At 41.5% G+C, this 62500-nt stretch overlaps 2 long non-coding RNA genes across 2 annotated transcripts; both read left to right on the plus strand.

The window, feature by feature from the left end:
* The first annotated feature begins 21343 nt into the window (after positions 1 to 21343).
* On the plus strand, positions 21344 to 33965 carry LOC140704964 (uncharacterized). Its single transcript, XR_013541169.1, has 3 exons — positions 21344 to 21647; positions 32410 to 32630; positions 32788 to 33965. It is a non-coding gene; the product is annotated as an uncharacterized LOC140704964 (long non-coding RNA).
* A 162-nt stretch (positions 33966 to 34127) lies between these two features.
* On the plus strand, positions 34128 to 41217 carry LOC140704963 (uncharacterized). The gene is made up of 2 exons (XR_012084504.2): positions 34128 to 40682; positions 40878 to 41217. It is a non-coding gene; the product is annotated as an uncharacterized LOC140704963 (long non-coding RNA).
* The last annotated feature ends 21283 nt before the right edge of the window (positions 41218 to 62500 follow it).

Below are 62500 nucleotides of genomic sequence, written 5' to 3' on the forward strand. Positions count from 1 at the left end.
TGAAAGAGACAGAAGCATTTGAAAAGCATTCGTCCTTTGAAAAGTGGATATATCACAGGATGCTAAGGATTTTGTGGACTGAGAGAATATAAACAATGAAGAAGTACTAAAGTGAATGAAAAAAACATGAGACTTTGTAGAATATCTGAAGTACAGAGAGGAAGAATACTCGGTTACATAATTACAAGCAGAAAGTACATACAGTATTGCTGCCGGTGATCATTCACAGTGAAACCTTTGGGCAAGGAAGTGCAGAAGGGAGAAAATCCTTGACTGAAAATGCTTAGTGACCAGTCTGAATGCAATATAGCATTTTTAAAGAAATGTTGCATCCAGCGGCAGAACTGTGACGGCATCCTGCTTCAGACAGGAGAAAAACAAGAACAGTAAGACCGAAATATCATTCTGCTTAATTAATAGAATTTTACTGGAGGGACTTTATTTCAGCTGAGGACATCTTCCATCTGTAGCCCATTTTTATAGCTTCTTAGAGCTGCACAATGCCTTTTTTATTGGTGTCACATACAGCACTGATGGTACCTGTCTGTCATGGGTTTGGAGGGAAAGTTCCATCCTATGGGGGAGTGGAAGGCGGGACATCAGGGGGGAGGAGCTGTACTGTATATATATATATTTGGGGGAAGTCCATCGTAGGAGAGCTGACGTGGAGAAGTGGAGTTGGAGTCTGTGGGTCAGACTGGGTACAACTGTTCGTCAGATAGTACATACCTGATAGGTTCAGGTTTCTATCTAGGTAGCCAGAACGGATAAGTTCAGGGTCTGTGCGTTACCTTAAAGTGTTCCGTGGGAACCAATCTGTTGTATGTGTATGATTGGGACTATCCCAAGTTCCAGTATCCTATTTACCTGATCCTTTTATTTACCCTGTTTGTTTTTCAATAAACCTTGTTCTCTTGTTTATTAAAATCCATTCCTGGTCTGGGTGACTTGGTAGAGCGAATGGTTGGTGGCAGCATAACTACAGGGTGGGATACTCCAGTAGGTCTGGGGTTGCTACTGGAGGGACTTTATTTCAGCTGAGGACATCTTCCATCTGTAGCCCATTTTTATAGCTTCTTAGAGCTGCACAATGCCTTTTTTTTATTGGCAATAGTAGAAACCCTCTGGCAGGAAACACCCCATTTTTACCTTGCATTTTTAGAATAGTGATGATAAAATGAGTAGGCGGGGGAGAACTATCTCTCAAGGAAAGGCAGAACATAAATGTAACATGTAAGCATCCCATTCTCTGAGTACCATTTCAGTGTTATATTTACTAGAGGAACCACATTGCAATCTTTAACATGTTTGTCCCCATAATAAATTAATTGCTTTGATACGATGCAAGATTTATTTTAAGAATTGCAGTTTATTTTAAGAATTGCACAATAGTAATACATGGTCCGCATACTCAAACCTATGGTTTTTCCAGTAGCGATGTACGGAAGTGAGAGCTGGACCATAAAGAAAGCTGGCCACCAAAGAATTGATGCTTTTGAACTGTGATGCTGGAGGAGACTCTTGGAAGTCCCCTGGACTGCAAGGAGAACAAACCTATCCATTTTGAAGGAAATCAAGCCTGAGTGCTCACTGGACGGACAGATCCTGAAGCTGAGGCTCCGATACTCTGGCCATCTCATGAGAAGACTCCCTGGAAAAGACCCTGATGTTGGGAAAGTGTAAAGGCAAGAGGAGAAGGGGATAACAGAAGACAAGATGGTTGGACAGTGTCATCGAAGCTACCAACATGAATTTGACCAAAGTCTCGGAGGCAGTGGAAGACAGGAGGGCCTGGCATGCTCTGGACCATGGGGTGACGAAGAGTCGGACATGACTTAACGACTAAATAACAACAACAAATACATGTGAAGTGCAGAACCTGTAAACATGTCTGTGTTTGCTGAGTAATTCTGGAAATTGTAACCCCCAAAAGTAAATTTCCTAAGTTCTTGAAAAGTGCTTTGAAGAGACTAAAACTGCAATTTCAAAGACAGTATGGGATAAGTTGATTACAGTGGGTCTCATTTTTGAATAAATATAATTATTAAATTACACATTATGATTACAAAGCAGTACTGTATATAATCTCTAACTGGTTCAGGATAGCCTGCTAGTCTGTTACAGCTGCATTGGCTACTGTAGCTAAAACAAAGAGTCTTGTGGCAGTAATCTGTTTAATGGGCCACAAAGCTCTTCCTCATTTTTACATGCAATGAAAGCAGGACTAACAGTTACTCAGTAGCTCATTGAATTGGAGCATCATGGCTGTGGAGCCAGGGATCAAGAATTCAGTTCCCCACTGTGCTCCACTGTGTGGCCTTGGGCGTATTACATTTTTCCTGGAAAAAGAGACTGGTGAATCACGCAGAGGTATACTGTACTTTATATCTAGCAAACCCTGATAAACCAGAATTTATTTGATGGCAGACAATTATTATTGCTAATAGTAATATTATTGTGAGGATAGAGACCATGTTATCTTCCAGATGCTAGTGTTGGATATGTTGGTTGGGGGTGATGGGAGTTACAATCCAAAAATATCTAGAGGTCACATGATCCATATCACTTACATTACAGCCTCTATTTCAGTTATGAGGGGCAATAGCTCCTACTGGCCTCTCTATCTTAACATCTTTTACTAAGGTTAGTGTGACTGCAATTATGTTCTTCAGGGCGATAGGATCAATGCCCTCCATAATTCTTTCACAATCTTATAATAACTTGTGTCTGCTTCATAAATTATTTAAAAGTATGGAATGCTTAACAAATAATGCATTCCATTCTTGCAGAGGGACATCACAAATCTTCTCTGTTCTTCCAGTTTTAGTCAGAGAAGGGAAAAATATTTTCTATACAACCTCCAGATCATCCTAGCCCCCTGAAAATAAATCTTGTTTTAATATGAGTGCTACTGATGTAAGCTCCTCCTGCAATAATATTTTAACACAGATTATCTTAAATGCTTGAAGCTGTACACTTCACATTTCTGTATGTATTTATTTGACTTATATCCCACCTTTCTCCCAAAACTGAGACTCAAGGCAGCAAAAGATCCCAGTGCTTCTTGAAACAACCCTGGGTATGATGCATCAGTGTTATTCATATCAATATATTTGCAGAAGGAAGGATGAGGTAAACAATAATGCCTAAGGCAGACTGGCTTTAACTTGCAGTTCACCAAACCAAATACAGTACATTTCATTATTAGCTATTTAAACAACTTGCCAGCACTGCCTCACACTTTTCACTTACAAAGGCTTTCTTTTGTGTCACTCTTAAAACGTTGGATTTATAACTGCCCAACATTCCTTCTGTGTCTGGGGAAAGGACACATCTTTTTAACTTGGTTGTTCAAATTGATTTTAATAATTTAAGGCTTTTTTGATTTATTGAAATACTGCACAGTGCTTCAGTGGGCTTCAGAAAGGAGGTATCAAAATATGTTTAATTGTGTGAAGTGTATTAGTTAATTGATTTAAGTCTATGTTCATCTCTCTTTTTCTCTGCTAAACCAAACCTGTAGTAACATAATAGGAGTCAACTTTAATATACGTTTAAGATATATGCAGAGTCAGTATAGCATAGTAGTAGAAATGTTGAACTTTTTTTTTTTTTAGGCATCCTTCAGTCTCGAAAGACTATGGTGTCGTGCTCTGTATGGAGGACTTGGAACAGCGTCTAGTGTGGCTGAAGAGGCCAATTCGAGAGTGGCAATCTCTTCCACACTGAAGACAAATCCAATCTGTCCCCTGTCCAGCTCCCTGGTTTTGCTGCTTTTGTGACTTCCTCTTTGCCTTGGCCTGCTGGACAAGGGTCTCTTCAAATTGGGAGAGGCCGTGAAGCACTGCCTGCCTCCAGGCTGAACAGTCAGATGTCAGGGTTTCCCATCTGTTGAGGTCTATTCCTACTTCCCGTGTTGTTTCAACGCTGTACGCGAAGCTGGAGTGTCCTCTCCAGAGCACAAAGCCTGGGTAAGATAATATGGAGGATAGGCTGTTACCCAGGCAGCAAATCCCCCCTCTCCACATCGCTGAAATAGTCCATTGGAAAGGCAAGAGCCAATACAACTGGTTCCAACGATGTCGCAGGAGTTGGCAGAACAGCACGAATTACCTCTGGGACTCCAGCTCCGGATTTTTCCTCGAGGTTGACTCCTGAAGCCTTTTCCATCAGTGGATATAGCCACAAGGCAGTGGAGGTTTGAAATCAGAGTTTTCCTTCTCCTAGATGGGTTGCCTTCCAGGGCTGACGAGCCCCACCTGCCCGGCCTGATCTCTAATAGCACAGAAATTTTTAGAGAAATGTTGAACCATAACTTGAGAAATTTTGCTGAGCCATAAAACTTATGCACAGGACCATTGTGAAGATAAAGGAGGGAAATAGGAGAGCTATGCATACTGCCTTGAACTTCTCAGGTGACATACACATGTAATTACTAAATAAAACAGATGTGAAATTCTAGACCCCGTGAAGTAGATTAGAACTTACACATGACGTGAACCAGACCTATAGAGATAGACAGCTGCTAAGATCCTGTGGGCCATATCTTTCATGTACCTTGGCAAGCTGCACTTGTCTCTCTTTTTTCAAACCCAGAAGTGACCTGGAGATTTCTGATTGTCATTTCTAGAACAGAACTTTTTTTTTTTGCATTGGGCCACAAAGGGTGTCTTAGAAGGCCACGTGTGTCCCTGAGCCCCTGTAGTACCTGTATCTCTTACAAAGTTTTTCTTTCTAAAATGGGTGAAACAATTAAGAGAAAGTCTGGGGGATTGTCGGTGAATAGTAGAATTGGAGTAAAGAACACTCATAGATTAGTGGGACAGTAAATAAAATAAAGCTAGGTTGATCTGAAAAAAAAAATGTTGCTGGAAATGTGGATCCTGAGATGGGAAGAGCTTAAGAGACTGAACAAAGGTTCTCAAGAGAGGAACCTGGAAAAAAGTAAAGATTAACCAAAATGTAGTTCCTTACCACATTTTTATCCCACCTTTTTTTCTCAGAAGCTCAAGGAACTCTATATGGTCTCTCTCCACCACTACCATTTTTATTTTCATCATAATCCTGTGAAGTAAGATGAAGAAAATAGTGATTGAGAGATTTGAACCACACTCCCTCTGGTGCTGCTGCAGCATTCTAACTGCCAAGCTAAACAGGCAGTTTAGATGAGGATTTTAGTAGACAGAGAAAAAGACAGATAAAGGGACAGACATTGAAATAATACATGGGGCGGGGGGAGGTCATGGAACTAAACATGGTCTAGGCTGGTGTGTGCAGCAGCCCTGTAGTCTGCTGCCTTTTGAGCAGCACCACTTTTTGGCCACTATCTGCAAGGCCTCTATGCTTTTGCTGATATTACATATGAACCTAGAGGCAAAATCTGGAGCTGGAGTCCTGAAGGCAGTTCGTGTCGTTCTGCCAACTCCTGCGACGTTGCTGGAACCAGTTGTATTGGCTCTTGCCTTTCCATTGGACCATTTCAGCAACGTGGAGAGGGGGGATCTGCTGCTTGGGTAACAGCCTATCCTCCATATTACTTTACCCAGGCTTCATGCTCTGGAGAGGACACTCCTTGATTCAGAGCATGTTACCATAGTCTCTCGAGACTGAAGGATGCCTATGCTATGCTATATATGAAGCACTTTGTGCCAAATCAAGGTTTCCCCACATGTGGTGAAACCTCTGTACACACGTATCAGTTAACACAGATAGAATCCTATCACATTCCTATGTTGGCTGGAGATGTGGAAAGTGGAGGGGCATGGTTGCTGTGTCAGCCATGAGTGGGTGGAGTAAGCCCATGTGGTTCCATGTCCTATTGACAAGTTATTTCAATGTGAAGGATAATCCAAAAACTTGCCAAATCTTCTCTTCTCTTTACTAATTATAAAAGCACAATCTTGGGCAGGGTGCTTTCTTAAAACAATATGTACCACTTTAATGCCTTTACTGAAGTATCACTTTTTGGAAGTATGCTTTGCAATTTTTTGAAACTTACAAGATTTTGTTGCTGTTGAAACCATCATAACAACCTTGTGGTATTTTGTTATTTTTTCCCATTTTACAGGGAGTTCAGTTCACTCCAGCAATAAGCACACATTCACAAGTAACTATTACTGACTCTTGTAGGATAAACCTTTAAGTATGGATCAAGATTAGGGTACCAGAATGGCATCTGCAGGCCATCCAGCAAATTCTTTTTTGAGCTCTGATCCGAAAGATAAAACTAAACACTGATGAGGAGACTGGACCAAACAGACAATAAATTAGCTTAATCTTAGCTGTCTGTTCTCTAGAAATCAAGTTATATCAGCTACCCATGTACAGTAACAGGTGAACTATTGGTGTCTCTAGTGAATTAATATTCCCAAATGAGCACATGGTGGTATATATCGCTTTCCCCTACTTTATTCTCACAACTGTCCAATGAGGGTAGGTCAGGCCAAGCAAGAGAGTAACTGTTCCAAGATCATCACCTGAGTGCAATGGCTAACTGAGGACTTCCACCTGGATGTCTTATGTTCCCAGACCAACACTACACTGCTCAATAAGGAATGTGGGGCAAAACCAATGTGACTCAGCCCCCCCCACACACACACATCACATAGTTCTCATTAGACTTTTCTAATGCATTTGTAACTATGTCCCCTGCTTGTCCTGCATTAATGGATAAATGTCAGTTTTTGCAGCATGATGATGTGGACAGGAAGTTTGGAGAGGTGAAAGCTACCACATATCTGTTAGACCCTTGTCCTTCCTGGCTTATGAATGCTGTCAGAGAGAAACTGGTTGAGTGTATAGGAGGTGTGATGAATGCCTCCTTGCTGCAGGGTAGGATCCCAGCATGCTTAAAGGAAGCAGTAGTAAAACCATTGTTGAAAAAGCCCTCCTTGGATCCCACAATACAGGAAAATTACTAGTCAATCTCTAATGTTCTATTCTTGGGCAAGGTTCTGGTTTCTCCGCTCTGGTGGTTTTTGGGTAAAATGAATTATTTTGATCCATTTCAATCTGGCTTCAGACCCGGTTATTGAATGGAGACTGCTTTGGCTGCCTTCTTAACCTACGCTGGGACCTAGATAGTGAGATTGTGTCTCTTGGTTCTGCTGGACCTATCAATCAGTTTTGATATCATCAATCATGGGATGGGACTTGGTGGCACTGATTTACAGTGGCTCCAGTCCTTCCTGGATAGGAGAACTCAGAGGGTGGTGCAGGGGGATTCCTATTCAACACCCAGGCCGTTGGTCTGTGGGGTCCCTCAAATGTCTGTTTTGTTCCCTGTGCTATGGAACATCTACACGAAACTGTGGGGTGAAATTGTCCAAAGTTTTGGGGTTCAGTATCACTAGTATGCGAATGACCCCCAACTCTATCTCTCCTTTCCATCTAAATCTGAAAAAGCTATATCACCTCTGGATCAGTGCTTGGTGACAATAATGGACCGAACAGGGTTAAACCTTAGTCAGCCAAGAGGCAGATCAAGGAATAGGGATTGAGCCTGTGCTAATGGGGTTACACTATCTCTGAAAACACAGATACACAGCTTGGGTATGCTCCTGGATTCATCTTCGAGCCTGGATGCCCAGATGTTGGCAGTGACCAGAAGTGCATTTGCACAGTTAAAACTAGTGCACCAGCTGCATCCATTCCTGGAAAGGTCTGATCTGGCCATGGAGATACGCGCCTACGTTACACAAGCTGATTACTGTACTGCACTCTATATGGAGTTGCCTTTGGAAAGGGTTCAGAAACTTCAGTAGATCCAAAACATTGCAACTAGATTGTTAACTGGGCTGGTTACAAGGATCATATAACCCCCTATTACAGCAGCTCCACTGGCTGCCAATCAATTTCTGGGCACAATTCAAAGTTCTGGTTTTAACCTATAAATTCCTTAACAGCTGGGGTCCAAGCTATCTCAAGGACTGTGTTTCCCTTTATGAGTTTGCCCAGTAGTTAAGATCATCAGGGGAGGCCTTTCTTTCCGTCTCACCACATTCACAGGTGCACTTGGTGGGGACACAGAACAGGTCCTTCTCTGTCACTGCTCCCAGACTCTGGAACTCCCTCCCACAGGAGGCTAAGCTGGCCTCATGTTTGCTGTCCTTCCACAATCAAAGACCTTTCTCTTCAGGCAGGCTTTCCTTTAAATGACTGGCGATCTGAGAGGGTTTTTTTAAAATGGATTGTTGTGCCTTGTTGTTTCTAAATGTGTTTTTATTGATTTTATTTACCATTTTATATATAATAGTTGTTTAATTGTTTCTTAATATTTGTATACATATTCTTTTTAGCTTTTAAATGTTGCCTTTTTAATTATGTAAGCCACCTTGCCTTTTCCTAAGGTGAAAGGCAGGGTAAAAATATTTTAAATAAATAAATAATAAAATAAATAAATGTTTAAGGAGCACCATAAACAAACTAATCATTTTAGAACAATGGCTAAAAAGCACAGGATAATTACTGTTCGTTAAAATCCTGTTTACAGATCAGTGGAGGTTTGCAAGAGTTGCCCATCCTTCATGAAGGAAGGGGTGATTTGAAAGAGACCTATCATCTTTTATCATCTTTTCTAACAGCTTCCAGGCCCTTTATAATCTTTGATGGCCTTAAAGCTGGGTGCACAAATTGTGCAAAAGAAGGAGAGAAATAATATTTAATTGTGTGAATGGGGATTAAATAAGTAGCTGTTGGATGCCCTGATTTCTATTTGATCAATAAATCATCAAGTGTCTTAAGTGTTTTATTCACTATTAAATTAAATGAAAAATACTTTAACCTGCCTCCCTTGTGTCAGCAGATAAAGCTAATAATATTTTTCGGTTATATTTCAATTTAGGTATTTAAGTGCATCAAACACCATGGGACTCTTTTTTTTCTTAGTATAAATAGAAAATGGTCTTCAAGTTTAAATGTGGATGAAATGTTTTCTAGAGGAAAGGGCTATTTGAATAGTCCATGTGCATGGATTAATATATTTAAATTGTGCACTAATAGGCAGCCAAGCCAATATGTTTACACTTGAAGGAGATTTCAGAGGGAGATGTTAGGCTTTGTGTGGCACAACCGGCAGCTTTTTAGTTAGAAGTCTCAGTGCTCAGAGCTACACTTTAAGTAACCTTTTCTCTAAATGTTTACCCTTTCCTTTTGTTTTCACCTCTAAATTAAGTTTACTTTTAACTCTTTCCACTCAGCCTTTCTTTCCTCCAGGCTTTTCTTAGCCTGACAGATTCAGATTAACAAATCTATCTGCTGTCTCTCAGGGTTTTCCACCACAAATATTATCCCCTCACATACCTTTGGAGGCAATCAATATACACACACTCCTGCATGTGAAAACAGCTCATCTCATAAACACATCTGGCATTCTTAATTCAGATCTTCACACTGGATCTTATGATCACGTTTTTTAGGAGGTAGATAAATATTGTTTCTGTTGTGTGTGTCTCCGTCTTCCTCCCCCCTATATACAGGTAGCCAATGATCAGAGTAGAGGGGCACATACCCAAATCTTGAAGCTTATTTCCTGCTCTTTCTACAAGCCAGTTATATTTTGTAGTATTGTTATGCTATATTATGTAATATATATTGTGTGTATGAAAGAGCAGCCATGAATAACCATATGACTATATGATACAGATCTCGTACATTATGATCAGATTTTTTATATATGGAAAACTACAAAATGCAGTGTATTGAATGAGGCTCAGAAGAAACAATCAATGTCAGATGTGATAAGTGAATACATGAGCCTCAAAACAGAGATAAACATAAAACGAGGTGGAATTTAAAATGTTTTTATATCTAACCGATTCCAAATACTGATGAATGATGAACGTGGAAGCAGAAACTTTATTAGACAGATAGATATCCGTGTTTCCCCTCTAGTGATAATAACCTGGCGCTGCCCTAAAATAGCGATCGAATGATATTTGCGAAGTTTAATTGCCAACTTAGCATCTCCGTCACACCTCCCAGCCCATTAGACTCTGCAGCCTCACCTGGTCCTACAGCCGAGCTCAGCGGCCTCAATGGCCAAAGCCTGATTATACAGCCAAGCCGCTAATTTAGCGAACCGCCCTTTATAGGGAGGACTTGATGGACGCCACACACCGGCGTCAGGCGCGCGCTCTGAGGCGGCGCTGGAGGCTCTCCTGCGGACGCCCCCGCGCCCCCCCTCCCGCCCCCTCGGCGAGCCGCCTCCCCGCTGAATGAGAAATGGGGAATTAGCCGAGGTGTGGGCAGGCAGGGAGCCGAGCAATTAGCGCCGACCGAGCGGCTTGCCGAAAGGAAAGAAAGAGGGTGCTCGGCGGCCGTGGGGGCTGAGCGGGGAGGAGCGCGCCCTGGCCCCGGCTAGGCCGGTCTTCCGCCGCCTGTCCTCGCCCGAGGACCTGGAAGGCCGGGGAAATTCGTGGCCGTATCGCTAGCCAGAGTTGTCACCTTCTCCCTTCAGGGAGCGGAAAGTGGAAAGTGCCGCGCTTAGGGCCGAAGTACAGTATTTTGGCCCATGAACGCGCCAAAGGCTTTCCAATGGGCTCGCGGTCGCTGAGGGCTGAGGGGGCTTTAGCCTGGTGCTCCCGTTGTGGTCCTGATTCCTCCGCCACCCTCACTCCCTCCCCCGCTTCCCCCGGCCGCTGGCATTTGAGCTAAAAGGAAAACCTCTATTGAGAGCTTGGGTCTCCAAGGAAATGGAATGGGAGCCTACATGTCTCCCAGGGGAAGTGGAAGGAGCAGGCCTCACGTTGAGGGATAAAGCACTTTGACGTCTCACGATCGGACACCGTATCTTCTGTATAGGGGCCAACTCACCGTTATTAATGAACGGCTTTTCTCTCAGTGTGGCCCTTAAGGAGCAGACAAGGCAGGCGGTTTTTAGCCTTGCGCCCCCCCCCCCCCCGCCTCATACACATTCGCTCATACAGACCCAGCAGAGTCGAGTCTGGAAAGAGCTATGCAGCAGTTTACGCAGCAGTGGATTTTTAATATATCTCACATATGTACTCATCTGCCCTCCAGACATAAATTTGGACAAATATTCCACAAAAAAGACCCTTCCCCAAGACTCACAAATATTTTAGGGTAAATATTTACATACGCTTACAGTGCACACTGTAAAGTACCCTAATAAACAACGTGCATCATGGTTGGAGTGGTTAGTTTTCTTTTCTTTGTTTATTTTACAGCATAAACCCTTTCATGCATCTGCTGAAGCTGACTACAGCCTGCAGAAGTTCCTGCCACTGGATTTGGCAGGAGCCAAAGACACCAGAAGACATTTGTTTCAAGAAGCCCCCCTCAGGGTTAATCTGTAGCAGTTCTGCATGTGTATGTGATAATGCATTTACTATGTAAGCAGATTTAAGTTGGTGTGTAATAAATAAATACACAATTATGCCTGCATGCATGGCCCTGGTGTGAATTTCTATAGATATAAAACACATCCTGGATCAGTATTCAAATTATGTGTATTGTACAAAAAGCACAAAATGCATCACAGAACATCTGTTTTTACACCCATTGTATGGGTTCTGAAATCCTTGGGAATCCCGAGTTATTGGTGCTGGCGATAATGGTTTTTTTTTTACCAAAATTTGAACCCAGCATTTCATCTGGCATGATACTCTGGCTTCATATATGAGAATGAGCTATACTCTTTGAAAAACCATACATGTTTTGTACATAACAGCTTCATAGTAGTATATTAGTTTCAGTCTCTCTCATGCACACGTAAGCCCACCCTATGCATATGTTGCCTATACTGACTCTCATCTGTTTCCATATGGGTTCTCCCTTCACACCATGGCACAAACAAATGTATATTCCATTCTTTGCACATAGGTATGAATAAGCACACTTAAGGTGTTCTGATAGGTGTGCAATTTTAATGTCAGATGTTCAGTTGCTGTTACTGTCAAGGAATGAAAACAATCTGATCTTGCTTCATACAAACATGCAATTTGTTGCTTCACCATATGTGCAGTTGTGGTCCATATGACAGCAAAGACTTGTTCTAACACAGTATCATTGTATGTCTGTTGCAGATACAGCCATACTACTCATACTAACCAGCTACCAATTAGTTACTCCAAGCAAGCTTAAGAAGAGGGGAATGTGCATACACTGCCAGAAAGAAGTACTAACCATATACAGTACTGTACACGGATTGCTAACATTTTCACCAGGCTGCCACCTATTGAATTTTTATTACTGTACATTTCTTTTCTCCCCACCCACACCAATTTGTGTATCAATATTTGCCCGTTAATACTTCACTGCACGTGTCTGATGAAGTGGACTGACATCCACAAAAGCGTATACAACGGATTTATTTTTAAGGTGCCCCAAGACTCCTTATTTTTGTTGTTCTTGCAACAGGTGCCTACTCTGCACCCCAGAAAATTAATTTACTGTATTTCATCTGTACTTCGCTATGCCGATATGAAGAGGTGTCATCATTTTGTGCTGTGTGTTTGTACGTTGTTGCTGATACCCATTTCTCCTCCCCTGGCTGCAGCCACAAAATAAATATTTGTATATTTCGGTGATCTATAGGTATTGTCTAAATCTGCCGGCAAAAGCGTGACTCTGCGGCTCAGCTTTGTTATGTGGTCCTCCTCCAGGCAGCCAGTGGAAGTCTGGGGTGCGCCTCTGGAGCACAAAGGATCTCAGGGCCAACCGAGGTCTTTCCCAGGCACATACCCGCTCCGACTCCTCCCGCCCTCGTTGGCCACGACGGGGAGACGGAAGGAAGGCGCTCAGACAGTAGCAAACCTGCTTCGCCGAAGCGCTCTCCCTTAGAGCTGCTGGCACGTTTCTTGGGAGTCTTTCGCAGGGACTCCGCTTTTGGGTAATATAGATTCCTCCCCCCCTCCCCTTCCCCGCGCGCGCCAGTTTCTTCCTTCTCCCCGCCTTCTATTATATATGCATCTGATTGGCGATTGTTGTGTTATTAATTGTAGCCGCGCCTTTGCTTGCTCTTTGCGAGAGCAGCGCTCTAAATTGGCTCTAATAAATATTAGCCGCTAGATTAGGCGAGGTGAAGCTGGCGCGGCGCTCCATTTTCGACCTGTAGCCTCTGCAAAGCCGCCAGTTCTGCGCCAGATTAGCCCCATCCATCCAGTGTCAATGGTTGTCTTGTTGAGAAAATCAGTGAGTAAACACGGCTGACAGAGAGGGGGCTCAGCTGATTACTCATACAAATAGACTGCAAACTCCTCCAGGAGAAGCTGTTTCCAGAGATGGGTTTCTCGCATTGACAGCGAGGCTTCTCCCAGGATCGTGTGTCCTGCTGTTCCCACTTTGTCCTCCATCAATCACACAATTGTGTCCGGGATGTTTTATAGAGTCACTTAATATCCCTGCCTTCATCTCTATTCACTTAGAGAATGATCTGCCATAAGGGGAAAGGCTTTTCCTCTCTCTCCTTCTCTCTCTCGCTCTCTCTCTTTTCTTCAGAATGGGACGCAAGACAGAGCCGGAACACAATAGCCTTCAGCGTGGGGAAACGCAGTCAATCGGGGCAGCCAAAATACGTATAACATATACGTACACCCATACACATGCACATACACGCATACGGGCATGAGATATTTTATTTCCACTAAGCTTTGTGATTTAAATGCCCCCCTTCTCTTATTGTCTGGCTTTATTAGACGAACTCGCTAGCCCCTTTTAGTCATCTGGGAAAGTTTAGATGGGGCAGAAAAGGATTATGCCTGAGAAAGGAAATAAAAAATGCAGTTTGACGCGGAAGACAGACAGACATGAAAATTATACTTAGAATAGGGTAGACTATAAGCACGTATCGATCGAAGTTTTCGTTTCAAGTTAATGAACTGTCTTGACTTTAACCGATTAATGGCCCAATTAACCGCTTAATTTAAATGTTGCTGAATCTCAATAGCAGAAGCAGGCTGAAACTTTTATACTGTAGGGAACAGTCTCCGTTCTCCTAAATGACACAAGAAAATGACGTAGGGTTTCCTCTAAACAAGAGCTGAAGTCCGCCAAGCGACAATACCACCAGCATTATACACCTCCGACTGAACAGATTTGAGCATTGATTTCTTAAGCACATTTATTCGTAAACTAGGTTCATTGAAATTAATTGCAATGAGCTAGAATAAAACACACCATCTCTCTCTCTCTCTCTCTCTCTCTCTCTCTCTCTCTCTGTGTGTGTGTGTGTGTGTGTGTGTGTGTGTGTGAGAGAGAGAGAGAGAGAGAGAGAGATGGGCGGGCTATAAATCAAATAAATAAATAAATAAATAAATAAATAAATAAATAAATAAATACATACATACATACATACATACATACATACATACATACATACATACATACATACATACATACATACATACATACATACATACATAAACGGGCCAGTCCCAGTGGAAAGGATCTCAGCACACCAATCCAAAATAAGTTCCGATCCGATGGTCTTGTTTGCAAATAAAAATTTATTAAGGATCAAGCCCCAAACATTAAAATAAGCGGCTTAACTCATTAATTGGGTTTTGGTAACCCCTTAAGCCATATTCGTCAGTCTTTTCACACGTAGGGCTGCCCTCCCAGACCGGAAGACCTGATTTAAACTGGTCTGTGGGCCCAGCAAGTGAAAGCCAGTAGCCTCTAGTGTAATAATTCAACCCAATGGAAACAATGAGCTGAGATTTAGGAGGGTAACGTGCGTTTGTGAATCGTTTGTCGCCCCCAATCCTTGGCTTTGCTAAACGCTTTTCTGACTATCATTACCAACATTTTGTAAATCCTATTTTCCCAACTTAAGCAGGTTACGGGCCTCTTTTCTCCCTAGCGTGCATTCTCTTCGCTCCTGCTGTGTCGCACACTCGTTCTTGTTGTCATATTCAAATATCACGGTCTCTTCAGCTTTCCCTTGTAACCAGAGGAGAGGCCAGCCGGTGTAAAGACGGCCTTGATGGTGGAGAATTTTAAAGACAAGCGAAAGAGTGACAAGGTATTACAGTTGAAGTGCCTCATCTGCAAATTAGATTGCTACACAATTAATCAGAAAGTTAATTAATGAGCAAGTTACTAATTAGGACAATTTAAAACCGATGCTTATAGAGTCTTACCTTTTAAAAAACTAAAATACCAGTCAGTTAATTGGCCCATACCTTGGCTTCATAACTCATCACCAAGGTTATAACGCTACAGATGTTTTGTTTATTATGTAACACAGGGCAATTATGTCAGTATTATATTGGGCGCATCGTGAATCAATCTTGAACTTTTAAAAATCCTTTTAAAGGCTTATATTTCTTAGAATAATAAACAGAGGAGTCGAGGTGGAAAAGATCCGACAAAGTCTCAACGATCTGGAACAGAACTCTAAGATGTTATAATTCACATTACCAAGCCACATCAAACTGAAGTAAAATGTCAACACTCCCACTGATATTAACAAGTGCTTCAAATCGCATCGCACAATATTTACTTGGGAGAGATTCGTAACGCTTTTAATGGGATTCCCATCTAAGTGTGTTTAGTACTGCAGCCATGCAGTAAAATCTTGTATGTTTTATTCAGAATTTAAATCACACTTACTCCCAGGTAAAAGTTACTCTGATAAGTTCAGTCAGATTTACTCACAGATAAGTAGGGGTAAGGTGGGCATCTCAGCCACTAGGAAAAACTGATAATATATATGATAATTTGTTTTTAATTTTGTTAAATATTGTCTGTTTTAAAAGTATTGTTCCCACCACTTCTAAGATAAAATATAAAAGAAAGAATAAATCAAAACATGCTGAAAAGATGAAATCCCTTTTTAATTGATAATTCTTATCAATGTGGTGGGGGCGAGGAGTTGACGAGTTAAAATAAATATCCATGTGTGACCAGAGTAATTTCTACCACCCATAAAGGAGTTTTCTTATAGGTCTTTAAGGCAACCCATAGAAGAAATTAATATTGTTACAAAATTAGGGCAGAAGGCAGAATCAGCTAGGATCGTGTGCGCCCCCAAACTGAGAAAAAATTCTATTATTGAGGGGGGAGGGATACAACAGAAAAGTCAATTTATTTTGAATAGCGATAAACCTGCGACTTTCCAAGAGAAATTGCGGGCAGTATTACCTTTAAAATTCAGATAAACTCGACAAAGTGAGGGTTTGCACGTCCGCGCCAAACCGCCTTCAGTAGAAAATGACCTTTCTTGTTTTTAGTGGAAGGAGCAAAGGAGCGCAGGCGCTGCTGCCGAGTTACCTCTGCATTTACTATGTGGCGAGTTGCAGGCATGACAGCCCCTATTGTCTGTTAGGTCCCCAAATACTGATTAATTCTGCGGACTGTAATGACCCAGGTGTGTGCGCGCATCTTAAACTGTTCCACACTCCTGTCCGATCCTCTCTCCCTCCTTCACTACCATCAGACCTTCCTTCCTCGTCTTCTTAAATACAGAAGCCAAGAAATAACGACATACAGCCATTTTATTTTTACTCTTGAGTTCTCCCATTGATATCAATGGGAATGGCATTAGCGTTAGAAAGCAATTAGCTTCACTACGGACCAGAGCTGGAAAACAAACACGTAACTCTTTGCCTTTTGGATGTTTAGGGCGGTATCTTAAAAAAATCCAGAGCTAAATAAGATCATTAGTCACAAGTGGAGTAGACTGGGTACCCAGTGTGGCCTAATGGGTAGAGTGATGAACTAGGACTCAGGAGATCTGGGTACGATTCGCCTGCCCTGCTATGAGAACTCAGTGGAGGGTCGGACCTGGTAACTCCACTCCTTAAATACCTCACTCGCCTTGAAAACCCTATTAGAGCTGCTATATAAGTCAGTTCTAACTTGACGTTACATAACAACAGAATAGGCCCACTGAATAAATGGGACCTGTTAAGTAAAAACCTATTTAAGCCCAAATGATGCAATACGTCCAACTCTGTTTGGGGCTAACAATTGGCTTTAGTCTTAGGTTCTTTAATATAACTGCTTTATGCGTGTTGAAAAGTTGAGAGGTTAAGCCTGTTGAATGAAGTCATACGAATGAAACTTAATTTGTGTATACAGTACAGTATTTAGAAGTCCAAGATATTTCATTCTTTCCCCAGTTGTGTCTCCTTTTCCCTAGCACAAACAACTAAATTCACTGATTCTTTTCTTGCCCAGGACATCCATACATTCTCAAATAGGACTAGTCCTAACGAAAGCAGACTCATTAAATCAATGGTATTTACATAGGTGTTGACTCAATGTTCAGCAGTTGATTCAATGAGTCTCATTTGGGACCAACAGTACGATACTGGCCTCTCTCAACCAAGTAATCCCCTAAACCGCCTATGTGTTTGTGTGAGACTGGGGGGAGGGGGAGAGATATATAGGTTTATATCCAAATTAAATATTCTTGACTGACAGGTAAATTGGACGGCAGACGGAAGAGCTGGGCCAAATTACTTTATGAGAGTTTTGGGCAATATGCACAGTCGATTACCAAAGACACCAAAATTAGAAGTATTTTAAAGAGCTTATTTCATGTTCAGGATTAATTCACAGTTCTTTAGCTGTTGTATGGCGTACCATAACGCACCAAACTGCTGGTGGCAATCTCATCTTCACCACTGAGGAGTACATAACGTAATTTTTAATGAAGAGGTTCCTGTACTACGTTATTAGCAATAAATCTACACTATTCTTTGTTGGTTAAAATCATTATCATCATCATCGCTATCATTACTGAACTCATTATTCTTATGTTACTATCCGAGTAGATTTATGATAATACCAACCATCACGCCTGAGCTAAAGAAGGTGTAAAGGTTTGATTAATAGCTGCTTTCACGTTTTAATACTCGCCATTTCCTCACTTTTTAAAAAATAAATAAGGACCGCAATAATTACAGGAGGTAATTGTTGTTCTTCTTATATGGTGTCTGATCAGGCGCATCTGGGTTTCTCTTAAAATTACTGGTAGACACAGTGCAAGATCAATGTAAAACAGAGCTTGGAAAAATAACCTGGATTTATTCAATAACAAAGATAATTGAAAAAGTAAATATGAAAATAGGGGTTGGGGGAGAAGAGAAAGAATTTCCGCATAGAAAGATCGGAGGCTTACTGGGTGTACCAACCACCCGAGATCAATGGGGGGGGGGGGGGGGAGAGAGAGAATATATTTGATGGACGACCAACTCCCTCATCCACCCCACCGCCCCCCAACAACCGAGATTGTATGTGAGCGTGTCAGGTTCCCAGAGAATTAAAGAGCTAGATTGCGGAATGGTTTAGAGAGGAAGATATTATTGGACTGTCTTCGTCACTTTGTCTTTGCACACATACATGATGCACACAGAAACAGGTCTAGATACTCTGGATGACTCGCCATCCATCCTCGCTGGCGTTGAATTACCGAGAGAGAGAGAAAGAAAGAGAGAGAGAGAGAGAGAGAGAGAGAGAAGCAGGCTATGGAGAGAAACAGAGGGGGCGCGCACCCGCCCGCACACGCACGCGCGTTATCTGTCCCTTAAAGGTTACACCGCGCTCTGCTTCGCTTTGTCTTCCTCGTGCCCTTTCCTGGCAAAAATGGAGACATCACATCCTTGCCCAGCCCCGGCTCAGTATTTATGAAGGTTTTCTGACAAATAGGCAGGCTGGCTACGCATGGGTGGCTGCCTTCATTCCGCACTTGGCTTGTTTACATAGGACCAGCACCATTTCCACGGATTAAACAAATCACCGCGAGAAGGAGACATTTATAATCCGCCAAACGAGGCCACGGGCAGTTAAAGCGGGCACGAGCGCGCGGGTGTGCGTTGCGGGCTGCGCTTGCAAGCAAGAAAAATCGTGTCCACGGCCGGGGAACTGACCTTTTCCTGAGAGGGTAACTCAGGGGTATACCGAGATAAATACAAGTTATATACAATAGTGCACGCTTATGCGCTCATTCACACAGATATGTATACAAACACGTCACCAAGTATTCAGTTACCGTATAATCACGTTTAGGCATTTTCCCTATTTAAGGAATGTTCAGAGAAATGGACCATAATAAATTATTACACGAACATAGCAGGTCAATGTCAGTCTATTGCTGTATTCACATAGCACAATATACAGCACATTTTTACGTGTAGTTGCATCGGTAACTCATCGCTTACATTAAGACTCTCACAAAGTAACCGTAATTCAGTGCATGAAGAACTATTAAAATTAGTTGGGTTAAAGATTATGTAGTTCTGTGCGGGATTGTGCCCACTTAATTTTTTATTTTTTTGTGTGTCATTTATCTGCCATATTAATTCTGTACATAGGTATTCATCAAAATGTATATGTATGTGTGCCTGTCTAAACCTCACCGGATGTTAAACACATAATTGTCATGGTGTACAATTGTGGCTAGTCTAACCACAATGTCTTACTATATATTTAAAACGATAAAGGCATGCACAATAAGGATGTAAATACATTAATGCATGCAGGCAAGTCCATATTTTATAGTATCAAAAGGCCTTATTCTATTTGAATTAGGATTTTTAACCAATTTAAAGAGTTGTCAGGAAGGGTGTTATTGCTGATTGGGATTGTGGTGCTGAACCGATTCTTTCCAATTTATATAATGATGCTGAGACAAACTGTAAGTCAGAAAGTATAGTTTTCGCTTTCATTTCCTTTCTTGGAGAACCGCCAAAGGCCGAACCTAAGACTCTTCTGTTCAGGCAGTATTTTTGACCCAAGTTAATAATATTTCTAAGGTGTTAATTTTAACGTGAGGTTTATTTATTTATTTGTAATGTAGCGTCTTTTTAACATATAAATTGGATTCTTCTTTTAAAATGGACCACTAAGGACAGAAGTTTTAGAAGGGATAGCCGTGTTAGTGTGCGCTAACATATAAGGCAAAAACAAAAGAAAAATAAAAAGTAAAGAAGACAAGAACGTTGCCACATCTTGTTCACGAAAGCTCACATTAAAATATAGCAGTTAGTCTTTAACATTTTTGTCTTCTTTATTTTTTATTTTAGAAAATGGAATGCATATGGAAGACAAGATGAAGGATTTTACAGGTATCCAAGCAGCCTGATCGTAAACATATTTACTTAAATTGAATATCGAGCCGAAGAGAGTTTAAGGGAACTTGCATTATTCCGAGAAATGTGTGTTAGAGATTGAAACAACCCTTCCAAAATAATAATAATAATAATAATAATAATAATAATAATAATAATAATAATAATAATAATAATAATAATAATAATAATAATCCTTTAGAATGGATTAAGACGGTGAATAGGATAACGGACAGGACAATTTGTACAGCCCGCTACCCTAAGCGCCATTGAGTTCAGTGGGACGTATAGGATTGCAGCCTAAGTAGGAAGTCGAGAGCATCAGCATTTGCTGGAGGCGCTTTGGCTGCTTCCCCAGCCTGGCGGCGGGAGAGGAGTCGTTATGGCGTCAGCACAATCCCATTCAAACCACGTTAGCTTCACAATCTGTTATTGCCACCATTCACCCGGAAGTATAAATGTAAGAAATTCTGAGGTATTTCTCCGCTGCCACCTCCGCCCAAGGCAAACCCAGAACGCTTATATTATGATTTCTCTCTGCCTCTCGCTGGACTAGGAATGATCAGGAAGAAGCCATGACAGAAAATGTCGACCTTCCTTTTCTGTCAACTAGCAGGGCGGCTGGCGGCGGCGGCTGTTGCTTGCCTTTCCCTCCTCCTCCTTTTCCCGGTGCAGCTGGTGGGATTTTTTTTAATGACACATGTCAGCTACCTCAGGCAATGGGAGCGGGAGGAGGAAGGAAATTCCCCACAAAATAGCAATGGTTTCGAAAAAAAGGATCACAACAAAAATATTGAATAAATTCCCTTTTAATTTATTTGATCATTCCACATTACGGAGCTATGAATTGCTCAAATTTGATAACAAGTACTCAATTCAACTCATTATGTAAGTTAAATTAGACTTCGATAAAATTTCAGTGGCGCGCAGTGGTTCCTAAAATGAAATGTAATTTGTGCAAGAATTTGTTGTATCTGTCACAAATATTTCCAATTAGCGGCCGTAATTATTTGATAGTTTCTGCAATTATGGCTTAAACGGGTGAATTTGGGACTGTGGAGGACCCTAATTGGCCTAAATTTGATATTTTGCATATTTGCATAATGAGGAAATTGGTAGAAAATTGTGTTCATTCATTTGTGAAAAATCCTATGAATTTTATGAATTTGAAAGCTCTGTTTGTGCAGACTGTGACTTTGCTTGCTGATCCCTGAGGAGCTCGCGCTGAATGCTTGAACGGGCAGCGCGCCAACTTCTCCACAAGGAGGAGAAAGAGGGGGGAAGGGAAAGGGGGAAGAGGAGGAGGGGAAAAGCCACGGCCGCGCGCGCCAAACAACGGAAAATTCTACGCATGCGGTCTAACGCCAGGCTTGTCATCAGCAGGCTTGCGAGGTAGCAGCCGTTTAACGCTCGCGCGCCCTGTCCTGTAAGGCGGGAGCAGCGGCGGTCGCAAGACAAGTGTCTGCTCCTTTTTTGCCTCCAGTCCAAAGGCAGCCGGTGGGCGTAAACGAAGAAAGGCGCCTAGTCCTCACCGAGGCTAAACCGCTGGTGGAAGCTCGTGCGCGCGCATTCTACTCAAGCGCAATGGCCAAACGCTTCCCCTTTCCGGAGGTGCGTTTGTGTGTGATCTATGGCGCTGTCAGTTGGAAACTGTTAAAAGAGAAGCCAAAGCCTCGGCTTTTAAGATGCCGGTCCAGCAATCCCATTCATCATTGCATCGTGGCGGTTTTAACGTCCCGCGCTTCGCTGGGGTTAACGTCTTAACAACTCATTTGACACGAGCCAGAGTTTGGATCAAGCCCAAGGAGGAAAGGATGTTCTGTCCTCAACCCCGGCTCTGAGGGAAAAGAAGAACAAGCAGGTTTCTCAGAAAAGGGACCTTTGTTTCGAGGAAGATGGCACAACCAACAAAGACGAACATCAAATTATTTCAGTTACTCAGTATAGGAAAAACTGGATTATAGAACACGTAGGGATTGTGGACTAAATTTGAAATCCCAAATTCAAAAATCATTGTTTCAAAATTTAGGAGAAGGAGGTGCTTATATGCAAAGTACATCCAGGGAGAGCTTCTGTCCTTGTTTTTCTCTTTATTGCTATTCACTACTTTTCCTCCTTCCAGCTGTACCCAGTCTTGAAGCAAAAAGAAAATTGTAGTGTTACTGCAGGATGCCTTACTTTAGGTGGAGAAGTTAGGGTGTTTGTTGACCCATCAAGTAAAGGTAGAGCTATCCCAAGTCTTTGTTGCCTGACAAAACAGTGGATGCCTCATCACCTCGAGGTGCACAGTGCAAAAGTCTAGCAAGTTTTGGGGGGCAGTAGAAAGTAGAAAAGTAGTAGAAAACTCCCGAAGTGCCTCCTTTTTTCTGGATTTAAAAATGAGGTTCCTGAGGCATCTGCTTCATTCTGCCTCATGTGTTACATCCTGCTTTAAAATTATATTTAATGTTCAGCACAGGATTGTAGATAATAGAAAACTAGAACTAGAAGGGATTGCTTGGTTCATTGAATCCAGGCCCTGTCAAAGTGGGAACTCCTTACCTATAGCACCCCTGCCAGGTGGTCAACCTCTGTTTAAACACATCCCATGTTGAAGAATTCGCTACTCTATGAGGCAATTCATTCCATTGTCAGATAGCTCTTGGTGCTAGGGCATTCTCCTTAATGTTGAGCTGAAATCTCTTTTGATGTAATTTAAATGCACTGCTTTGGCTTCTACCCTCTGCAGTTGCAGAAAACAAGTTTGATTCATCTTCCACGTGACAGTCCTTCAGATAGTTGAACATGGCTGTCATATTGCCTCTCAGTCTTCTGTTCACCAAACTAAACATGCTAGCTCATTCAACTAGTCCTTGTAGGGCTTCATATTAAAATCTGTTTATTTGTTTTTTTTAAAATCTAATAATTTATTGTGCTTTCAACTGGTTTGGGTCTCATAATTGGGAAATAGGTAGCTGTAAGGCTAGAGGTGAGGGCAAGGTGCCTCTCACAGGAGTGCCGTACCTCCCTCCTTCAGTCGATAAGGAGAGTCAAACCCCACTTATTCCCCCGCCTATTTATGTATTTATTTACAATATTTTAGCCACACCATTACCAGTAGCTTCTGGGCAGCGTACAACAATATTAAAACTTAAAAATATTAAAAACATTTAAAAAGACAATATAATATATATACTAAAACAACTTTTAAAACATTAATATTAATAAGTCCTGCTGCTCATGTGCCCAGCTAGGGAATACTGTTTAATTAAAATGCTGGCTAAACAGCGAGGTCTTTGCCTGGCGCCAAAAAGCCAGGAGTGTTGGAGCCAGGCAGATCTCTATAGGGAGGGCATTCCAAAGTTGGGGGGTAACAGCCAAGAAGGCCCTATTTCAACATGCCATCCCCCTCACCTCTTTCAGGGATGGCACCTTCAGAAGGGCCTCTTGGCCTGATCTTAGAGGACAGGCAGGCTCATATGGAAGAAGGCGGTCCTTTAGGTAACCAGGTCCTAAGCCGTTTAGGGCTTTATATGTCAAAGTAAGCACTTTGAATTGGGCCCGAGCAGCAACCGGCAGCCAGTGTAAATTTTTCAGAACCATCATGATATGAGTCCGTGCGGCAGCGCCACTTACCAGCCGCGCAGCCCGGTTCTGTGCCAGTTGCAGTCGTTGGACTGTCTTCAAAGGCTGCCCCAAGTATAGCGCATTGCAATAGTCCAGTCTGGTTGTTACTAGTGCATGAGTGACTTTTCAGGCTCCGCTCATCCAGGTAAGGGCGAAGTTGATATATTCTCCGCAGCTGTAAGAAGGCACTCCTGGATACAGAGTCCACCTGGGCTTCCAAGGAGCATCCCCAAGCTGCGGACACTGTCCTTTAGGGGGAGTGTAATCCCGTCTAAGGCAGGGAAATGGCCCTTTAACCTATCTGGCGGGGCACCTACCAGCAGCACTTCTGACTTGTCTGGATTGAGCCTCAGTTTATTGACCCTCATCCAGACCATTATCGAGTCCAGGCACAAGTTCAGAACGGTGACTGCCACACCTGGATTGGTAGAGAATGAGAGTTAGAGCTGGGTGTCATCAGCATATTGCTGACTCCTCAGCCCAAACCTCCTAACGACCTCCCCCAGCGTTTTCATATAGATATTGAACAGCATGGGGGACAGTATAGAGCCCTGAGGAACCGCAGGACGCAAGCACCATGGATCAGAGCTACTGTCCCCCAGCATCACCTTCTGGACTCGATCAACCAGGTAGGAGCGGAACCACTGTAAAACAGTGCCTCCGATTCCCATCCCAGCCAATCTGTCCAGAAGGACACCATTGTCGATGGTGTCGAAAGCCACTGAGAGGTCCAGGAGAATCAACAGGGATGCATTGCCCCTGTCTTTCTCCCGGCAAAGGTTGTCGAACAGGGCGACCAAGGCAGTTTCCGTCCCATAACCCGGCCTGAAACCCGATTGAAATGGATCTAGATAATCCATTTCATCCAGGAGATTTTGGAGCTGCTCAGCCACCACACATTCCAACACCTTTCCGAGAAAAGGGAGGTTTGCTATTGGTCGATAGTTGTTCACTAGACCTGGGTCCAGATTAGGGTTTTTTTTTTTAGGAGTGGGCAAATCACTGCCTTATTTAATGGGGCAGGGACCACTCCCTCTCTTAACGAGGAATTGATGACCTCCAGGATCCAGGTGCGAACTCCCCTGGCAGATTTCTTTATTAGCCATGATGGGCAAGGGTCGAGTTGTATAGTGGTGGCATGAACTGATCCAAGCACCCTGTCCACATCCTCAGGTCGTAACAACTGAAACTCATCCAATAAATTATGACATAAGTCCGGAGCACTGGACACAACCATAGGCTCTGCATCAACAGTGGAGTCCAACTCTTTGCGAATCTGAGCAATTTCCCCCTCAAAGTGTGTAACAAATTCGTTACAGTGAGCCACCGAGGAGTCCAGGAGTCCATTGAACCATTAGCCTAGGAAGATGAAACAACCTGAACCATGTTGGATGGTCAAGCAATCTAGATGTAAATTTCTAAAGGGGAGGGCCTTCAGCACACAAACTAGCTTGTTTGCTTGTTTGTTTACATACTGACCAATTAGAGGGAGCTTCCCTGCTGCCATCTGAGACCTCCTGGGGGGTCCCTTTTCCTAACCGTTGGGGTGAAAGAGCATAAAAACATGGAACATGGCAGTATGGTAGAAGTTATATTATTGGACACTATTGCATCAGAGTGTAGTTTCTTCATGGAAGGCCTGTCTAAATAGCCAACTTTTTAGTAGCTTTTTAAATGTGCCCAGTGAAGGGGCCAGGTGGACTTTGGGCGGAACAGAGTTCCATAATTGTGGCACTACCACCGAGAAGGTCCAATTTCTAGTGGTTGTTTTCCGGGCCTCTCTCAAGGTCAGAACTCTCAGCCGTTCTGCCTGCGACAATCTTATAGGATGGGCAGACCTAACTAGAAGCAGATAATTTTTGCCTTATATGGTGCAGATAATTTTTGCCCTATTTGGTGCAGCTAACATGAAATCTTCCATGGTGCATGTTGAGGGGCATAGAGTGCATTGACATAGGTGTAAAGTTGCCTATTCTTTTAGACACTTGCAAAGGACTGTCAGTGCAAACTCCCATTTTCTTAGGTTCACTTTGGTTGCCAATTCCTCTCTGTGGCTTATTAATTGACTTCCAGGTAACCTAGTTTTCTGTGTGATCTGGAGCTACAGTTTCCTTGAGTTCCTTTCATTTTAAGAGGTGGTTAATTCTTTCTTGATTATAGTTCTGGCATTCTCTGATGTTCTTTCAAGATTAACAGATGTTTTTAACAAACTTTTCCTTGATCTTAATTTGGGAGTGGTAGGATGGTAGCCAAAGAGTGCATAGACATTAGATATAAATGCTTTGATACTTTCACTATTAGCTGCTACCTGTCTCCATATGTCATTGGGTGCAATGTCTGCTAGGTAATTGATCTGATCAGTAGGAGTTGGCTTCAGGAACCCAGTCATAATTCTGTAGCTTCCATTGAATGCTGTGTTTACCTATTTTACTTGGGCTTAACTATACCAATGGGTTGGTCTGTTCACCTGCATGAAGGCAACGCTGTAGTTCTCAGTGTTTCTGGTTGTGCACCTTGTTTGGTTCCCAATAGCTTTTAAAGAATGTTGTTCCTTTTGCTTTCTATTTTGGTAGTAAGTCTTATAGGTCAGTATACAATGTAACACCTAGGTACTTGGAAGCAAAACAGTTGGACATCCTTCCAGCTAACCTGAAGTTTGTAAGATGCCACCTTCATTCATTAGGCATCCTTCAGTCTCAAAATACTATGGTAATGTGCTCTGTATGGAGGACTTGGAACAGTGTCTAATGTGGCTGAGGTGGCGAATTCGAGAATGACAATCCCTTCCACACTGAAGACAAATCCAATTTGTCCCCTTTCCAGCTCCCTGATTTTGCTTCTTTTGTGACTTCCTCTTTGCCTCGGCCTGCTGGACAAGGGTCTCTTCAAATTGGGAGAGGCTGTGATGTAATCCTGCCTCCAGGCTGAACGCTCAGATGTCAGGATTTCCCATCTGTTGAGGTCCATTCCTAAGGCCTTCAGATCCCGCTTGCAGATGTTCTTGTATCACAGTTGTGGTCTCCCTCTGGGGCAATTTCCCTGCACTAATTCTTCATACAGGAGATCCTTTGGAATCCGACCATCAGCCATTCTCACGACATGCCCAAGCCAACATAGACGTTGCTGTTTCAGTAATGTATATATGCTAAAAATTCCAGCTCGTTCTAGGACTACCCTGTTTGGAACTTTGTCCTGCCAGGTGATACCAAAAATGCGTTGGAGGCAATGCATGTGGAAGGTGTTCAGCTTCTTCTCTTGCCATGCACAAAGGGTCCAGGACTCACTGCAGTACAGGAGTGTACTCAGGACACAGACTCTATAGACCTGGATCTTGGTATATGTCGTCAGCTTCTTATTGAGCCATACTCTCTTTGTGAGTCTAGAGAACATGGTAGCTGTTTTGCCAATGCGTTTATCCAGCTCAACATCTAGAGAAAAAGTGTCAGAGATGGTTGAGCCAAGGTACACAAAGTCATGAACAACCTACAATTCTTATGTGGAGATAGTAATAGAGGGAGGTGAGTCCATGCCTTGGCCCATGACTTGTGTTTTCTTCAGGCTGATTGTTAGTCCAAAGTCTTGGCAGGCCTTGCTAAAATGATTCATGAGTTGTTGGAGGTCTTCAGCAATGGCTGCATCATCTGCGAAGAGGAAGTCTCGTATGCATTTCAGTTGGACTTTGGTCCTTGCTCTCAATCTAGAGAGATTAAAGAGCTTTCCGTCTGATCTGTTGCAGTTCCAAAAGCATGCTTCAGCATGACAGCAAAAAATATCCCAAAAAGGGTTGGTGCGAGGACACAACCTTGTTTCACTCCACTTCAGATGTCAAAGGGATCTGATGTTGAGCCATCAAAAACTACAGTGCCTTTCATTCCCTCATGGAAAGATCTGATGATGTTAAGGAGACGAGGCGGACATCCAATCTTGGGAAGTATTTTAAAAGAGCTGTCCCTGCTAACCAAATCAAAGGCCTTTGTGAGATCTGTGAAGGCCACAAAGAGTGGCTGTTGTTCCCTGCATTTCTCCTGCAACTGACTGAGGGAGAATACCATGTCAGCGGTGGATCTATTAGCTCGAAATCCACACTGTTATTTTGGATAGACTCTGTCTGCAAGCACCGGGAACCTCTTCAGCACAACACAGGCAAGCAGCTTCCCTACAACGCTAAGAAGAGAGATGCTATGGTAGTTATTGCAGTCACCCCTGTCTCCTTTGTTCTTGTACAATGTGACAATGTTTGCATCCTTCATGTCCTGTGGTACTCCACCTTCCCTCCAGCAAAGACGAAAGACTTCATACAGTTTGGTGGTGATGATCTCTTTACAGCACTTCAGCACTTCAACAGGGATGTTATCCTTCCCAGGTGCCTTGCTGGAGGCGAGGGAATCCAAGGCCGCTTTTATTTCTGCTAAGGTTGGTTTGCTGTCCAACTCTTCCAAGACAGCGAGGCACTTGATGTTATTTAATGCTTCTTCAGTTACTACATTCTCTCTGGAATATAGCTCAGAGTAGTGCTGCACCCAGCGTTCCATCTGCTGTGCCCGTTCCTGGATAATCACACCTGTAGCAGACTTCAAGGGAGTAGATTTCTTCTGTATTGGACCTAAAGCCTGCTTGATACCATCATACATTCCTTTGATGTCACCTGTGTCCACTGCTATCTGTATCTGAGAACAGAGCTGAAGCCAATAATCGTTGGAAAATCTCCTGGCAGCCTGTTGGACTTGGCTACTAGCAGCTTGAAGAGCCTGTGAGTTGTCCTCACTAGGACAGGCTTTGTATGCTGCTACAGCTCTCCTCTTATCCTCGATGGCTGGCATCAGCTCCTCCGAATGGGCTTTGAACCAGCCGGCCGTCTTTTTGGTCTTCTTGCCAAATGTGGACAAGGCAGTGTTATAAACAGTGTTCTTGAAACGTTCCCATTGTTCAGGTGCATTTGCATCAGCCGGGCCTGGAAGGGTTTCCTGAAGCACTTGGGCAAATTCCTCCACTTTTCTTTGATCGCAAGTCTTGCTGATGTCAATACGTGGTCTTCCTTCCTTTTTCGTGTGATATAATCTCTTTGTTCGCAGTTTTACTATACTACACACCAGGGAGTGATTGGTATCGCAATCAGCACTCTGGTAGCTGTGTGTGATCGTAATACTAGGAAGGCTAGAACATCTAGTGAGGATCAAATCGAGCTGATGCCAATGCTTGGATCTTGGATGTCTCCAGAAAACTCTGTGTTGAAGCTTCGTACTAAAGAATGTGTTGCTGACACAAAGACCATAATAACAGCAAAACTCCAGCAAGTGTTGGCCATTTTCGCTCATCTTTCCAATGCCAAAACGGCCTAGACAAGTGGGCCAAGAATTGTGATCAGCACCAAGTCTAGCGTTAAAGTCTCAAAGAATGAACAGTGCCTCTCTTTCAGGCATTTTTTGATAGTAGCTGCCAGATTGTCATAGAATTTGTCTTTCACTTCTGTAGTGGATGACAGTGTTGGAGCATATGCACTAATGAGGGTGACTGGTCCTGCTGATAAGTGGAGCTGCAGAGACAGGATTCTTTCTCTCCCTGCAGTAGGTGGAACAATGGATCTCAGAAGAGTACAGTATTTCTGACCAGAAAGCCAACACCATATTCCCTGGTCTCATTCGATGGTTTTCCCTGCCAGAAGAATGAGAAGCTTTTTTCTTTGACAGATCCCGAGTCTGGCAATCTCGTCTCTTGCAGAGCAACAATGTCATCTGCAGTCTACTCAGTTCCATGTCAATGACAGCTGTCTTGAGCACATTGTCTGTTTCCTGCAGGTCGTCAGGAAAGCCGTAGTCAGAAAAGCCAGGGGTCATTGTCTGTACATTCCAGATGCCCAGTTTTAGGGCAGAAGTGTTCTTATGATTGTTGCATGGTGCACAGTTATCGATCTGCTTGTCGGGTTTCACCCTAAACCCCACGCACCTCATGAGGTTAACAGACCATGGTGAGGTAGCACCTTACTGGCTGGGGGCTGCCCAGCTTAAGGCAGGCGGTAACTACCTAGTGAGGTGCAATGACCTCTCCCACCATCAGAAGTAGCCCCTGGCATCATGCTCTACACCAATCAAGCGAAGACTTATAACTGGTAACTGCTACTTCCCGTGTAGTTTCGACGCTGTATGCGAAGCTGGAGTGTCCTCTCCAGAGCACGAAGCCTGGGTAAAATAATATGGAGGATAGGCTGTTACCCAAGCAGCAAATCCCCCCTCCCCACGTCGCTGAAATAGTCCATTGGAAAGGCAAGACCCAATACAACTGGTTCCAGCGACGTCGCAGGAGTTGCCAGAACAACACGAACTGCCTCCGGGACTCCGGCTCCGGATTTTGCCTCGAGGTTAATTCCTGAAGCCTTTTCCATAAGTAGATATAGCCACAAGGCAGTGAAGGTTTGAAATCAGAGTTTTCCTTCTCCTAGATGGGCTGCCTTCCAGGGCTGACAAGCCCCACCTACCCGGCACTGTCTTATACGGCTGTACATATTGAATAAAATTCAATAATAAACAGCAAATAAACATTGAACAAGAGAGCAAACAAACCCCAATTTGAACAAAATATGTACACCGTCTTATATGGCTGTACATATTTTATTCAAATTGGGGTCTGCCCGCTCTCCCATTCAATGCCCATTTCCTGTTAATTATTGGATTTTATTTTATATTGCTGATGCTCTTATTGTAGGCTCCCCAGAGTAGTGGCCTGGTCACTAGATGAGCGGGGTAAAAGTTGAAATAAATAAATACATACATACACATGCATGGATACAGAAAAAGCAGGCAGTAGTAATCCCATTTTTGACTTAACCATTAGTCACCCTTCCTCCTCATTGCACACAAATGCTTTAAATGACCCAATGAGATTTATACCTTGAGGGGAAGGAGCTGGGGTGTGGCAACAGCCGCTTCCACCGATCTGCCATGTGGAAGAGCAACCCGCTGGGCCGTATCCTGCAGCGGGCAGGCCCCGTTGAGGAGGCCCCTGGACACCAGCGGCAGGGATCCCGAAGCAACCAGAGAGAAACCCTGAGCCAGGGAGGCAGAAACAGGCAACATGGCAATGCCGTCCAGGCCCGGCGACAAAGTGGCAGCTTTGACAACACGGCAGTCCGGCGACCTTCCACGACTACTTCCTTGCCAAGCGACGGGCAAGGCACCTTGTCCAGCAGTGCTATTCTCGGGAAATGCGTGGCCACAACCACCTCCAGCGGCCGGCTCACCTTTTCGCACCCGATCTCTGTCCCCAGCTTAGGCAGCCTCCGGTCTAGCTGTGGGTACCCAAGAGTCCTAGAGTCAGGGACCGGTTCTTGGTTGAGAACGGAACTCTTTCTACCCAGCTCCCTTCCTTCAGAAGTCACCATCTTAGTGAGCAGATGAAGGAGACTCTTGGACCACGCAGGAGCCTGGCCTCAAAGCTAGGAAACAGATGGGTTATAAAGTGCAAAATCCTGTCCATGCACGCAGAACAGAGAACTAAACCTCTGTAGAAGGGACATGGTGGCACTGCGGGTTAAATTTCAGAAGCCTCCGTGCTGCAAGGTCAGAAGACCAAGCAGTCCTAAGATCGAATCCACGCAACGGAGTGAGCTCCCGTTTCTTGTCCCAGCTCCTGCCAACCTAGCAGTTTGAAAGCATGCAAATGCGAGTAGATAAATAGGTACCACCTCGGTGGTAATGGCGTTCCATATCTAGTCACGCTGGCCACATGACCATGGAAACAGTCTTCAGACAAATGCTGGCTTTATGGCTTGAAAACGGGGATGAGCACCGTCCCCTAGAGTCGGACACAACTGGACAAATTGTCACGGGAAACCTTTACCTTTAAAGATACTTTGAATACCTGTGGCCAAGTCATTTATTCATATATTTATACATCTTTCAGGTGCTTTCAAAAAACCATGGAGAGACTATATAAAGAAGGGGAAATATATTCTATCAACATCCTTTCAACTGATGGTGTTTTTTGTATTTGTGTTTTTTAGTGGCTGACATTGGAGAAAGTGTCACCAAAACAATGTGGGATGTTCAGGAAGATGCAGCAAACTGCAGGAAGTTAATAAGTGAACCAACCCAATTATATGTAGACCCCTTTGGTTAAGACTGAACAGGCAAGAAGCACAGGAAAGAAGGAGAATGACTAGTTAAGATGGTCAAAACAACTCTCAGGACTCCTGTGTGCTGATGGAAAAAAAATTAACATTTTTCCATAGTGAAAGAGTTATGAAATATCATCTCCCTGGCTTTATTAGTTACCGAGGCTTTCTCATCGCCTCCAAATCAACAGAGGACCAATCCTTGTCTTTCTCATGGTCCTTGTCCAGTAATGTCCCCCTGAGCACACACGGTGATGCCCCCTCCGTCATCACAGTACAGTGATTGTGATGCCTCCTGAGGTCCTCAGTTAAGATGCACTTATTGTTCTGAGTGGGGGCAGGGCAACCAAGCTTACTAGTCCATTTTCTTGGGATGTAAAAGGTATGTCAAGCTCATGGGTCCAAGCAGAGCAGGGAAGAGCAGTTCCCTGATGGATTGGAGGCAATGAGAAGGACTTGGTAAGATAGTGGGGAAGTAACAGAAGGCACACATTAAGAACACCATTTCCAAGAGGTAAGTAGCACATCTTGGCGTAGGTTACCAAGGAGGAAGAAGCCAGGAAAACTGTTGCGAGACTCTCAGCTAACTGACTATTCCTTCTTAACACATTAATGAGATATTGCCAGAAAACCATGTGTTTTCCTTGTTCTTTTGCTCAGGTTATGGATGAAGACATTGACGCAGTCAAAAGGGACCCACCATGCAACGGATGCCACGGAATCTGCCTCATGGAAAACTATGCCATAATATATTTATTAATCTTTGAAGTGCCATAATGACCAGGTCAGAAACTGACGGGGGACAATATTTAGTGTGCTTGAAAGCACTTGACTTTGTGTTTAACATCCATTCTGGTTGCCTTCATTCTCCATAAGCTGAGGTGAACATTTTTATCTTTTTATATTATTCGAATGTCATACTTTGCTGCTGGTTTTTAATTGTTTCATTGATGTTTGCATGAAAGTTGTAATTTGAAAAAGAGTGAGAAATTAAAATAATAATCATGATGTCTTAATTTATTTTATTTCCTCCATTAGGATATTCCTACAGTTGCTGATTTGTTACGGCATAGAAACTGTGCTGTAAACTGTATATAAAACAGGATTTTGCAATATGGACCACTTTTCACTTTGAGGTAAGAAACACTTTATTTCAGATATCTTGACTGTACATTTGGTCTGAAGAAGGAAAATATCCAGTACATCAGGAAATTATTCCAAAACTTGAAATGCGACGAAAAGGCGATTCAAACAAGAGATTTGTGGGAACTCCAAAGCTAAAAGGAAAGAGGGGAACACAATCTAAATAAGGTGGTTGCTGACAAACCAAGAATCAGGTAAGCCTTCCAGCATATTTTCAGTGCAACTGTGACCCCCCCCACACACACATTTCTGTATCATTCAAGAGACAGCAGGTGGCTGTGAATACATTCAACTTGGGCTAGATCACTTTTACAATCAGGTAAGAAAAATACCTCTCCCCCCCCCCCCCCAATATTATCCAGCAGACCATTGACGAGTCTTTTTTGCCTTCGGACCATGATCATTGAAACTGACAGCAAACACTGAATAATTTCCAAAAGTGAAAGGGACCTGCTGTCTTCCGAGTACAATCTATTAAACTTTCTACATCATCTTAGGGTAAGTCACTCACTTTTCGTATCAGGTAAGAAAAATAACTCTTGTTCCCCAAATTATCCAGCAGACCATCAAAAGGGACCTGCTATGTCTTCCAAGGACGATCTATTAAAGTTTCTGCATCATCTTGGGGTAAGTCACTCACTCTTCTTCCCCAAATTATCCAGCAGACCATCGAAAGAAACCTGCTATGTCTTCCAAGTACAATCTGTTAAGGTTTCTGCATCATCTGGGGGTAAGTCACTCACTCTTGTTCCCCAAATTATCCAGCAGACCATCGAAAGAAACTTGCAATGTCTTCCAAGTACGATCTATTAAAGTTTCTGCATCATCTTGGGATAAGTCACTCACTCTTCTTCCCCAAATTAATCAGCAGACCATCGAAAGAAACCTGCTATGTCTTCCAAGTATGATGTATTATTGTGTCTGCATCATCTCGTGGTAAGTCACTCACTCTTGTTCCCCAAATTATCCAGCAGACCATCGAAAGGGAACTGCTATGTTTTCCAAGTACAATGCATTATATTTCTGCATCATCTTGGGGTAAGTCACTAACTTTTGTTATCAGGTAAGAAAAATACCTCTTGTTCACCAAATTATCCAGGAGACTAATGAAAGAAACTTGCTATGTCTTAAAAGTACGATCTATTAAACTTACTGCATCATCTTGGGGTAAGTCACTCACTCTTGTTCACCAAATTGTCCAGCAGACCATCAAAAGAAACTTGCTATGTATTCCAGGTAAGATCTATTAAAGTTTCTGCATCATCTTGGGGTATGTCACTCACTCTTGTTCCCCAAATTATCCAGCAGACCATCGAAAGGGACCTGCTATGTCTTCCAAGTACGATCTATTAAAGTTTCTGCATCATCTTGGGTTAAGTCATTCACTTTTGGTATCAGGTAAGAAAAATACCTCTTGTTCCCCAAGTTATCCAGCAGACCATCAAGTCTTTTTTGCCTTCAGACCATGATCAGTGATACTGATAGAAAGCACTGAATAATTTCCAAAAGCGAAAGGGACCTGCTATGTCTTCCAAGTATGAGCTATTAAGGTTTCTGCATCATCTTGGGGTAAGTAACTCACTTTTCGTATCAGGTAAGAAAAATACCTCTTGTTCCCCAAGTTATCCAGCAGACCATCAAGTCTTTTTTGCCTTCGGACCATGATGAGTGAAACTGACAGCAAACACTGAATAATTTTGAAAAATGAAAGGGACCTGCTATGTCGTCCGAGTACACTCTATTAAAGTTTCTGCATCATCTTGGGGTAAGTCCGTCACTCTTGTTCCCCAAATTATCCAGGAGACCATCGAAAGGGACCTGCTATGTCTTCCAAGTACGATCTATTAAAGTTTCTGCAACATCTTGGGGTAAGTCACTCACTTTTCGTATCAGGTAAGAAAAATACCTCTTGTTCCCCAAGTTATCCAGCAGACCATCAAGTCTTTTTTGCCTTCAGACCATGATCAGTGATACTGATAGAAAACACTGAATAATTTCCAAAAGCGAAAGGGACCTGCTATGTCTTCCTAATATGCTCTATTAAAGTTTCTTCATCATCTTGGGGTAAGTAACTCAGTTTTCGTATCAGGTAAGAAAAATACCTCTTGTTCCCCAAGTTATCCAGCAGACCATCAAGTCTTTTTCGCCTTCGGACCATGATGAGTGAAACTGACAGCAAACACTGAATAATTTTGGAAAGTGAAAGGGACCTACTATGTCTTCCAAGTATGATATATTAAAGTTTTTGCATCATCTTGGGGTAAGTCACTCACTTTGGTTACCAGGTAAGAAAAATACCTCTTGTTCCCCAAAGTATCCTGCAGACCATGAACAAGTCTTTTTTGCCTTCGGACCATGATGAGTGAAACTGACAGCAAACACTGAATAATTTCCAAAAATGAAAGGGACCTGCTATGTCGTCCGAGTACACTCTATTAAAGTTTCTGCATCATCTTGGGGTAAGTCCGTCACTCTTGTTCCCCAAATTATCCAGGAGACCATCGAAAGAAACCTGCTATGTCTTCCAAGTATGATCTATTAAGGTTTCTGCATCATCTTGGGGTAAGTCACTCACTTTTGGTATCAGGTAAGAAAAATACCTCTTGTTCCCCAAGTTGTCCAACAGACCATCAACAAGTCTTTTTTGCCTTTGGATCATGATGAGCGATACTGACAGCAAACACTGAATAATTTCCGAAAGTGATAGGGACCTGCTATGTCTTCCAAGTATGATCTATTAAAGTTTCTGCATCATCTTGTGGTAAGTCACTCACTTTTGGTATCAGGTGAGAAAAATACCTCTTGTTCCCCAAGTTATCCAGCAGACCATCAAGTCTTTTTTGCCTTCAGACCATGATCAGTGATACTGATAGAAAACGCTGAATAATTTCCAAAAGCGAAAGGGACCTGCTATGTCTTCCTAATATGCTCTATTAAAGTTTCTGCATCATCTTGGGGTAAGTCACTCACTTTTCGTATCAGGTAAGAAAAATACCTCTTGTTCCCCAAAGTATCCTGCAGACCATGAACAAGTCTTTTTTGCCTTCGGACCATGATCATTGAAACTGACAGCAAACACTGAATAATTTCCAAAAGTGAAAGGGACCTGCTGTCTTCCGAGTACAATCTATTAAACTTTCTACATCATCTTAGGGTAAGTCACTCACTTTTCGTATCAGGTAAGAAAAATAACTCTTGTTCCCCAAATTATCCAGCAGACCATCAAAAGGGACCTGCTATGTCTTCCAAGGACGATCTATTAAAGTTTCTGCATCATCTTGGGGTAAGTCACTCACTCTTCTTCCCCAAATTATCCAGCAGACCATCGAAAGAAACCTGCTATGTCTTCCAAGTACAATCTGTTAAGGTTTCTGCATCATCTGGGGGTAAGTCACTCACTCTTGTTCCCCAAATTATCCAGCAGACCATCGAAAGAAACTTGCAATGTCTTCCAAGTACGATCTATTAAAGTTTCTGCATCATCTTGGGATAAGTCACTCACTCTTCTTCCCCAAATTAATCAGCAGACCATCGAAAGAAACCTGCTATGTCTTCCAAGTATGATGTATTATTGTGTCTGCATCATCTCGTGGTAAGTCACTCACTCTTGTTCCCCAAATTATCCAGCAGACCATCGAAAGGGAACTGCTATGTTTTCCAAGTACAATGCATTATATTTCTGCATCATCTTGGGGTAAGTCACTAACTTTTGTTATCAGGTAAGAAAAATACCTCTTGTTCACCAAATTATCCAGGAGACTAATGAAAGAAACTTGCTATGTCTTAAAAGTACGATCTATTAAACTTACTGCATCATCTTGGGGTAAGTCACTCACTCTTGTTCCCCAAATTGTCCAGCAGACCATCAAAAGAAACTTGCTATGTATTCCAGGTAAGATCTATTAAAGTTTCTGCATCATCTTGGGGTATGTCACTCACTCTTGTTCCCCAAATTATCCAGCAGACCATCGAAAGGGACCTGCTATGTCTTCCAAGTACGATCTATTAAAGTTTCTGCATCATCTTGGGTTAAGTCATTCACTTTTGGTATCAGGTAAGAAAAATACCTCTTGTTCCCCAAGTTATCCAGCAGACCATCAAGTCTTTTTTGCCTTCAGACCATGATCAGTGATACTGATAGAAAGCACTGAATAATTTCCAAAAGCGAAAGGGACCTGCTATGTCTTCCAAGTATGAGCTATTAAGGTTTCTGCATCATCTTGGGGTAAGTAACTCACTTTTCGTATCAGGTAAGAAAAATACCTCTTGTTCCCCAAGTTATCCAGCAGACCATCAAGTCTTTTTTGCCTTCGGACCATGATGAGTGAAACTGACAGCAAACACTGAATAATTTTGAAAAATGAAAGGGACCTGCTATGTCGTCCGAGTACACTCTATTAAAGTTTCTGCATCATCTTGGGGTAAGTCCGTCACTCTTGTTCCCCAAATTATCCAGGAGACCATCGAAAGGGACCTGCTATGTCTTCCAAGTACGATCTATTAAAGTTTCTGCAACATCTTGGGGTAAGTCACTCACTTTTCGTATCAGGTAAGAAAAATACCTCTTGTTCCCCAAGTTATCCAGCAGACCATCAAGTCTTTTTTGCCTTCAGACCATGATCAGTGATACTGATAGAAAACACTGAATAATTTCCAAAAGCGAAAGGGACCTGCTATGTCTTCCTAATATGCTCTATTAAAGTTTCTTCATCATCTTGGGGTAAGTAACTCAGTTTTCGTATCAGGTAAGAAAAATACCTCTTGTTTCCCAAGTTATCCAGCAGACCATCAAGTCTTTTTCGCCTTCGGACCATGATGAGTGAAACTGACAGCAAACACTGAATAATTTTGGAAAGTGAAAGGGACCTACTATGTCTTCCAAGTATGATATATTAAAGTTTTTGCATCATCTTGGGGTAAGTCACTCACTTTGGTTACCAGGTAAGAAAAATACCTCTTGTTCCCCAAAGTATCCTGCAGACCATGAACAAGTCTTTTTTGCCTTCGGACCATGATGAGTGAAACTGACAGCAAACACTGAATAATTTCCAAAAATGAAAGGGACCTGCTATGTCGTCCGAGTACACTCTATTAAAGTTTCTGCATCATCTTGGGGTAAGTCCGTCACTCTTGTTCCCCAAATTATCCAGGAGACCATCGAAAGAAACCTGCTATGTCTTCCAAGTATGATCTATTAAGGTTTCTGCATCATCTTGGGGTAAGTCACTCACTTTTGGTATCAGGTAAGAAAAATACCTCTTGTTCCCCAAGTTGTCCAACAGACCATCAACAAGTCTTTTTTGCCTTTGGATCATGATGAGCGATACTGACAGCAAACACTGAATAATTTCCGAAAGTGATAGGGACCTGCTATGTCTTCCAAGTATGATCTATTAAAGTTTCTGCATCATCTTGTGGTAAGTCACTCACTTTTGGTATCAGGTGAGAAAAATACCTCTTGTTCCCCAAGTTATCCAGCAGACCATCAAGTCTTTTTTGCCTTCAGACCATGATCAGTGATACTGATAGAAAACGCTGAATAATTTCCAAAAGCGAAAGGGACCTGCTATGTCTTCCTAATATGCTCTATTAAAGTTTCTGCATCATCTTGGGGTAAGTCACTCACTTTTCGTATCAGGTAAGAAAAATACCTCTTGTTCCCCAAAGTATCCTGCAGACCATGAACAAGTCTTTTTTGCCTTCGGACCATGATGAGTGAAACTGACAGCAAAGACTGAATAATTTCCAAAAATGAAAGGGACCTGCTATGTCTTCCAAGTATGATCTATTAAGTTTTCTGCATCATCTTGGGGTAAGTCACTCACTTTTGGTATCAGGTAAGAAAAATATCTCTTGTTCCCCAAGTTGTCCAACAGACCATCAACAAGTCTTTTTTGCCTTTGGATCATGATGAGCGATACTGACAGCAAACACTGAATAATTTCCGAAAGTGATAGGGACCTGCTATGTCTTCCAAGTATGATCTATTAAAGTTTCTGCATCATCTTGTGGTAAGTCACTCACTTTTGGTATCAGGTGAGAAAAATACCTCTTGTTCCCCAAGTTGTCCAACAGACCATCAACAAGTCTTTTTTGCCTTTGGATCATGATGAGCGATACTGACAGCAAACACTGAATAATTTCCGAAAGTGAAAGGGACCTACTATGTCTTCCAAGTACGATCTATTAAAGTTTCTGCATCATCTTGGGGTAAGTCACTCACTTTGGCTACCAGGTAAGAAAAATACCTCTTGTTCCCCAAGTTATCCAGCAGACCATCAAGTCTTTTTTGCCTTCAGACCATGATCAGTGATACTGATAGAAAACGCTGAATAATTTCCAAAAGCGAAAGGGACCTGCTATGTCTTCCTAATATGCTCTATTAAAGTTTCTGCATCATCTTGGGGTAAGTAACTCACTTTTCGTATCAGGTAAGAAAAATACCTCTTGTTCCCCAAGTTATCCAGCAGACCATCAAGTCTTTTTCACCTTCGGACCATGATGAGTGAAACTGACAGCAAACACTGAATAATTTTGGAAAGTGAAAGGGACCTGCTATGTCTTCCAAGTATGATATATTAAAGTTTTTGCATCATCTTGGGGTAAGTCACTCACTTTGGTTACCAGGTAAGAAAAATACCTCTTGTTCCCCAAAGTATCCTGCAGACCATCAACAAGTCTTTTTTGCCTTCGGACCATGATGAGTGAAACTGACAGCAAACACTGAATAATTTCCAAAAGTGAAAGGAACCTGCTATGTCTTCCGAGTACGATCCATTAAAGTTTCTGCATCATCTTGGGGTAAGTCACTCACTCTTCTTCCCCAAATTATCCAGCAGACCATCGAAAGAAACTTGCTATGTATTCCAGGTAAGATCTATTAAACTTTTTGCATCATCCTGGGGTAAGTCACTCACTCTTGTTCCCCAAATTATGCAGCAGACCATCGAAAGAAACCTGCTATGTCTTCCAAGTACAATCTATTAAAGTTTCTGCATCGTCTTGGGGTAAGTAATTCTTGTTCCCCAAATTATCCAGGAGACCATCGAAATGGACCTGCTATGTCTTCCAAGTATGATCTATTAAAGTTTCTGCATCATCTTGGGGTAAGTCACTCACTCTTGTTCCCCAAATTATCCAGGAGACCATTGAAAGGGACCTGCTATGTCTTCCAAGTACGATCTATTAAAGTTTCTGCATCATCTTGGGGTAAGTCACTCACTCTTGTTCCCCAAATTATCCAGCAGACCATCGAAAGAAACCTGCTATATCTTCCAAGTACGATCTATTAAAGTTTCTGCATCATCTTGGAGTAAGTCACTCACTTTTCGTATCAGGTAAGAAAAATACCTCTTGTTCCCCAAGTTATCTAGCAGACCATCGACAAGTCTCTTTTGCCTTCGGACCATGATGAGTGAAACTGACAGAAAACACTGAATAATTTCCAAAAGCGAAAGGGACCTGCTATGTCTTCCAAGTATGATCTATTAAAGTTTCTGCATCATCTTGGGGTAAGTAACTCACTTTTGGTATTAGGTAAGAAAAATACCTCTTGTTCCCCATATTATCCAGCAGACCATCGGCAAGTCTTTTTCTCTTCGGACCATGATGAGTGAAACTGACAGCAAACACTCAATTTCCAGTTTTAATTGATAAACTTCTTTATAGGTTGGACTGATTTGACGAAACTAGAAGACCCTTGTCTCATTCCCTTCAGAGAATCTGAAATAGGAATTAAAAATTGGGCTGAAATTTCTGCACCATTTCAATCTCCTTGAAGGAATGAACAGGTAATTCATTCATTTTATTTCTAGTGTTTTTATCCCCATAAAAATCATGAAGATGGGTCATCCAGTGAGAATCATGACATTATAGAACTCAAATCTCCACCTCCTCCTTGTAAGGTGGAAGCAGGATTCTGGATGAATGTAGTAATTTTCTCAGATTCTAGATTCGATCTGTGAACTTTGCCTTTTTTTTTTTAGGTTTGAATGACGGGATGAGATGGCATGTCAGAAGACATGTATTAATCTTTCAGGTAACATAGAGCTTTTCCTGTCTTCCAACTTTCGTTCAAAGCAGCAGAGCTGTTGCTAAAGGAGTCTGGATCCTGTGCCTGCAGCCGGGTGGTTGTTTATGGTCTTTGCTGATATGCCCAGGGTAACACTGATCGCCACATTTGGGGTCGGGAAGGAATTTTCCTCCAGGGCAAATTGGCCAGAGGTCGTGGAGGTTTTTTGCCTTCCTCTGGGCATCCTGCAGGGACCACCCATTAGTCTTGACTAATCCTAAAGATCAAAAATAAAATAAACTGTGTAAAAAATCTTTGTTGTGTTTGTTTTTTATCCTTTCTTAAATAACATGAGTCGTAAATGGATTTTCCTTGCAGTTCTTTTCCTCTCTTTGTCCCTATTTCAAACAGCCACCATATTACTCTCTTACCTTAGAAGATCAGGCAGCAACCCAGTGCCCTCCCAAGGTACTGGACTACAACTCCTATTATCATGCTGGCTGGGGCTCCTGGGTGTTGTAGTCCAAGGAACATCTCCAAGCTCAGCCAGCAAGGGCCACAAGAGATGGAAACAGCAATGCTGAACAACCAGAAAGCAACCAGCTCAGGAAAGCTGTCCTATTGTAACCCATATTTTGAGGCTAACATGTGGTTCATGTGATCCTTTTTTATGGTCACGGTGAATCTCCCCAAGCTAAGAGCTGTGATTCCAAAGTGCACACCGAATGACTTTTCACACATACCATCCAGTCCAGCAATACCACTGATCAACTATTTAAAGCAGGAGACAGACTGGAAATAAAGGGGCCATATTAGAATAATCTGTGTATGCAACACGGGACTGGCCATGTGCTGTATTCAAAGCACAGCAGGCATCAATCCTGGGCCCTCCAACGGTCCTGGACTACGCCTCCTATTATCCTGCTGGCTGGGGCTTCTTGGTGTTGTGTTACATCCATAAATTAGATCTGAAAAGTACAAATTTTACTAGTTATTTTCACGATCTGAGAATGGGGAATGGCTGGGTGTTTAATAGGTATATAGATATTAAGTGTCTGCCATGAAATTAGGAAAATAAACTGGTGGAGGGATTTTTTCCTTCTATACATGGACTTTATCCAAAATCCAGAACTTTTGTGGTGCTCCTCATGTCCTCCCACATGCCACCTCCTCCTCCTCCTCTTTGGGACCTGCCACCACTTCCAGTTCCCCGGTGGGTCCAACGGGAAGGGGAATTGGGAATGACGGAGAGGGAGGGAATGGAGGATAAGAGGGAAAGGGGTGAAGGTGGAAGAGCATGGGAGCCGGTGGGTGAGTGAGGAGATGGGAGCGAGCAAGACAGCTTGCAAGCGAGGCGGGCAACTGGGCAGGGGAAGGGATGACTGGGCATGCACTGGCTGTTTGTTTGTTTGTTGTTGTTTTTTGCAACCCTGTTACTTTGGGTTTGGTTTTTGTTTGTGAGATTTTCTGCTTCCCTGACAGCGGCCTGCTTCTTTTGGGGTAGATGTGGTTCATTGGATTCTACTTCATACAGGTGAATGCTTGATCCTTGAATATGCCACCTTTTTTCTCAAATATTTGAGTCACGGTAAAGTTGGGTTTAAGTTGATTTCTATCACACCATTCTTCTAATACATATGTTAGAAAATGTGCTACTCTCTGAAAGCTGTCTGTCTGTGCAGCAAGTGTGAGCATGAGCAAAAATAAAACTTTTGGTGTCTTGAATGAGTGATTTATTGCTTGTGTAAATATTAAACAAAAAAGGGAGCCAGGACACTGCCCTGTGGTAGACCATTCTTAATGAAAAATCTGTGATTTTGCAAAAGTATTGCTGTTACTTTAGTTAGTTTATAATTCTTGGTTGGATTTTAGAATTTCAATGGCAGTGCAATACTATCTAGAACAGGAAAATTGTTAACTAGCTCCTGAACCTGAAAAGCACTTACTCACAGTGTCACAATTTCAGCTTTATGTACCTTGTCCAGTCCATCACTGTATCCAGATACCATTTCAGAACCTGCCCAGCCATGTCTGGTTCAGATGTGTTAAAGAAATTGTTTTAAAAACTTCAGCTTTCTTTATAGTCCAGCTCTCACTTCCATATATCGCTACAGGAAAAACCATAGCTTTGACTACGCGGACCTTTGTCAGTAAGGTGATGTCTCTGCTTTTTAAGATGCTGTCTAGGTTTGTCATCGCTTTTCTCCCAAGAATCAGGCATCTTTTAATTTCGTGGCTGCTGTCACCGACCCCAAATGGAGCCCAAGAAAGTAAAATCTATCACTGCTTCCATATCTTCTCTTTGCCAGGAGGTGATGGGATCAGTAGCCATGATCTTAGGTTTTTTTTTAAATGTTGAGCTTCAGACCATTTTTTGCACTCTTTCACCCTCATTAAGAGGTTCTTAAGAGGTTCACTTTCTGCCATCAGAGTGGTATCATCTGCATATCAGAGGTTGTTGATATTTCTTCCAGCAGTCTTAATTCCGGCTTGGGATTCCTCCAGTCCAGCCTTTTGCATGATGTATTCGCGTTTAGTCAGAACTCTCCATTATGACCTTGGGTATCCCTGCATGGCATAGGCCGTACCTTCTCTGAATTACCCAAGCCCCTTCGCCATGACAAGGCAGCAATTCATGAAGGAGGGTATGAATTTACTAATAGAGGCATAAGAATTGAATAGTGACTTCTTCATATAAGAATTTCAAACTCATTTCTAAACTTTCAGACATTCTTCTAAATATATTAACATATAAATCCACTGCATGTATAGTCATGTGGAAAAGAAAGTACATCCTCTTTGAATTTCATGGTTTTACATATCAGGACATTAAAAAAACCATCTGATCCTTAGCAGGTCTGAAAATTATGTAAATACGACCTCAGTTGAACAACAACACATGACATATTACACCATGCCATGATTTATTTATTTAACAAAAATGAATCCAAAATAGAGGAGCCATGTATGAAAAGCTACCTTAAGTACACCCTTATTGGTTTCTTAGAAATTAAGAGGCTAAGTAGCAGCCAGGTGCTGCTGACCAAATGCTGTGAGAGACTAACAAAGTCACACAGAAAAGGTATTGCAGTGGCCCAGTCAAAGTCCAGACCTCAACCTGACTGAGATGGTGGGAACTTAAGAGAGCTGTGCATAAAGAAAATGCACACTTGCCTTCTTCATTTCACCATATAAACAAACTGTTCTTAACTCTGGACCAGATTATTTTTATTAGGTATGTCCTCATACATAAAACAATAGAATTCAATGAGGGTGTACTTTCTTTTTTTCTCATGACTGTATATGTATGTGGGAACAATGTGCACAGTGGAATCATGAAACAATCAAATACAGAAATTACAGTCTATGACATTCAACTGCATCTTAAATATATACAAAATAAGTGCCACAACTGAACACAACAACAGTATAGATTACTGTTTAAGTATCTTATGTTAAGTCTGTAGGGCCTTAAAAGAATGTTTAAGCAAATGCAAATATGTTCTTACTATCTGTTAGCAATTCTGAAAATATAAACTGAACTAGTTCAGAAATTTCTTCAAAAGCAGCTCCATGAATAACACATTATAGCTGTGTGTTTAGTCGTTTAGTCGTGTCCGACTCTTCGTGACCCCATGGACCAGAGCACGCCAGGCCCTCCTGTCTTCTACTGCCTCCCGGAGTTGTGTCAGGTTCATGTTGGTTGCTTCGCAGACACTGTCCAGCCATCTCATCCTCGGTCGTCCCCTTCTCCTCTTGCCATCACACCTTCCTAACATCAAGGTTTTTTCCAAGGACTCTTTTCTTCTCATGAGATGGCCAAAGTACTGGAGCCTCAGCTTCAGGATCTGTCCTTCAAGTGAGCATTCACTTATAGCTATCTTACCTGAAAGTTATCAGAATACGCATCGCTCACACCAGAAAAACAAGGCTAAAATCCTTGATGGTTCATGAAACTGATTTCACAGTTATGGCCAGTACTATGTTACAACTTAGAAAAGTATACATTCTAAATTTGTGTTTTATACTTACTAAAACTCTAAGATCTGAAATGTATGTGCCCTTTCTTATACAATGGAGAAATACACTGCCATGATTAGTTCTCGTACCCTAACATGTTTGAACAAAGCTTACATAAGCTTCACCTTCAGCTACAGTGAATACTCAGCTCAGTTCTACATTGAGTGTGCATTATAACTAATATGAGGGGAGAGTCCTCAGTTTGGATTACTTTTATGGATAGGAAGAACAGAGTTATCCTAAATAAATACAATATAATACGCTTTTCTGCCACCTTTTACTCAACCATTATAGGCTGTGAGGACAGAAAGATTGAGCAGTTATACACAGTGTAAACTCACTTTGAAGAATAATATAGTATTATAGTTTGACTCTAAACATGTTTGCTTGGAAAGAAGTCTCAAAGAGCTTAACAGTGATGTCCTAATGAGTTATAAGGAGCGAAATCATAACTGGAGCTTGAAAATCTCATTGCAAAAATAAACATGTTGGCATCACTTTTTGAAAAGTAATTTGTTCTCCATTACAGATGAATGAGAACTAACACTAATTATGTATTGTTAAAGTGTAATTTGTTAATTGTTGCTTAAAAGATTTAAATAATTAAAAAGGTTTTTAAAAATGTCTTAAAGATGCAAAGATATCAAAATATCAAAATATTCCAGAAAATCATTTGAAAGAAACAAGTAAACATTTATTGTTGTACCAAAATTGGTAATCATCACTGCATTGGCTGAGATCTTGTTGCACAATTCTGTTGTACAACTTCATTGGCTGAAATTCTGTTGCACAATGTTGATGACATCATAATCAATGACAATTTGCCACTAATTAAAGGCTTATTTTGGCAATTTCAAGATGCGCACAACTTTGTTGCATTGTATATGAGTAACATGTACCAAAAATTTCATTTAATCAGCGCTGATTTGCCTTTTGATCAGTGGTAGTATGCTGGTAATGATGACATCATCCATGTTGTGCACAAAGAACTGCACAAGAGAATTTCAGTCATTTCTGAAACAATATTGGCAAGTATTATTATATTTTCCCTTTAAATAATGCATAACAAATAATATTATATCACTTTACTCCCCCCTTAAATAATGCATTAAAAGTAGCATTGCTGCTTGTCACAAATTATTACCTCTGTACTTGTCCCAATGAAGTATCCTTGTAAAAACAGTGAATATTACTGCCTTAGCCTGTCCAGCACCACTTCCCCCAGTAGGTCTAGCTGTGTTTTATGATGCATAAAGAAATAATGTGAGAAGCATAAATGTAAGCTGTATATCTGTTTTACACACACACACACACACACACACACACACACACACGAATTGGTATTATTAGGGTGTTTCCAAACACTTCTTCTTTCCTAGAAACGGATTTGCTCTCCTTTCCATGTTACATGTTTGCAGCTCTTAAGCCACAGGTCTTCACAACAGTATCTTCTAGATGTAAAGTGAGGATAAGCCTTTTTGTTTATGGAAGAAATGAGGTCAGAGAACAATGAAGAATGCTTACTAGAAGCATATCTCAACTTAAGAGCACCCAATCAAACACAAACAAAAGAAAATGCTTCCATGTGGCCAGCAGCAGCTCTATATACCTGTCCATTTATTGTTTACATTTTAATGGAAATTCTATTCCAGCCACCCCACAAAGCGCTTTAGAAGCCAAAAACAAATGCTGTATCAATGGAAGATGAATTTATGTTGACCTTTACTGAGAATGCACTATAAGACAAAGCACTTAAGCATTTAGAGTGTGGTACATCTTCACTTAGTATACGGTTCCATGGCGATACAAAAAGTGCTAGCCCACTGAAGTTACTCAAGGGACATAAAATAAAGTATATAATACTCTCAGGTGGGATGTTATACTATATCCCCATGCCAAGAGCTCCTGTTTTCAATGACTCCTTTGTTCCATGCAGACAGGGGGAGATTTGTGGATACAGAATTCAGAACAATGCTAGCTTTTTAAAATAACACTAAGATAGACATGATGCTTTATTTTAATGCCTGGCTGGCTACAATTTTTTTAAAGTAGCGAAACGGAACTTATGTTTCTTAAACCTCTCCAGGTAGGGTAGAGTAGGTTCATTCATTTCAATCAAACAACTCAAAATAAGTGATCTGTAACTTTAACAGTACAGTGGGCTACAGTCTGGAAAAGTATATGTCAAATAAGAGTTGTTATTCTTTAAGGTGTCACAAGATTCTTTTTGCTACAGCATACCAAAATGGCTACCTCCTAAACTGTTTCAAGAATATGAACACACACACATGCACACCCTTCTATCCTGACTTCATCTTCTTGTTCTTTATCATTTCTAGACCAAATTTTTAACTAACTACAAACACCCCTGCATTCAGGTCCTATGAGAGATGTTCTTTCTAACAACACATGACATATTACACCATGCCCTGATTTATTTTTTAAAAATAAAGCCAAAATGGAGAAGTAATGTGTGAAAATCTAAGTACCTATAAATCTTATGATTCAATAGCTCGTAGAACCACCTTTAGCAGCAATAACTTGAAGTAATCATTTTCTGTATGGCCTTATCAGTCTCTTGCAGCATTGTGGAGGAATTTTGGCCCACTCTTCTCTACAATGTTACTTCAGTTCTTTGAGGTCTGTGGGCATTTGTTTATGCACAGTTCTCTTAAGGTCCCGCCACCTCAGTCAGGTTGAGGTCTGGACTTTGACAGGGCCATTGCAATACCTTGATTCTTTTCTTTTTCATTCATTCTGTTGTAGATTTGCTGTTGTGCTTGGGGTCATTGTTGCATGACCCAATTTTGGCCAAGCTTTAGCTGTCAGACAGATGGCCTCACATTTGACTCTAGAATCCTTTGGAATACAGAGGAGTTCATGGCCACTTCAATGACTGCAAGGTGCCCAGGACAGTGGTAGCAAAACAAGCTCAAATCATCACCCCTCCACCACCATGCTTGACAGTTGGTATGAGCTATTTGTGCTGATAAGTTGTGTTTGGCTTTCGCCAAATGTGGAGCTGTGCGTTATGGCCAAACATCTCCATTTGGGTCTCATCTGTCTAAAGGACACTGTTCCAGATGTCTTGTGGTTTGTTCCTGATGCAACTTTGCAAATTTAAGCCATGGTGCCATGTTCTTTTTAGAGAGAAGAGGCTTTCTCCTGGCAAGCCTTCCAAAGAAACCATACTTGTTCAGTTCTTTTCTAACTCTACTGTCATGAATTTTAACATTTAACGTACTAACTGAAACCTGTAGAGTCTGAGATGTAACCCATGGTGTGAATGAACTGTAGAGAAAAAAAGAAAAAGAACAGAGTGAGACATCCCCTTAACTAGAGACACCTGAGCTGAAGAGGGCTATAGAAGTAGGCAAGATAATAGAAAGTGGAATGTAGAGGAGGAGAAAGGAAGGGAATCAAAGGGAAAAAGGGAAAAGTGTGAGATCTATCTGGTGAAAGAGAGAGAGGGAGAAGGAGAGGAGGAGCTAATTTTGCCTGTGTGGGAGGTGAATATAGGGGAGCAAAGCGGGAGAAGACAGTTCAGTGTACTGATGACAGGAGAAAAGAAGGAAAGAGGAGAAAAGAGATGAGAGAAAAGAATTGGAGTATGATAGAATGCGGGGGTTGTTGAAGGCCTTCCCTAATTTAAAGGTAGGAGGATTGCTGCCTTATCTGGATGTGTCTAAAGAGAAAGGGACATCAGTAGATCCTTTAGAATGGACGGTTGTACTTTTCCGCAGGGCAATATCACTCAAAGAGGATCATCTGTTTGGACTCTTCTTTCAACCACCCACCACCAAAGGGAAGTTGGGTCAGATACCCTTGTTGTGAGACAATCTGCGTGGTCCAGAGCGCTCCGATGAGGAAGCCCACTGATCGCGAACAGTCAATGAATTTTGACAGTTCCAAAATGGAATTGTTGTCCTCACAATATGGCCAGTTACTTGATATCAGTTGTTTTGAACCAGTAGAAGTTGTTATAGATTCGCCTAATGTTAAACTAAATAAACCTGTTAATGTTCAAAAAGAGACTCAGTTGTCATTTCTCCATTTTGGGTTAATTTTTGTTAAATAAATCATGGCATAGTGCAATATGTCATGTGTTGTTGCTCAACTGAGGTCGTATTTACATAATTTTCAGACCTGCTAAGGACCAGATGATTTTTATTATGTTCTGATATGTAAAACAATGGAATTAAAGAGTGTGTACCTTCATTTCCACATGACTGTATATTCATGGAAACATTGAAACAGACAATGAACCCCTCGAACACCAGGGCGGTTGTGTAGGTCTCATTCTTCCATTCTTTATTCTATGGCAGATGATGGAATTGGATTTATGAAAACAGGTTTCATTAAACTAGTAATAAACAACAATGTTAGCACCAACTGGGTTAAGAATAGTATCTTCAGATGGCAAAAGATGAAAAGGAAGATCACTCTCTTTCTCTTGAATATCTCTCTTGTTCTCTGATATTAATCATTGTCATATCCCTGTCTGTGATCCCTAGACTACCCGGTCTGGTTCAGATGAGGAGTGCCACAACTAGTATGGCTTACATATACCTCTCCTTTCTCCCTGTGAGGGTACACCTGCCTTGCTGAGGATCATGTCTGAAGGAATGGTATTCCTCATCTGGGCGGTGAACCCCTTGACACTGGCATTCTCTCAGACAATTGTGACTCATGTGTTTGTCTTTCTTGGCTTAAACATCACCTCTCCCTCTGTTCCCACTTTCCCCAATAAGAGGGCTTATGAGAGTATTGCGGGTTTAGTTGTTTGGCAGCATCAGATTTTGACATTTTTAATTGTACCCAAACCCTGGCCCACAGATCCTCTTTAAATTAAAAACTCCCACTTTCCTGAGGGTTAAGGGTCCTCAGGTTCTTCTATATCTATCTGATATACCTCTTTCCTGGGGTAATCAGTGGAATTAATTAATATCTCTTGTTCCTCTAGCTCCTTTCCTCTTTTCTTTTCATCTTTCACCCCTTAATCTGTCTGGGTCCCCCCCCCCCAAATCTCCTCTCTCTCTCTCTCTCTCCTTTTATATCTCCCAATCCTCAAGGTTCTTTTCCTCGGTTTTCTTCCTCTTTTCCTGGGTCATTCTCTCATTCTGCCTCTTTGAGGGTCTCTCCTAATTCTTTCCTCTGATTAGGTCTACCAGGGAAGTGTTGGTGGGGAATTTGGGTGGATCTGGGTCCTCAGTGCCTCTGTCTTCCTCTTTACATAGTAGTCCTATGCCTGTCGCTAAGCTTGAAGATAACACTTAATGCATCTGATATGTGGTCTGTAAAGTTTAAAACACATTAAATTTTCTAGTCTTTGTTTTTTCCCCACTACTTGCAACATAAATATATTGCCCTCTATTGAACTATTCCGTTGTGTGTGTCCTTTCTAATATGTAAAAATAACAATTCTGAAAATCTTACTATTTCATTCATTTCTCTTTTTCTGCTTTTGTGAATGTAGCTGTGTACTTTCTACTTCTAAGTATGGAGAACCATCAGGATGTTACCACTCCATTACAAGACTAAGCTTCCATCCCTTCCATGTGCATCTATGTGCTGTTAACAATGGAGTCAGGCTAGTCTACTTTCAAGACAGACAGACAGACAAACAGACAGACAGACAAGGCTGCTTAGTTTTGTGTGTCGGTGATGAGTGATAACCTGAAATGGTGAAATAACCCATCTAGTTTTAATTTTGTTATTAAAATTAATTCTGTTTTTTCATGATTGTTGTTTGTTATTTTTCACTGTAGCAATAGGTCCCTATTTGGCATCCCACATGTGGCATTTTGGGGATATACAGTGTCAGAGGTCAGATAGATATTTCTTCCTGAGATGCTAGATAGTGTCATATGCAGTGAAAAAATATTGTTACTGAGGCTGTGATCCTATATACATTTATCTGGAATAAATCTGACTAAACTATTTACGTTTAAGTCGATGCATACACGCTTATGCCTGTATACATCGACTGTCAGACTGCACACTTATTTGGGAGTAGCCCCACCACATGTATAGAATCAATCTATTGCCCCCTTAAGCATTTGGCTGTATGTTTTAGTTTGATTATTTTGACTGAATTTTATTCTGAGCTATCTTCTGTGAATTAACCCAATATATTTAGTGGATTAATTCTAATATTTTAAAATGTTCTGTAAGGATTCAGTCACTCTAGTCATCTCTGACATCTGACCGCTTGTAGAATATGGCATAATTGATTGCTTCATATTATATGTTTTTCACTTATCAGAACCAAAATAAAAAAATACTGATATTTTGGAAACAGGTCTGCAATAATCATGGTTATTAAATTTATTTATGTGATAAACATGGGTATATATGGACACCATATTTCTTCTTGGGATGTGTAAATACAGTAAATAGTTTAGTCAGAGAAGGCATTATTAGGACCTTCTCTCAATATGCTGCATTCGCTCAGAACCAATAAAACTACTCTCAAAACTCCAGCTGACAACCCCAAGAGGATAGAAAAAGAACTGAATATTATGCTAGTTGACTTGCTGTTCTGTGTAATCACCTGTTCATTATTGACTGCTACTTATTTACAGCTGTTCCAGCTTAAACGGTGCTTTGCCACCTATTTAAAGGTGGTTCTCTCTAGAAAATTATACCTGAAAATAGGTTTCCATTATTCTTGTTTTACAAATGGGAAACCTCAACTGACAGAGAAAGTGTGCCAAATGCCATATTAATCTAAGACAGAGGTAAGTGATATGCAAGATCCAGAATCAGCGTTAACATTATCGTACTTCGAAGAAGAATTCATCCAACCCCCTGTCTATTACACATGTTGTGTGCCAGGCGAGTAATTTACAGGGAAGATGTGGGGGTTCAGGCCCAAACTTTTTCACACTAGATGATACAGATCTTCCAGGATACAACATAGAAACAACAAAAGTTCTGCTTTTCCTTGCTGAAGATTTTGGCTTCAAATGGTTGGGACACATGATCAATGTACTTAAATTAACTATCTGACTAGGGTTTCCCCTAGAGTCTTCTGGAGATGGCAACTCCACCCCATTTCATTATCTGTCTCTAAGCATTCTCTTTGCTGTGGGGAAATCAGTGGGGACTGCTTGTCATTATGTTTGCCTGAAAATCAAGCCACTTACATAGGAACCTGAATTTAGAGGTCTGGGACTAGAAGCCTATGTGCAGATTTCTGTGTTTGGAAATGTTGGCTTGGATATTTATTTAGACTTATCAAATAAGAATGAAAATATTTTCTAGTCCAGCTAGGAAACTATCACTCAGCTGGCTCAGCCTAGTTTTCCTGCTCTAGTATCCTCTGCAGTCCATCTGCTGAAATGTGAAGCCAAAATGCTTTAGAATTATGTTTTCATAGGGAATTCCCTGTTAATTAGTTATCTCTCTTTGCCATGTGTAGCATACTGATGATATCAGCTATTTTAAGTCCATAAAATGCAATCAGCTATTTAAAAAGTTTTTTCCTCTCTCATAGGACTCATTTATTTTCTCTGGTATAAACATGCTGCACTTGAACCTTGGCACACTGGTCACTTGAGTAGCCAGATCTGTCTGCTACACTGAGGTCAATACTGCTGACCTAAGAGTGACATTGCTGAGCCTTAGCAGGCAATAAATGCACTCCTTGATGCAGCAAATCTTGGGCTGTTTTCACAAACAATATGTTGTTCTTACTGTTCCTTTAGTTCTCCACAACCATAATTCAGATAACATGCCAGAATTGCACTGATTATAAATGGCTGCTTTTTGCTAGGTCTTGCATTGATAATATTGTATTTGTGAAAGAGACAGTGGCTCACAAACATTTTTCAATGGATGTGAAGTTATTACACACTAAGAAAAACATAGCAAACACAACCCTTAAATTATCCTGTCCCCAAATATGTGACTGGTGCTGTGGAAACGTCTCTGCATAGCACCATTCACAAAAAATATTGATTATTCTAGAAAGATGCATTTCAAGTGTCCACATATCACATGGCCCTCTTTCGCCCACAGTCTTCTTCACCATTATCACCACTCTCCTACCTACCCTTTACATCAACATTCATATCCCTTCCTCTTCTTCTGTTTTTATTATTCCTGTAATTTCAAGAATAGTTTACTGTAATGCTGCCTATGTGGAATTGCCCTTGAAGACATTATAGAAACTCCATCAGGTCTGAAACCTGGCAGCCAGGTTGATGTTGGAGTTAAGTGAATTTGATCACATTATCCCAATGCTGGCTCATCTGCATTGGCTCCTTGTTATTTTCTATGCCCAATTCTATGTTGGTTTTGACTTACATGGCCCTGAACAGTTTGGGACTTTGATACTTGACAGAACGTCTCCTCAAAAAAACAAACAAAAACAACTACAGTGGACCCTTGACTTACAGACGGCTTGACTTACAGACTTTTTGAGTTACAGACTTCTCTGGCCGCAAAATTTAGGTTTGACTTGCAGCCTGAGAATTGACTTACAGACCAGAAAAAAACCAAAATGGAACAAAAACGGCCTGTTACGGGATTAATCAGTTTTCAATGCACTGTAGGTCAATGGAGACTTGACCTACAGACTTTTTGACTTGAGAACCGCCTTCCAATACGGATTAAGTTCTCAAGTCAAGACCCCACTGTATCCATTTCATGTGTTCTTCCTAGGCCTTGCTACTGAGGATGGCAACACCAAGAGAAGTGAGAAGGGCATACAACGAAGAATTGGTCCTTTATGGTGGTGGCCCCATCCTTATGGAATAAACTTCCATTGGAGGTATGCCAGCTCCCCCCACTTTGAATACTTAGAAAATTAGCAAAAGTGGAAATCTTTCAAATGGCTTTTAAGAGCATAATGAGATTTAGAAGCCCATAATATTTGGTGTTTTAAACCTTTTCTTTTTTTCTGGTCATTGGCATACAGTTCTCCTATTGTTATGATTGTTTTATTGTTATTAATAGATGATAATTGGAGTAGAGGTGGGGATGATGGGGTTTTGCTGCTTTATCATGTACACTACCCAGTGTTTTTCACTAATCAGGCAGTATAGAAATTCAGCAAACAAACATTTAGCAAGTGAAATAGTACTGAACTGAGAAGATGCACAGTACACATTTGATTTAATGCTACAGCACTAAACTGGAAGAATGACAGGAGGAGATGACCTTTGGAAGAAAGGAGACATCAGGGTGAAGAACTGCTTTGTCCATGTGAAAAATAAGGCGTGCATCAGACTGTAAGACACAAAGTTCAGATACCCTGTGGGCAAAGGTGATGGTCATTAGTAATGCCATCTTCCAAGTACGGTAAGTAGATGGAGTGTGCAAGAGGCTCAAAGAGCGGTCGCATGAGTCTAGAGTTTACAAGAAGGTGCAGGAGGACAACGTGTGGGAACTTAAATTTTGAGGCCTTTCCAAAATAAAGGAGGAAACACATTATTAAAAATATAGTTTACAAACTGCATTGCATTTGTAGTCTTTACCAGTGTGAACAGAAGGCAGGCAAAAGATATAGGGTTTACTCCCACATCACACACCACTCTGTGTATTATCGGTGATGCCATCTGGACATGCCCAGCAACTGCCCCACAGGACTGATATAAGTGATTATGCAAGACAAAATAATCCAACTGGAAACACTACAAAATATACCTCATACTCATGCCAAAAGATCTGATCTACTCATGATTAGCACTAATGTTCTGTAGTTGACAGAAAAAATATAAAAAGGAACAGTGAGGAACACGGAAGAAATGGCAGGTAAGACATCCATCTAGTTGCTTCCTGACTTGGAAATATCTATGTGATGCATACAGGTGAAAGCAAGATTTCCTTGCAGCATGCTTTTAAATATGAGCATCGTGTTAGTCTAGGAATCTAGTTTTGATCCATAAGAACTGGCATCGCTTTGGGTCTTATTTTGGTAGTTGGTTAATACATTTTTTTAAATTTCTCAGGCTTTTAATGTACGTTGACATCATTTTATCATTGCTATTATCAGGTAATGACTACTGGATTTAGGAGGGGTCTCCGCTCATTTATACAATTGCTGGTGCCCAGCAATAATCAAGCCAGGAGGCTACACCCAGAAATTTTTGGATTAGGTACTTCCTTGTCCTGGTCCTTAAGTCCTGGACATTGGTATCAGCATCTGTTTGGTCCTTCTACAGTGGACCCTTGACTTACAGACAGCTCCACTTACATACTTTTCGAGTTACAGACTTCTCTGGCCGCAAAATTTAGGTTCGACTTGCAGCCGGAGAATCAACCTACAGACCGGGAAGAAAACCAAAATGGAACAAAAACGGCCGGTTACGGATTAATCGGTTTTCAATGCATTGTAGGTCAATGGAGCCTTGACCTACAGACTTTTCGACCTGCAGCCACCGTTCCAATACGGATTAATTCCGTAAGTTGAGGGTCCACTGTATGTTGCATTTGGGTCTTATTATTGCTCCCTCTGTTCTTATTGTTATTTCTTGCTGTGTTTTTATTGTTTCATTTTTTTAATTTTATGTTTTGTTTGCTTACCACTTAATGGGTGAAATATATCAGCATACCTTATGCTGTTTGAGGTTGAAGATGTCATTTAAAATTTCTGATCACTCCCAGAAAGTCATGGGAAATTTTCAGAAATTAAAGACTTCCCCATATCTTGCAACCCGAAACAGCTTCCAGGCAATGAAAATGATACCAAGGGAGCCTCAGGATCTTGGGGGTGGAATCAGAAATTGCCAGTTTCTGAAGAGCTGCCATGGGTGATGATTTCATCAGGTTTATGTGGTATAAGTTACATTGCTGGATTTCAGCCAATGTGTTTTACGAAGTAACAACAAAAATATTTTAGCAAACATATGATACAGCCTGCAAGAGCAGGTGACATGCATAGAAGCTATTTCCATACATTGTTTTCCATTTCAGTATTGTAACATTTGCCTCTCTCTCTCTCTCTCTCTCTCTCTTTGGCCATCAGTTAATAAAGGCAGCACTTCCTTCTTTGTCTTTTGTTAGAAGTCGCTGCCAGTTTTATAACGCCACATCTTCTAGTTGTTACTCATGTCAGCCAGAACAGGAATAACTCCTCCCTTTCAACATCACCTCCACTGTCTGTATGTCTGGTGTTTTGTAGAGCAGAGGACAAATTCCTGTCCTGAAGAGCATACACTAGCTAAGAAAGATATATGGGCTATGTTTTATGAGAATTTTTAGAATCTACTCATTTGCACACAGGTTTTCTACACTCCCCTTTCTACTTAATAGTTCCTCTCTCCAGTTGTCAGCACTTTCTGCCCTGCTCTTCTTTTGTCTTGTCATCTACTCTTTCCTCTTACCCTTTTCAACCACCACCTGTTCTGATCCCTTCTTTCAGCTGTGCTCCTTCTTATGTCCACGCTATGTAGCCATCTACAGTCCTCAGATTCCTTGCCTACTGGGTCTTGTCCCAGTCAAAGAAAGATTCAATTTTCCTCACAAAAACCATCTGCACTGTAGCTTCTGTTATGCTAAAATATCCAGAAACATAAACAGCATCAAGGCTGCTCAACCATTAACCACTAGAAGCTTTAATCTTACATTTGTGGAGTTTTTGGAAGTACAATATAGATGCAATTAGACTACAAAATTACCTTTATTTATCCTCAGCCACTATATATTTTCATGTCTTATGTTTACTCCAGTAAATGTTCATATTTGGGGGAAGAGAATTCCACAGTTGAGAAACAACCATTTTGAGGATGGTAGCAAGCAAGCAAACAAACAAAAATCAAAAGAAACAACAAACAAACAAAACCCCCACCAAAACAAACTCAGTCATAGTAAAGTAGTCACTGGAGGATTTGAGTTTCTATTTTGTCCTAATAATTTATCTGCTGTGGTTAAAGTTGTCATATCTCAAGGATCCACCTGAATCTGAAAGAATTGGATGCTTCTCCAGGTCTTCAGGCAGAAAACAAATCTCAGGACAAGTGGTAACACAAGAGTAAAGTTTGCTTTCTTTGTCTGTCACGTAGCTATAACACGTGCACCAAAAAGCCAGAAGTGACAGGATAGGACAAGAAAGAAGAACCCAGGGCCCATCTGGAGCAAGGCAAGGAGTGGAACACTCGGGTGGCCATTTACAAGTCTTCCTCCTCAAGGCCTATCTAGATCTTAGCAGTAAAGTTTCCAGGTTTCAGTATAAGTGGAAATACGTAAGTGGCTCCCAAAAACCATTTTACACAACAGGGAAGACCTGTTTATAATGATATACACAAGAGTAATGTTGTGACAGCTGTTATTTTCTCTAATTTCTATAAATATCATACCCCACCTCACAAACCCCAGTGCCATGTGCAAATATCCATCTGTATGGAAACAGAATGGGCTTGTTTTTTTGTACTCGGAAAGCTTTAGTGCAGCCACTCAACCTATTTTGGCCATGGCCATAAATACAGTATGAAATAAATATAGGCCAAATCAGGATTATATAAGTTGCATAAGGAACCTTATAAGATCTTGTGTGGTTGTGTGTGAAGATTTGTTTCCAGTCTGTGGTCCCCTTCAAATGTGTCCAGGAGCTGCCCAGGGGGCCATACGGCCCCCGTTGAGAATGGTTGCCTCAGAGTCTCTAATAGTTCTTTGTTGCACCTTAAAAGTAGTACGTAAGGCAAGGTTCTTTCATACATTATTGAGAAGGAAAACAAACACTTCCAGACAATAACCAGAGCTTTTAAAAAAAAAATTCTTCTGGTCTTAAACAATAATGGAGTGTGACCCAGAGGTGTAGCTTCTTGGAACAATAATGCTTGTAAACTAAGGCATTCCTCCTCCTCCTGCCTTCTTCTTCTTCTTCTTCTTCTTCTTCTTCTTCTTCTTCATCATCATCATCATCATCATCATCATCATCATCATCATCATCGTGTGTCAAGAAAAGCTTCTCCTGAAAGTCTGATGTTGGCTGCAGTTAGGTGGCAGCAGGAGAACAGAGCCAAGAAAAATTGGGGCGGGGGGGGGCAATCTGGCTTTGTATAAACAGCAGCTGTTTAAAGAGTGGAAAGTGTTTGCTGGATCCAAAACTTGTTTGTCATAAGGAAATGTTGGAATTGCTTGTAGATTCAAGTTGTGTGAAGGAACTCTCTCACTCTTTCTCTCTCTCTCTCTCTCTCTCTCTCTCTCTCTCTATCTGTGAGGTGTGCTGTCCAACTGGAACCAAGTGAGAGTGATGCTAATAAAGCTTCCAAGGTAAGTGAATTATTTAAGGTGTGGTTTTACCAGTTCCACAATCAATTTTTACCAGTTCCACTATCAATGAGTTTCCATGGCTGAGTGGAGACTCAAACCCAGATCTCCTGAATCCTAATCCATCACTCTATCTACTACAATACACTGTGAGAATTATTTTTCTCCAGCATCCTATATCCAGTAGTAGTAGGAACAGTAGCAGTAGCAGCAGTTGTTGTTGTTGTTTCAGCTTATATAGTGCCCCATAGTCTTAAAGCACTCTTCAGATGCATTGCAACAAAATCATGCAAACAACTTTGTGCCCCAGCAAGCTGAATACTCATTTTACCAACCTTGGAAGGATGGAAAGCTGAGTCAATCTGAACCCATTGGGATCAAACTGAAGTGAGCAAAGATGTAACAGCAATATTGCACAGAAGGTTGAAAACAAATCTAGGAAACATTACTTTGGAGGCAAAGTGTCTTAGACTTCCTCTGGCCAGATTAGAGGAACTAGGAGTTGTAGTCCAAAAATAATTCTCCCAAGATCCAGTTGGAAACACAGAATTGTTTTTAGGTGCACATGTCAGAAATTTCAGCTGAATACCTTAAACATTTGAAACTATAAAATAGTCCTGACTTGCATTACAGTTTCATCTCTGATGTGTAAACTAATAGTTTCTCTCCGCCATACTGTGTCAGAATTGTATGTGCTTAAACTGAGGTATCAATCACAGGCTATATTGAAATTATACTTTATGATAAATATTTAGGTAATGGGCTGGGAGAATTATTTATTTCACAGGTAAATGTGAACAGGAAGAAAATTACACCAGGAATATCCTTTCCCCCTTCAACTTCATATAATGTCACTGGCACCCACAAAGGAATATTATAACAATCTGAACAAATCAGTCCTCATTTTGTTTTCTCTTTCTGTTGGTAAAACATTTTCTTTCTTTACACATCCAAATAAAAATAAGTATCACCAGTAGGGGGAATAGATGTATAAAAAACAAACTCAAAAATATTTTTATGATATGAAAATTATTTGAACAGCATTAAGCAGTGCATCTAAAATTCCTGAAGCGTAATGGGCTTACCGCATATTTTCATATGAAGAAAATGTCAAGTGGGAGTGTGTCTCTGAATTTAGATTTCCAGAAGCACTTGTAACAGTAATTTACCCTTTCTGCACCATAATGCAATATATGGCCTTTTAAAAAAATGTGGTTGGATTGTTGTGACACTTATCCTGCTTTTCATTTTCTGCTAATAATGAAACAAAGAAAATAAAAATGAGTGAGAGAATGAAACCATCATGATTCTGCCACTATTCTGTTTCTTTTCCTGCCATACATAAAATAACTGAGAAATGGTTCTAGATCTACATTGTATATTTGGATTTATAGTAGATAATGCCTAGATTGTAACATCTCTATCTGATATATCTGAGTATATGCAAGAACATCTCTCCAGGGTTTATTTCATGAAGTCCTTGCTTCAGATTTTTAAATCAGACTAACATTTGCCTGTTACAGACCAGCCCTATCACCAGGCAAAGTGAAATAAACATCTCTTGTGGACAGAGTGAAAACATGTTGTTAGAGGACAGCACTACCTGTTCTCCAAGCTGGCCTGTGTTAAGGTGTACTGGAAGATGGTATCCCATTGCCAGCCAGTTTCTGTATGTGGAATCGACAGCAAGAGAAATCTCATACTTCACCTGCAACAGCAAAATGCCTTCAGCCCATGCTGCCCCATGGCCATCTGTGCTGGACCATTGTGGGTCATACCAATGTTTTTACCTGTTTCACCTCTCTTATCCACCAGTTTCTGTCTCTACATAAAAAGCTGCAAAAGGGAAGCAGGGGAGTAGAGATAGGGTAGTTTCATATAGTGTACAAGTAAGGAATTTGGAAACGGCCTTGTTTCTCCTAAGTGTTCAAGGGCACCTGCTTCCTTAGCACTCACAAGTGAAGGGCCTGTCATTCCATTTGCAAGGGGGGAAATGAAAACAGGAACCTTTCTATGTTAGAGGGACAATTTCATGCTGAGAAGGAGTTCAAGCCTTCAGCATGGGAAATGCGCAAAAGCTGCCTCTGAGAAGGGGCAGAGTACATTTCCCTCACCACTGATCCGAGTAACCGTGGTCTGCTACACACATCTGAGAGGGAGCCTGGCATTTCAAGGTTTGAGATATGGCTTCCAGGCCTACCTGTGCATTGGCATCTTCCTTTTTAAGAAAGGAATCACAGAAGCAACTTTTACAGGATGATCCTTGTGAGGTACAAAAAGCATAAAACAAGGTTGACTTGTGGTCCAATTAGCTCTTAGAAACAAAGGCCAATATGGGCAGCTGGTGCCCACTGTGGTTGGCAGTTATACAACAGGTGGCAAAGCCAGGAGTAACTGCAGAGCTAGAGGCAAAACTGGGTATTTGCATATGTGCAGATGCGCACACACATGTGAAGGTGAGCAAGCTTTCACACATACACCCAGCAGGAGGAGAAGTGAGGTAGCTCCCACCCTCCACCTGTCATAAGGAGTCAGGCAGAGAAAGGCAGCATATAAATGAAATAAACAAAACTCAGCCGCCTCTTAGAATACTTTTCAAAGCAATACACCAAAGACTAGGGCACATCATTCTGAACCTCTGCTTCCTGTTCAATTTGGTTTTACAAATTTATATTTAAATAGCAGAAACAACGCTGAGGACAAATTTTATTATCAAATACAAAGGAAGCAACACAGCTATTTTTGAAAATAGGATGAAAGCCAAAGGAACATTGCGCAAGTTATGGTGAGGAGAAGTCTATCCTCACCCAGAAGGCAGCTGGACTCAGTGCAAGAAAATACAGACGAGGATTGTGAATAAGGAAAATATAATGGGACATCCACTGGGAGAGATCTGGATTTGAGTTTTGTATCAATCCATTCCCCCCATCCCCAGTATAATTGGTCTCCTGACTCTAAATATTCAAGCTGCTGTAGTAGCAACATTCCTACAGTATGGGTATAATAATTTGTGACATTCTGCTGAAGCAGGAGCTGGATATGCCTCAAGGGAAGACCTAAGCAGGTTGAGCACCCATTAGCAGAGAATCCTTTCTGATCCACCACGGATTTGTTTCAGGGGGGTCATTCACAGCATCCCTTAATGTCCCATCATCTCAGTGTTGTTTGGGAAGAAGGAAGCTTAGAGAGAAGTTGCGTTCTCTTATAATGTCTGTTCATGGTTTTAGAAATATGGCAGTGAGAGAAACTCTTTTCTGTTTTTCCCTCTTTGGCAAACTGGGAGAAATAATGGCACAGTATCCCTCCCCAGTTTGGTGCATAGGGAAGATAATTGGGAGAACATTGTTTGCTTGCTTCTTGACTTCCCAATATTTCTTGTAATGGTTCACAGAATAGGAAAGCATTTAGGTTAGGTGTGATGAAGGGAGACCTTAGCAGAGGAATCCAGTTAACTGTTTATTACTGGACTTCAGTAGTCAACACAGAGTTCTGTCCTTCCCCATCTCCAGTGACTCCCCGGTTATATTATCATCATCAACAACAAGATGCTGACTAATTACTCTGCCAGAGGACGGAATGCAGAATACTTTTAGGAGGGCTGGAATAAAACAGTTTGAGAAACACCCTGTCTTAGTGCCATTTAAACACCACCTGCCGACTGATTTCTCCTGGTATGCCTATGGCTTTTAGAGCTGTGGATTTGGTTCCCAGGCAAGAAATGCCTTAACTCTTTCTATATAGAACAGAAAAGAGTCAGTGTGATCTAGTGAATAGAGTAATGGACCAGGAGTCAAGAGACTTGAGTTCAAATTCCTGCTTGGCCATGAAAGTAACTAGGTGGAGGACACTGGTAAAACCACTCCTTAAATATTTCCCATACCTTGAAAACTTCTTAGAGGGTCACTGGATGGGACTTGATGGTACATAAGAACAACAAGTACATAGAACATAAGTTGTTGTGTAATGTGCTGTTCATTTAGAACCAACCTATACTGACCCTAAGAGGATTTCAAGGTAAGTTTGATATATGAGTAGTGTTAGCAGATCCACTCCCTCAGTGAGTTTCCATGACTGAGCAGGGATTTGAACTCTATCCACTACACCACACTGTGTATCGAAACCTAAGTATTACTCATTAATTTGAAACTATTAGTTTGGAGTTAGGAATCTGGGGGATATCTTGAATCTTTCCAAGCTCTCCCTCTCCACGTGCTAGGAAACTACCTGCTTGGGCAAAACTCGGGGAGGTAATATGTTTGAATAACACCCTGGGTCAAACTGGACAATACAAATAGCACATCAGCGGAAGACATTAGTGTTCTTGCGATGTAATTCTCTTTGAGCTTTGTAACTGTACAATCA

The sequence above is a fragment of the Pogona vitticeps genome, chromosome 2, assembly GCF_051106095.1.
Source record: "Pogona vitticeps strain Pit_001003342236 chromosome 2, PviZW2.1, whole genome shotgun sequence".
Classification (NCBI taxonomy): domain Eukaryota; kingdom Metazoa; phylum Chordata; class Lepidosauria; order Squamata; family Agamidae; genus Pogona; species Pogona vitticeps.